Below are 72,089 nucleotides of genomic sequence, written 5' to 3' on the forward strand. Positions count from 1 at the left end.
TGATGTTCTTGTTCCCATTTGAATTGATCTTGGTTCTTGAGTTTCACAAGTGGTGAAAATATCTTCGTTTTGCCACTTAGATTTGAGATGAATCTCCTCAAGAAATTAATCTTCCCCAACAATGACTGGAGTTGTTTCTTTGTTTCTGGCGCCTTTAGCTCCAAGATTGCTTTCGTCTTATTTTGGTTTATCTCAATGCCTTTCTTGTGAACCACGAAGCCTAGGAAATCCCCTGCATGTACACCAAAAGCACATTTTAAAGGGTTCATTTTGAGTCCATATTTCCTCATACGTTCAAAAGATTGTCGAAGATGGTCTAAATGACCATTTTCAGAGTCAGATTTTATTACAATATCATCAATATAAACCTGCATAAACTTGTCAATAAAATCATGAAACATGGAATTCATGGCTCGTTGGTATGTAGCTCCAGCATTTTTTAAACCAAAAGGCATCACCACCCATTCATAAGTTCCTAAAGCACCTGGGCATCGAAACGCCGTCTTAGGTATATCTTCGTCAGCTATAAAAATTTGGTTATAGCCTGAATATCCATCCAATAAACTGAGATATTCAAATCCGGCTGCAGAGTCGACTAACATTTCAGCAACTGGCATGGGATATTCATCTTTAGGAGTAGCCTTATTTAAATCTCTGAAATCGATGCATACACGAAGGCTACCATTTTTCTTTATGACAGGCACTATATTAGCTAACCATTCGACATACCTCGCAGTTCGAATAAACTTGCTTTTCAGCAATCTTTCAATTTCTATTTTGATTTTTTCCATAACCTCTGGCGCAAATCTTCTAGGAAGCTGCTTGATAGGTTTCTTCCCTGGGTTTAATGGTAGTCGATGCTCCACCACCTGTCGACTTAAACCAGGCATTTCATTGTAATCCCATGCAAAACAATCTTTGTATTTTTTCAAAAGTCGAGTCAATTTGGTCTTTAGGTCACTTGTAAGCCTTGTACTTACATAAGTAGGCCTTTTAATGACTCCATCACCTAAGTCAATTTCCTCAAGAGGATCTTGAGCTTGCATTCTTTTTACCGATCCTGATGGATCCATTTCGAAACCTAAAGGTTCGTCATCGTATATCCCGTCGAGTCGTTCGACTTGGTGATCGACTTCTTGATCGTTTTCACTTTTTACTATCATGGCCTCAATCGTCATATTTTTCTCTAGTTCGGCTTCTAAAGCCGCTTTTTCTTTGTTCTCGGCCAAATAGGCCGTTATTCGAGCCAGGTATTCTGACTCAGTGGTCATCGTCTTTGATTGTCGTCCTCTGCTCTAGAGGACTTTCATGGTTCAATGGTTCATTAGGATCTTCTTTATTCCAAATGAAACCATAATTTGGGTCTAAGTTCAGATACTTAGACACACTTTCATCAGAAGGATATACATCTTCTGCTTTGTAGCAAGGAGCTACATTTGCCAAATGCTGGTCGAAGTGTTTGCGACCACTTTCAGTTTTGTAATAACTTTGGTCAGCTTCAATATTCTCCACTATACCATCTGACCTCCAAATGGCCACACGCTGATGTAAGGTGGAAGGAACTGCCCCAATACCATGGATCCATTCCCGACCCAACAGCAGTTTAAAATTTGCCTGCGATGCAATCACCATGAAGACGGTTGACCTGACAGACGAACCAACAGCTAGTTTTACTTGAATTACTCCAAGTATTCCACTTGTCTTGCCCTCATAATTTGACAGTACCATATTATGGGGTCTCAAGTCCTTATCCGACTTTCCCACTTTCTGAAGTGAAGAATAGGGCATTAAGTTTACAGCAGCCCCACCATCGACAAACACTTTGTTTATTGGAACACCATCCACTTTCGCCCTTATGAATAAAGGCTTCAAATGATACATCATTCCTCGACCTGGCCTCTCAAACACAGCCTTTTGCTCTTCTACCACTCCTTTTCCCATCACGTAGTAACAAACAGGTGTTTCTTCCACATTCTCGTCAGGAAGAAAATCATCTTCATTTTCAGATACCTCAGAGATTCTGTCTAACTCAGCCGGGAGTACAGAAACAATCCCACAGTCGATTAGAAATTCATCTGACTCTATGTCAAAGTTATCATCGACTTCTTCGTCTGACAATGGAGAATACTCAGGCTCTTTTTCTGTATTTGGGATTGGAGCATCGTCGTCGACCAATTCTTTGATCAATTTCTTTCCTAGGATCATCCCAGCAGCTAATCTTTCATTTGCTATTTTAGCTTGCTCCTCAGTCAACTTCCTATGAAAGGGTTTTGCCTGATAGTGAGAAAATCCTGCCTGCACCATTTTTGAACCCTCTTGTCCGTTCTTGTGGCTTCTTTGGTAACGCCTCCATTGCGTTCGAGTCATGGGGTTCTTTCCTTTGTAGTTTGGAGATATGTAATCTTTTCTTTTAGATCCACTATCAGTCCAAGAACCTTTAGCATTGGTTCCATCGCCTTGAATCTGCCATTCTGGACGTTTACCTCTAAAGTTAATGGGTTTCACCCATTTGTCTTCAGGGACATCCGTCTTGGGACGGAAAGTCCTTGGTTTTTCAAACATCTTCCTGTATTCTCCAGCCTTTCGACCACTGTTTTCTCCTGTATACATGAATTGACGATTCTTGCCTCGACGAGGGTCGAACCTCACTTTGTTTGCAGCATCGACATTAAAAACAGCATCACACCTTGGGCATAATCCAACTTGAGAGTTGTTATTGTGGCATCTCTCGAGGAATTTCAAAAGACTCTCTTTTGGTTCAGGATAAACCATGTTCAAAACTTTGCCATCAGTAGCGCTGTTTTGCTTTCTAACGAAACCATCAGTAGTCTCGACCATCATCACATCAGCAAGCTCAGTATAGTGAGCCTCTTCGACTTGCAAAGGATCAGTATCAACTTGCATTGATGACTTTGGCTTTTCTCCAAACTGTAACCTTCCTTCTTTAAAAGCTTTTTGCACTAAATCCCTGAAAAGGACACATTGAGAAGTTTTATGACCCAAGAAATTATGAAATTTACAAAATCCTCTTTTTTTTCTTTTGTTCAAGAGGAGGATTTTTAAGTCCTGGGGGTACTATGATTTGCCCATCAGAAACCAACAAATCAAATATTTCATCACATTTCGTTATATCAAATGAATACGTCTTACTAGAGAATTTCTCATTTTTACTTTCAACCAGATTTTTATCTTTTGAAGGTCTAAGCAATTTACAAATATAAGGTGGTCCTGGCTTTAATTCAGCCACGTTAACCTCTCCCTCTTCGTATTCATCGTCACTATTAGAGTCGAACTCACCTGTAGTAACATAAGCTATTTTCTCTTTCTTATGATACTTATTAGCCCTAGCCTTTTCAGCCTTTAGCCTTTCGACCTGGCGTACTCTATCTGCCAGTTGTGCCATGTCTCTCAAATGTTGGGTGTCTAATTTCTTCCTTATGGAATAATCTAACCCACCTGCAGCCATTTCGACTAACTCATGTTCAGGAATTTGTGTAAAACATCTAGCTTTCAGTAACCTAAAACGGTTTAGATAGTCATCGACTGGTTCTGTACCCTTTCGTCTAACTCCTGCTAATTCTTTCAAGCTAATTTTCGACTGTCCCATATAAAATTGTTCATGAAACAATCGTTCTAATTGGTTCCATGAGAACAAAGATTGGGGAGATATGGTCGTGAACCAAGTAAATGCATTTTTCGTTAAAGAACTTGGAAAATACTTCATCTTTAGATTTTCATTGTTTGCTATTTCTCCAGCCTCTGTCTGGAACCTAGCAATATGTTCGACCGTCGACTCGCCAGTCTCACCAGCAAATTTGGTGAATTTTGGGACTTTCCACCCCCTAGGCAATTCTGTTTGCCTTACATATTCTGACAACGGGGAAACGAAATTTGGTCTATGCAAACCTACATTTATCCCATTTTGGACTAAAATTTGTTCGACTACATTAGAGATATTATTGTGTCCAACATTGACATCTTGCTGGATGTTCCTAAGAACCTGGTCAGCATCTTGATGCCTTTGTACTATTCTAGGGATCTCTTGCTCAATTTGATCTCCTTGTCCTATAGGTTCGACCCCTCTCACAATCGACCCTTGAGTAGTCAAAAGGTTTGGTTGTGGGGGCGCTCCAAAGAAATCTGCAATTCTGGCCATTTGTCCCGCCAATATTTCATAACTTTGATTCGTGTTATTTATCATGGGAGTAAAAACAGTTCCCATTTGTTGAGTAAGGGCATTCACCATTTCATGATTACTTTCGTCCATTTGTTGTCGAATTGACAATATTGACGTAGTACTTAAAGATGGCAAAACCTGGTGATTATATCCCATACTTATGGGTCGACCCCCCAGACTTGATGTGCTTGTAGCCATCATGCTGTAAGAATATAATGAAGGATTTGTGTGCAAACCTTGCATCATAGACGTGGGCATTCCAAACTGAGGGTTAAAACCTGGTGGAGGTATCATTCCATGAAACAGCGGTCGTAATGGATTCAACGGTGACCGTACATTCGTTGGTGATGATACCATTATTGCTGCCGTCGATCCACCAGCATTTGTTGCTCCAACTGGGGACGAATCTGCGGCATTTTGTGGTGTTCCTCCGGTCAGAACACCTCCTTGATTTCCAGAAAGATCAGAATTATTTGTATTAACTTCAGCCATGTTAGTTAATTTCCGACCACTTCTTAATATCATTCATAACTAAAGAAAAATAAAGAACAATCGACGAGTCCCACTGGGCGTGCCAATTTGTTTACCCAGAAAAATGGTAAACAAGCGCTAGTTTCCTTTTTAAAGGTTACTTTGCGGAGTCAACTAGAATACTCCAGGACTGATTGCTTTATTTTGTTATGTTATGTGTATCTGATTTGTATTAAATGTAAAATAGCGACTTTAACGTAAAAGTAAACACTGAAATTAAAGGCTTTAAAGTAAATCAAAGCAATAAAAAAGAAAGACAGTAAATGTGCACTGAAAGATAAAATGTAGTGTAAAATGATTGCATTTAATTAAACTGGTACGCATACGTACATTCCAAAGTTGCACTCGTTACTCATTGCGCAGAGATTTGAGTTTACTTGTGTGTATGTAGAAAATGCGGACCTCTAACTATTCCTATAAAACTTGCTTAAATAGAAAAATAAAATAACTACTACTAACGGTCGACTGGCTATCAGTCAACACGTGTCTTCGACATGCAAGATCTTCAATTGTGAGACTTCCACGCGTCCTGTGAGAACTGCCAGAAAAACTGCCTGGAACTGCCTCTTAACTTCTACTGCCTCTCGACCTCCAGTTCAGTTTCTGCAGCCAAAAATCCTTAAGTCTTCGCATCCTTTTGGTTTGGTCGAACGCTGAAGCCTCTGATCATCTTTCTAGTCGAACAGCTTCGACTACTAAGCGTTATTTGGTCGAACCACTTCGACCCAAATGGCAATGTAATTATTTAATTGAGGCACAATTACCAATTTAGGGCCTTGTTACCCTAGGATTTCGACTTACTAAATAAATGGGCAACTAAGGCCCAAAATTGGCAATTGGGCCTCAATTTGGTGAGAAGGCCCTAAATTGGTAATTAGGCCTCAATTAAATAATTACATTGCCATTTGGGTCGAAGTGGTTCGACCAAATAACGCTTAGTAGTCGAAGATGTTCGACTAGAAAGATGATCAGAGGCTTCAGCGTTCGACCAAACCAAAAGGATGCGAAGACTTAAGGATTTTTGGCTGCAGAAACTGAAGTGGAGGTCAAGAGGCAGTAGAAGTTAAGAGGCAGTTCCAGGCAGTTTTTCTGGCAGTTCTCACACGACGCGTGGAAGTCTCACAATTGAAGATCTTGCATGTCGAAGACACGTGTTGACTGATAGCCAGTCGACCGTTAGTAGTAGTTATTTTATTTCTCTATTTAAGCAAGTTTTATAGGAATAGTTAGAGGTCCGCATTTTCTACATACACACGAGTAAACTCAAATCTCTGCGCAATGAGTAACGAGTGCAACTTTGGAATGTACGTATGCGTACCAGTTTAATTAAATGCAATCATTTTACACTACATTTTATCTTTCAGTGCACATTTACTGTCTTTCTTTTTTATTGCTTTGATTTACTTTAAAGCCTTTAATTTCAGTGTTTACTTTTACGTTAAAGTCGCTATTTTACATTTAATACAAATCAGATACACATAACATAACAAAATAAAGCAATCAGTCCTGGAGTATTCTAGTTGACTCCGCAAAGTAACCTTTAAAAAGGAAACTAGCGCTTGTTTACCATTTTCTGGGTAAACAAATTGGCACGCCCAGTGGGACTCGTCGATTGTTCTTTATTTTTCTTTAGTTATGAATGATATTAAGAAGTGGTCGGAAATTAACTAACATGGCTGAAGTTAATACAAATAATTCTGATCTTTCTGGAAATCAAGGAGGTGTTCTGACCGGAGGAACACCACAAAATGCCGCAGATTCGTCCCAAGTTGGAGCAACAAATGCTGGTGGATCGACGGCAGCAATAATGGTATCATCACCAACGAATGTACGGTCACCGTTGAATCCATTACGACCGCCGTTTCATGGAATGATACTTCCACCAAGTTTTAACCCTCAGTTTGGAATGCCCACGTCTATGATGCAAGGTTTGCACACAAATCCTTCATTATATTCTGACAGCATGATGGCTACAAGCACATCAAGTCTGGGGGGTCGACCCATAAGTATGGGATATAATCACCAGGTTTTGCCATCTTTAAGTACTACATCAATGTTGTCAATTCGACAACAAATGGACGAAAGTAATCATGAAATGGTGAATGCCCTTACTCAACAAATGGGAACTGTTTTTACTCCCATGATAAATAACACGAATCAAAGTTATGAAATATTGGCGGGACAAATGGCCAGAATTACAGATTTCTTTGGAGCGCCCCCACAACCAAACCTTTCGACTACTCAAGGGTCGAATGTGAGAGGGGTCGAACCTATAGGACAAGGAGATCAAATTGAGCAAGAGATCCCTAGAATAGTACAAAGGCATCAAGATGCTGATCAGGTTCTTAGGAACATCCAGCAAGATGTCAATGTTGGACACAATAATATCTCTAATGTAGTCGAACAAATTTTAGTCCAAAATGGGATAAATGTAGGTTTGCATAGACCAAATTTCGTTTCTCCGTTGTCAGAATATGTAAGGCAAACAGAATTGCCTAGGGGGTGGAAAGTCCCAAAATTCACCAAATTTGCTGGTGAGACTAGCGAGTCGACGGTCGAACATATTGCTAGGTTCCAGACAGAGGCTAGAGAAATAGCAAACAATGAAAATCTAAAGATGAAGTATTTTCCAAGTTCTTTAACGAAAAATGCATTTACTTGGTTCACGACCTTATCTCCCCAATCTTTGTTCTCATGGAACCAATTAGAACGATTGTTTCATGAACAATTTTATATGGGACAGTCGAAAATTAGCTTGAAAGAATTAGCAGGAGTTAGACGAAAGGGTACAGAACCAGTCGATGACTATCTAAACCGTTTTAGGTTACTGAAAGCTAGATGTTTTACACAAATTCCTGAACATGAGTTAGTCGAAATGGCTGCAGGTGGGTTAGATTATTCCATAAGGAAGAAATTAGACACCCAACATTTGAGAGACATGGCACAACTGGCAGATAGAGTACGCCAGGTCGAAAGGCTAAAGGCTGAAAAGGCTAGGGCTAATAAGTATCATAAGAAAGAGAAAATAGCTTATGTTACTACAGGTGAGTTCGACTCTAATAGTGACGATGAATACGAAGAGGGAGAGGTTAACGTGGCTGAATTAAAGCCAGGACCACCTTATATTTTTAAATTGCTTAGACCTTCAAAAGATAAAAATCTGGTTGAAAGTAAAAATGAAAAATTCTCTAGTAAAACGTATTCATTTGATATAACGAAATGTGATGAAATATTTGATTTGTTGGTTTCTGATGGGCAAATCATAGTACCCCTGGGACTTAAAAATCCTCCTCTTGAACAAAAGAAAAAAAAGAGGATTTTGTAAATTTCATAATTTCTTGGGTCATAAAACTTCTCAATGTGTCCTTTTCAGGGATTTAGTGTAAAAAGCTTTAAAAGAAGGAAGGTTACAGTTTGGAGAAAAGCCAAAGTCATCAATGCAAGTTGATACTGATCCTTTGCAAGTCGAAGAGGCTCACTATACTGAGCTTGCTGATGTGATGATGGTCGAGACTACTGATGGTTTCGTTAGAAAGCAAAACGGCGCTACTGATGGCAAAGTTTTGAACATGGTTTATCCTGAACCAAAAGAGAGTCTTTTGAAATTCCTCGAGAGATGCCACAATAACAACTCTCAAGTTGGATTATGCCCAAGGTGTGATGCTGTTTTTAATGTCGATGCTGCAAACAAAGTGAGGTTCGACCCTCGTCGAGGCAAGAATCGTCAATTCATGTACACAGGAGAAAACAGTGGTCGAAAGGCTGGAGAATACAGGAAGATGTTTGAAAAACCAAGGACTTTCCGTCCCAAGACGGATGTCCCTGAAGACAAATGGGTGAAACCCATTAACTTCAGAGGTAAACATCCAGAATGGCAGATTGAAGGCGATGGAACCAATGCTGAAGGTTCTTGGACTGATAGTGGATCTAAAAGAAAAGATTACATATCTCCAAACTACAAAGGAAAGAACCCCATGACTCGAACGCAATGGAGGCGTTACCAAAGAAGCCACAAGAATGGACAAGAGGGTTCAAAAATGGTGCAGGCAGGATTTTCTCACTATCAGGCAAAACCCTTTCATAGGAAGTTGACTGAGGAGCAGGCTAAAATAGCAAATGAAAGATTAGCTGCTGGGATGATCCTAGGAAAGAAATTGATCAAAGAATTGGTCGACGACGATGCTCCAATCCCAAATACAGAAAAAGAGCCTGGGTATTCTCCATTGTCAGACGAAGAAGTCGATGATAACTTTGACATAGAGTCAGATGAATTGCTAATCGACTGTGGGATTGTTTCTGTACTCCCGGCTGAGTTCGACAGAATCTCTGAGGTATCTGAAAATGAAGATGATTTTCTTCCTGACGAGATTGTGGAAGAAACACCTGTTTGTTACTACGTGATGGGAAAAGGAGTGGTAGAAGAGCAAAAGGCTGTGTTTGAGAGGCCAGGTCGAGGAATGATGTATCATTTGAAGCCTTTATTCATAAGGGCGAAAGTGGATGGTGTTCCAATAAACAAAGTGTTTGTCGATGGTGGGGCTGCTGTAAACTTAATACCCTATTCTTCACTTCAGAAAGTGGGAAAGTCGGATAAGGACTTGAGACCCCATAATATGGTACTGTCAAATTATGAGGGCAAGACAAGTGGAATACTTGGAGTAATTCAAGTAAAACTAGCTGTTGGTTCGTCTGTCAGGTCAACCGTCTTCATGGTGATTGCATCGCAGGCAAATTTTAAACTGCTGTTGGGTCGAGAATGGATCCATGGTATTGGGGCAGTTCCTTCCACCTTACATCAGCGTGTGGCCATTTGGAGGTCAGATGGTATAGTGGAGAATATTGAAGCTGACCAAAGTTATTACAAAACTGAAAGTGGTCGCAAACACTTTGACCAGCATTTGGCAAATGTAGCTCCTTGCTACAAAGCAGAAGATGTATATCCTTCTGATGAAAGTGTGTCTAAGTATCTGAACTTAGACCCAAATTATGGTTTCATTTGGAATAAAGAAGATCCTAATGAACCATTGAACCATGAAAGTCCTCCAGAGCAGAGGACGACAATCAAAGACGATGACCACTGAGTCAGAATACCTGGCTCGAATAACGGCCTATTTGGCCGAGAACAAAGAAAAAGCGGCTTTAGAAGCCGAACTAGAGAAAAATATGACGATTGAGGCCATGATAGTAAAAAGTGAAAACGATCAAGAAGTCGATCACCAAGTCGAACGACTCGACGGGATATACGATGACGAACCTTTAGGTTTCGAAATGGATCCATCAGGATCGGTAAAAAGGATGCAAGCTCAAGATCCTCTTGAGGAAATTGACTTAGGTGATGGAGTCATTAAAAGGCCTACTTATGTAAGTACAAGGCTTACAAGTGACCTAAAGACCAAATTGACTCGACTTTTGAAAGAATACAAAGATTGTTTTGCATGGGATTACAATGAAATGCCTGGTTTAAGTCGACAGGTGGTGGAGCATCGACTACCATTAAACCCAGGGAAGAAACCTATCAAGCAGCTTCCTAGAAGATTTGCGCCAGAGGTTATGGAAAAAATCAAAATAGAAATTGAAAGATTGCTGAAAAGCAAGTTTATTCGAACTGCGAGGTATGTCGAATGGTTAGCTAATATAGTGCCTGTCATAAAGAAAAATGGTAGCCTTCGTGTATGCATCGATTTCAGAGATTTAAATAAGGCTACTCCTAAAGATGAATATCCCATGCCAGTTGCTGAAATGTTAGTCGACTCTGCAGCCAGATTTGTATATCTCAGTTTATTGGATGGATATTCAGGCTATAACCAAATTTTTATAGCTGACGAAGATGTACCTAAGACGGCGTTTCGATGCCCAGGTGCTTTAGGAACTTATGAATGGGTGGTGATGCCTTTTGGTTTAAAAAATGCTGGAGCTACATACCAACGAGCCATGAATTCCATGTTTCATGATTTTATTGACAAGTTTATGCAGGTTTATATTGATGATATTGTAATAAAATCTGACTCTGAAAATGGTCATTTAGACCATCTTCGACAATCTTTTGAACGTATGAGGAAATATGGACTCAAAATGAACCCTTTAAAATGTGCTTTTGGTGTACATGCAGGGGATTTCCTAGGCTTCGTGGTTCACAAGAAAGGCATTGAGATAAACCAAAATAAGACGAAAGCAATCTTGGAGCTAAAGGCGCCAGAAACAAAGAAACAACTCCAGTCATTGTTGGGGAAGATTAATTTCTTGAGGAGATTCATCTCAAATCTAAGTGGCAAAACGAAGATATTTTCACCACTTGTGAAACTCAAGAACCAAGATCAATTCAAATGGGAACAAGAACATCAACAGGCATTCGACCTAATAAAAGCTTATTTAACTAAGCCTCCTATTTTGTTACCCCCCAATAGGACGAAGAGTATGAAATTATACATAGCTGCATCAGGCTCGACAATTGGGAGTATGTTGGCCCAAGAAGATGATAATGGCGTCGAAAGAGCCATATATTATCTAAGTCGAACCCTAGTAGATGCTGAAACTAGGTATAATGATATTGAAAAATTATGCTTATGCTTGTATTTCTCATGTAACAAACTCAAGCAATATATAAAGCCTGTTGATGTGTATGTGTCCTCTCATTTTGATATTATTAAACATATGTTGTCTAAACCAATTTGGCATAGTCGAATTGGTAAGTGGGCCTTAGCGCTAACTGAATTTTCCTTAACATATGTCCCTTTAAAAGCTATGAAAGGACAAGTTGTGGCTGATTTTATAGTCGACCATGGGTTAGTTGACTCGTCTGTAAATCAAGTCGAGCAAACTAACTGGAAATTGTTTTTCGATGGCTCTAGTCACAAAAATGGTTCAGGCATTGGAGTCCTAATTGTTTCCCCTAAGGGACTTCCAACTAAGTTCCATTACAAAATGAAAGAAGTATGCTCTAACAACGAGGTCGAATATGAAGCCTTGATAACTGGTTTGAAGGCCCTAATAGATTTAGGGGCAACCCGGGTTGAGATTCGAGGTGATTCCGAATTAGTGATTCGACAAATCAAGAAAGAGTATAAGTGCATTAAAGAAAATCTAATAATGTATTATGCAATCGTGATACGCTTATTAGAAAGCTTCGAACATGTTGAGATCTTGCATGTACCAAGATCCAACAATTACATTGCCAATGAATTGGCACAAATTGCTTCTGGGTATAGAGTTTCTAAAGACAAGTTGGAAGATATGGTCGAAATCAAGAATAAAGAAACTCATGAAGTATTTGGTCAATAGTCGACGTCAAAAGTCGAGGGGGTAGATGATGATGTTGAAATAAAAAATCTGTATGCCTTGGAAATTTTTGCCATCGACAATATGAGTGATGCTGATTGGAGGAACCCATTGGTCCAATACCTAAATAATCCAGTCGGAGGAACTGATCGAAAGATTAAATATAGAGCTCTAAACTATGTGATATTAGGAAATGATTTATACAAGAAAACAGCTGAGGGTGTGTTGTTGAAATGCTTAAGTGAAGCTGAAGCATATTTGGCTGTGTCAGAGGTTCATAGTGGTGTTTGTGGAGCTCATCAATCAGGTCATAAGTGAAATGGTTGTTGTTTAGACAAGGTTTATATTGGCCGACAATGCTAAAAGACTGTATTGAATATGCAAGAGGATGCCAGGAGTGCCAGAAATTTTCAGGTATTCAACATGTTCCAGCCAGTGAATTGCATGCGATCATTAAACCTTGGCCTTTTAGAGGATGGGCTTTGGATTTGATAGGAGAAATCAAACCTGCGTCTTCTAAGCAACAAAGATTCATTTTAGTAGGAATAGATTATTTTACTAAATGGATAGAAGCAATCCCACTGGTTAATGCTGATCAAGAAGCAGTGATTAGTTTCATACAAAGACACATTATCTACAGATATGGGATCCCAGAAACTATTACTACTGATCAAGGATCAATTTTTGTTGGTCAAAAAATGCAAGCTTTTGCAGCGGAAACAGGGTTTAAATTGCTAACATCTACTCCATATTATGCCCAGGCAAATGGTCAGGTCGAAGCTGCTAATAAAGTTATCATAAATTTAATAAAGAAGCATGTGGGAAAAAAGCCAAGAAATTGGCATCAAACGCTCGACCAAATCCTTTGGGCTTGTCGAACGTCACCAAAGGAAGCAATAAAAACTACTCCATTTCGTTTGACATTTGGACATGATGCTGTGTTGCCTGCAGAAATTCACCTACAGTCAACAAGAATTCAACGACAAAACAGTCTGTCGTCTGACGAATACTGGAATATGATGTTAGATGAGTTAGTCGAATTAGACGAAGAGAGGCTAATAGCGTTGGATAGATTAATAAGACAAAAGGAAAAAGTGGCGAAGGCCTACAACAAGAAAGTCAAGGAGAAGACATTCATGGTAGGTGACTATGTATGGAAGGTGATTCTACCTATGGATCAAAGGAATAAGTTACTGGGTAAATGGTCCCCAAGTTGGGAAGGACCGTTTAAGATTTTGCAAGTATTTTCAAACAATGCGTATGAAATCGAAGAACTAAATTCAGATGGTCGAATCTTGAGGGTAAATGGTAAGTATTTGAAAAAATATAAACCTATACTTCAAGAAATTCACATAAGAGAATGAAAGGAATTATATTAAAATGGCTAGAAAACTTGGCCAGTCATTACAAAAAGTTCCTTCATAGAAGGCGCAATCATTACAAAAAAAAAAAAAAACTGGTAGGCCCTAAAGCCACTAAAATATCCAATATTAGTGAACTCTTTGGTCGATGTCCTCCAAAGATAGTAGAGGCAGACTTTCGGCTTCGAACTTCTCTATGCGCCCGGCCCTGCGCATTTTCCTCACTACACCTTGCTTGAGAAATAGGTAAGACAAGAATCTTCTATAAGGAAGACAAGTCACCATTCCTTGACGAGAGGCCGTCGAAGAGACCGCTTCCACGAGTTGTTTAAAAATCAAAAGAGGAAAGTTGATTTTCTTCCCCTGAAGAGCACAAGAAATGAACTCCAAGTCTTCCACCATAATTTTATTTTTATTATGGTTGCGCGGACGGAAGTTGCCTACCAAAAGCTGGTGCCAAATTTTGATAACTCTGGCACAAAAGGGGTCATTGTCCATGAGATCCCTTAACATATTAGAAGTGTTCATGTCGAAGGTGTTGTCAACAAACGTTGCACCGGTATTGCTGCATTTCAACAAATCAGAGATTGTTGAGGGAGTGATGATGACATGAGCCCCTCGAATGGTGGAGGTTATAGTAGTCCTCCCTTCTGGATCTATGCGCAAAGATGCAAATCTCCAGAACTCAATCAGCATGCAGGGATAGATGTTTCCATCTAGAATTTCAGGATAAAATGCAAGCCCCTGGCTAGCATAGAGGGCACGAGCATTGATATGATTCGCATCAAACTCTTCTGCAGAAAGCTTAAATTCTTTCTTAATGCAGGATCTTATGTTGGCATTTGTTAAAGGTTGTGCCATAGTTTGAAAAGATTGAAAAGATGAAAGAGTTTAAGGTGTTGTGCGTAAGGAGATGTAAAAAAGAAGTGGAAGGAATGAGGCTATATATAGAGAATGTGTAGTTACTTCAGCAAGACAAACGTGGGAGAAGAAAGTTAGAAGATCAAAAATCGTATTAAATATCTTGGAAACTGACACAAGCAAGCTGGAAGCAGTTAATAGCCCATTACCTAGCGTTTAGGTAATAATTAGTGCCTGGGAAAATGAAACGTAATCATGGCGTAATGGGAATTAACAAAAGTCGAAACCCAAGAAAGAACTGAAACGACATCTTTCTCTTTCCTAAAGTCAGTCGAAAGAGGTCGCTTGGAGGGGCAATTTGTTACCCTAGGATTTCGACTTACTAAATAAATGGGCAACAAAGGCCCAAAATTGGCAATTGGGCCTCAATTTGGTGAGAAGGCCCTAAATTGGTAATTGGGCCTCAATTAAATAATTACATTGCCATTTGGGTCGAAGTGGTTCGACCAAATAACGCTTAGTAGTCGAAGCTGTTCGACTAGAAAGATGATCAGAGGCTTCAGCGTTCGACCAAACCAAAAGGATGCGAAGACTTAAGGATTTTTGGCTGCAGAAACTGAAGTGGAGGTCGAGAGGCAGTAGAAGTTAAGAGGCAGTTCCAGGCAGTTTTTCTGGCAGTTCTCACAGGACGCGTGGAAGTCTCACAATTGAAGATCTTGCATGTCGAAGACACGTGTTGACTGATAGCCAGTCGACCGTTAGTAGTAGTTATTTTTTTTTTCTATTTAAGCAAGTTTTATAGGAATAGTTAGAGGTCCGCATTTTCTACATACACACGAGTAAACTCAAATCTCTGCGCAATGAGTAACGAGTGCAACTTTGGAATGTACGTATGCGTACCAGTTTAATTAAATGCAATCATTTTACACTACATTTTATCTTTCAGTGCACATTTACTGTCTTTCTTTTTTATTGCTTTGATTTACTTTAAAGCCTTTAATTTCAGTGTTTACTTTTACGTTAAAGTCGCTATTTTACATTTAATACAAATCAGATACACATAACATAACAAAATAAAGCAACCAGTCCTGGAGTATTCTAGTTGACTCCGCAAAGTAACCTTTAAAAAGGAAACTAGCGCTTGTTTACCATTTTTCTGGGTAAACAGGCCTTCTCACCAAATTGAGGCCCAATTGCCAATTTTGGGCCTTAGTTGCCCATTTATTTAGTAAGTCGAAATCCTAGGGTAACACAAAGATATCTAAATAGTTTCCTCATTGTAATAAGATTCATTTAAGTTATTCATCAAGACATCACATTTACTATACAGAGGAAAAGCATGCTTACACCACTTAGATTTTGGGATTGCTTCCAACCATTCAAAAGCATCATTGTTGGCCTCTTTGATCTTATGCATGTATTGCTAATGAGCCTCCACATATGTAGCTTTTGCTGCAGCCAGCATGAGATCCCTAAATAGGGTTCCACCTCTAAACTTTTTCTTAAAGTTAGCATACAAGTGCTTTACATAAAACCTATGTTCAAAAGATGGATATTGCTCCTCAAACACTTGTACAAGACACTGAAAAACAATGAAATCATTAAAACATTTCATTAATTGTGAAAGCCAATAAAAGGAGTGATTGCCAAAAAATAGACATGCCTTTTATTGGTCAGAAATGAAACACTATCTTTTTTCACCAATATCCTGAAGTAGAAGCTCCATAAACCAACTCCAAGTGTCTTTTGACTCAGTTTCCACCACTCCAAAAGCTAAGGGTAAATACTGGTCATTTGGATCTCTCCCAACAGCTATTAACAATATCCCACCATACTTGTGCTTTTGATGACATCCATCTAGTCCAATAAAAGGCCTACAAGCTAACTTCAGGGCTTTCTTTGTTCCATCAAAGCACAAATAACACCTTTCAAACCTTGGTAACAAACCTGGTCCTGGAGTTTGTATGTTCATCTTGAAGGTGTTTCCTGGGGAAGCCCTCCTCAATTCAGCCCCGTATGACCACAATAGACTGTGCTGTTTGCTAGAGTCCCCTTCCATAACCCTTTTGGAAATCTGCCTTGCCTTAAATGCCTTACATCCAGGGATTTCAGTTGCATATCTCACTCTTACATCTTCAATTACATCATTCAATTTCATTTTGCTGCAATTTTTCATCCTATCAACAATTACTTTTGCAACCCATTCAGCTTTGGCACTCTTGTTAAAAAATTGTCTTCCACACTTGTGTTTAGCAAACAATGTCTTGATTTTAAATGTAGTTGATGTTAACACTTTACTACACAACACAGTGTAATTGCACTATCCCTTCTCCTTGCAAACAACTCTACATCTCACTGCATCATTTTTCTCAAACCTGACATCCCTCCCATTAAGCACATTATGCTCAAGAATACAAGTCTTGAACTGCCTTAGTGATGAAAATTCCATGCCTACCTTGAACTTAAAATCTTTTCTTACCCAATCTTCCTCGTTAAACCTAACAACCCTAGGCCTATCATCATCACTATCATCTTCAACACCACTATCAAGCTCATCAGTCAAATACTCATCTTCAATGACATGTTCCTTACCCATTTCAGGTGTAATCAAACTATGATTCATACCCTCACTAGAGCCTGCAACATCTGCACCATCTGCAGTTGGTTGCTTATTGGATTCATCCTTTTTAAAACCCTCATCAAAACCTTCATCAAATGGATTCATCCTTTCTTCCTCACTGTCTTCAAACTTAATATCCTTCATTGACTCATCACTGGAACCCTCATCACCCTTTGCTTCATCATCACCTTCATCCATTATGCCCTTCTCCCTCTTCCTTACATTCTCCATAAATGTTGCATCCCCTGTGCTTGGTTTATGCTCAACATATATTTCAATATCACCTACTTCATTATGGACTGAAGCAGCCATCTCAAAAGCATCACTATCATCCCTAAATGAATTGAGGTCGTTTTCTAGACTACCATCAACATGCTTCCACCACATCCTAACTTTTTTATCGTCAAACCCAGGATCTATAGACATAATTAAATCACATGAATCAAAAAACGACCACGACCCAGTGTCTTGACCAGTAAAAGCATAAACTTCCCCACCCTCGTAGGTCAGATTTGGATCTTTTGCAAAACGGCCCTTAGTGTAAAATATTACCTTAAATGTACCCATCCCTAAAAAAACCAGTGAAAACGACAATAAACATTGGACCCACAATGAACATTTTTTATACCAAACCAAGATTTGTAAAAGGGGAATATAATAATAGACAACTAGTCCTACCTCAGATTCAATGTCAAGGGACCACAACACTATCACCTTTCAACCCTTGTCTGGGACCACAGCACTATCGTGAGCAGCAAACTGTAGATTCTGCAACCATGACAAACTTAATCAAGTTAGCATATATAGAACGAAGATTGTTAATGTTGGCAAAAGTGAATGGACGTGTGGAGAGCAATTTCACCTTCTCTTGGGAAAAAAACCCTAGTAGAGAAACCTGAGAAAGAACACAAACCGTAAAAGAGGAATGAAGATGAAGAGATTGTAATTTTAGGGTTTTTTTACTAAGTTACTCTTCCAATTAACAGCTCAGCATATGTTATTTAAAAAATTAAAAAAAGAATGTCAAATCATTGTCATACCCCAAAATTTGCCCATCCTATTCTAACATTTAACTTCTTTTTTTTTTTTAACTTTGGTTTTATGAGAGTTTGGTTTAATTTTACTAACATTAGCCTTTTTAAATAGCTTGTTTAAAATATTTGTTTAATTTAAAATAAGTTTATATTTAGTAATCTAAATTCATTTATATAATGGTTTGTTTTAAATTATTTTTAAGTTTAGTAATTATTAGTTTGATAATATTTTTATTTTTTTTCTTATTTTTATAGTTATTATTTCTATTTTTACTTAGAATAGATTTACCTTATTGTTATTGTTCATTCTCATATTATTTTTAGATGGGTCATGCTAACATGTGCCCTTAGGGCACATGTTAAGGATACTATAATTAGAAAAAATTAAATGTAATTAAATGTAATAAAGTCATATTTAAAGTTTCGATACATTGAATGTACGCGTTCCAAGAATTTTTTTCTATAATTATCTAATTATCTTGTGCCCTTGGGGCACATGTTAGCTTTTCCCTTTTTGGATTCATATTATCATTATATACTATTATTATTATACTATGTTTTTTTTATTTTTATTTGTCCATTATAATTATGTTTAGTCATTAGGAATATCAGGAGTTTTTATTGTCATTAAATCAAAATGAAAGAGATGCAAATGGTAACGTGAAAAGTACCAAGAAACATCCAAACATGCCAAAATCAAAACCTGCATCTTCAACTTCTTCAAATTCAATCATTCTAAAAATGCAACAAATCTCAATCAAATTTTAATCTGATTCAATCAACGATTATTGGAAAAAAAACCTAAATGAACATTATAAAAGCATAGGATTTACACAGTCACAGGGATTTTGGTCAGCAGCTCTAAGGAACTCTGCTTCCAAAGAAAAAAAACGTAAAAACCCCAAGGAAGAAAGAAAAACGGAAGTCAAGATTTAAGGCCAATCCAAGGGCTTCTATTGATCAAAAACGTATTCCCTGGCCTTTTCTGAACGATTTTGGATCATCACAAATCGTTGACACCTCTAGAGCCTCGCCGTTGACGTTCACAATTTGGACGAATTCTGGAAGCTTCGATTTCATACATACGCGTATTGTTAATACAATTTGATTATATATTCGTGCTGGTGGTGATATTCTGAGGCTATCTGTATAATTTAATTGAGTTTTTGCTGCAGGTAGAACAATCCACCATTTTTAGGGTTCATAACCTTCAAAAGGGGTTTTTTCGATTAGAAGCAATTTCGAGTTAAATTAATGTGCCCAATGGATCCGTGAGGTTATGTTTATATAGTCTGGGTTGTTTTCTTGCATTCTTTGACAATAATTCACAGGTTTTTAAGGAGGGAGGTTTACGGCTACGTACCAAAACCGTGGCCAAAGGTTTGTTCCGTTTTGCAGGTTCTGGACGAAGAAGAAGATACTGGGCGCGAGTTCTTTTTTTTTTAATTCGTCCATGAAATTTTAAAACAATCATCATAATCGCGCGTCAACCAAATATATTCAAGCGCGTGTGGATCAGTTGGTAAGAGCATGTTTGTGATATGCGTGAGGGCCTGGGTTCGAACCCTACACTCCACGCTATGTTTTTTTGAATTAAACCATGTGCTCAGCCTTCAGATCCAGCGCATCGCATGTGCATATAGATATCGTGCACCCTCGCAGCTTCACCATGGGATCTCCAGATCTCTAAATCCAAGGATCATTATAATGCAGGCACACCATGGACATTCAAAGGCTCGCCACACAGGATCACAACCAGGTTTATATATATTTTATTAGTTAATTATTTAGATTAATATTTAATTATGTTTGAATCAAGTTAATTTACTTAGGATTAGGATGTAAATTAGGATTAGGGCTATAATTAAGTAGAAATATTTTCCCCGATTATCCGACTTAATTATTTAATTAATTTAATCTTAATTATTATGAATCACAAAAAACCCTATAAAACTTACCAATACATTAGGGTTTTCCCAATCCCACTGGCCACTTGGCCAAAGTTTTAGGATTTAATTTGTTACTCGTTCCGACTAAATCTATTGGTCGCAATGATTAATAATCGATTAATTTAATTAATCAAATCCAATAATAAAATACATTTTATTTTGCTAAATGGTTCTAACCAAATCTATTGGTTACAATGATTAGCATACTTAACTCGTTATCGTGTAGTAATCAAACCTATTGATTATGAGTGATAACGATAAATAATTTAAATTACAAAATTAAAATACACCTCATTTGCTGTCTGTGACGATCGAATCTATCGGTCAGAGTAACAGGCAATACTCCATTCAATCCGTTAACTATAATGATCAAACCTATTGATCATCGCAACTAACGGTAACATATTAAAACCAGGGTTGTACGCCCAAACATTCAAAACACACTAAACCATGACACTACAGATTTTCATCTCTTCAATACTGCGATTCTCAAATCTACGATAAGGTAATTCAAAATACCTTCGAACTTCGCATTTCAAAAACTACGATAGGCCATTCAAAAAGCCTTCAAACCATATCATATCAAATTCAAAGGCGTACAACCCTGTGCCCGAACTACGTTGACTCTGATTCTCCCTAAGGAGATACGTAGGCACTTGGTAACAAGACGAGTCCCCTTCCCTAAAACCTCCATTCAGTTCGAATCTCACTTTTCGCCCTTTTCATTTCCTTTTTTCATTTCCTTAACTATTAAACCTGAATATTTAGCCATAAAACTGTACCTTAGACTTAAAACCTTAGGAAAGGGTTAAGGGTGCCTAACACCTTCCCTTGACCTGATTATAATAATCTTACCCCGATCTCTTAACTGCGTAGGGTTTCCTATTCGCCCTGGTAGAATAGGTGGCGACTCTAAAAGCTATAATTTTTAGGGCAGGTTGCTACAATCATGATCCACGTAAGCGTCTGTTAAGTGGGATTGACGGCAGGGATGCATAATAGGGACGGAAAATATTAGAGAGACCATTATTTGAACAAAAATATTAGAGGGACGAAAACCATATTTTGGGATATTTACAGGGACCTAAAACATATTTAACCCAATTATAAAATGCAAAAAAAATCAATGAAACTAATAATTATGATATTGTGTAAATAACTAAAAAAATTAGTAATTTAGAATCTTCAAATAATAATCATGAATAAAAAAAAATAACAACAAAATATTATTTAATGTGATAACACATGAATGAGTCTTAATGTTATAACACTTAGATAGCATCAAATACAAATGCAAAATTTAAAATTATTACCTTTTTAAAAAAATAACAATAATCATATAAATTTAATTTTATTAAATAATCATACAAAAGAAGAAAAATATAATTTTGCGATGGAGAAAAAATAATATTTAAAAATAAAGATTTTGTCTCTTAAATTAAAATAATGATTGATTAAACTAAAATAAATATTGTCTTGTTAGTGACCCGTGAGATAAATATATTTTCAATGTTATTAAAATTAAAAAAATACATTATACTATCATGCAACTAATATGGTATAAAATTATTTAAATAGAAATAAATTCGAAATGGATTACTTAATTATTAAATAATAATACAAAGAAAAAAATTGACCTATGAGACGGGAAGAGAATAATTTTTTTTAACATTTAAAAATAAATAAAATATGTATTCTATTGATAGTGACCCGTAAAATACAACCTAATAACAGATAAATTTATTTAATATTGTATAAAATATATTTAGAAAAATTGGATAGTAATTAGAAATATCAAAGGATGTTATGGAGGGAAAGAGGAAAATTTTAAATTGGACCAATGAGAGACCAACAATTGGCTTCTGGTTATTGAAAAGAAAAAAGTGGTATGTTATATATATTTTTTCAATAAGCAATTGATTGAATATAAAGCTCGCACTAGGGGTGCAACCCTTACACAAAGACACTAAAAAGTGTTTGTACAAGATAACGGAAGTTTAAACCAATCATAGTAAATAGATCTAAACTTAGTGTATCCGAATGACAACCATATCCAAGAGAGGAAAATGATGTTGGAGCAAACCACATCATAGAAAAAAGAAGTCCCCTAAAAAATAATTGCATTCCTCATAAGCCAAATACTACAAATTATGGCTATCCAAATAATGTTGATCTTCACCCTATGATTAGCATTCTTCACTTTTTCTTGAATTAAACCAAAATCCAAGAACTCTTCCCCATTGAGATCATCCATATCACCCAACCAACAATATATATTTTTCCAAATCTCTTTCACCACACTACAATTAAAAAAGAGATGAGAGAAATTCTCCGGATGATTGCCACAAAAAATACAATCCAAATTATCCAAACTAGAAACTCCTCTTTTTATCAAAAGATCTTTGGAAGGAATTCTTTCAATGAAAAATCTCCAAGCAAATACTTTCAATTTAGGAGGAATTCTAAGATCCCACATAACCTTTAACAAATTAATTAAATTTGGAACCCAAGAAAAGGATTTAGAAACATTAACAATATTGGAAATGCTAGCTACCGAAAACTCATTTTCCGTAATAGTTCTCTACACAAAGCAATCGTTCTCATTCTCAATTAGGCCCACCTTATACAACTCTGCTCGAAACCGATTCCAGCTGGGAGATATCAGCACTGCCGCAACTGCTGATTCTGTGTCAAGGCCGCGACTGAACAACCGCTCCAATTCCCAATCATGCTCACCATTAATCCAAACCACCACATCCGCAACCGCACAGTTTTTAATGGTTGATATATCAAACAATTCCGAAAATAGCTCGCGAAGAGTTTGATCACCCAACCATAAACTATGCCAAAAGAGAATATTTTTACCCTTTTTGCAACAACATTTGAAACAACCGGTACCGCTCACAACAAAATCATCTATCAAATAGTTATTAACGATGTCCCTCCACCAAATAGAATCATCACTTCACCTCATTTCTCCTCTAGGAGCTTGCATCTTTAGTTTAGGACAATGGTACCTCAAAAATAGAAATCTACTCCAAATGGCTTTGTCCTCTTTAAAAATTCTCCACTTCCACTTTAAAAGAAGAGCCTTGTTCACCTCCCCTACATCTCTCACTTCTAAACCACCCTTCTCTATTGGTTTACAAACCTTCTCCTACTTCAACCAATGAATACATTTTTTTCCAACTTTTCCACTCCATAAAAGGTCACTTTGAATACTTCTTATCTCTTTTATAACCTTTATAGGAGCTTTGAAAAAAGATAAAGTAAACGTTGGAATTGCATTTAAAACCGCATTTATAAGAGTAACTCTACCTCCCATAGATATGTTCCTTCCCTTCCAACATGAAATTCTACCCCTTATTTTGTTTACCACCTCCAACCACACTTTCTTCTTTCTAGGACTCTCCTCCACCATAATTCCTAAAAATTTGAAAGGAATCGCGCCTTTCTTGCATGAAAGGAACGTTGTTGCCGAGTTGATGAACCAATCCCCTACATTCACACCAAGGATGCTACTTTTATATAAATTAATTTTCAAACCCGAAACTATCTCAAAACCTCTTAACAAAACTTTCATATTCTAAAGGTTATCATAAGATGCTTCTCCAAGAATTATAGTGTCATCCGCAAATTGTAAGATGTCAACATAATCATCTTCCCCATACTTGAAAGGTTTAAACTCCCCTCCTCTACCGATTTCCTCACAAGAGTGGTTAGTCCCTCCATTGATAGAACAAAGAGGAACGGAGACAACGGATCGCCTTGCCGCAAACCTTTATACACCTTTAAAATATAGTTACATAATTGTCCTTTTTTGTTTGTAAATGATTTTGGAGTGAAGGGAAATTTAGTATGTTTGGTCAATCTAATAATAATAGTAAGATAGTAGATGATATAAATGCAAGGTAGTTACCTAAAATTTGGAACAATCAAATAAAGTATTAGACATGGAACCAAAATTTACCAAATAATCGGTAATGATGGGGTGACACTGAATTTTAATAAAATCTGGTAGGCTTTTTATTTATCTATTAATTGTTTTATTTATTTATTTTTTAGTGAGACAAAAAGAAAGAGACAATCACATACCACATATTGAATGACATGCCTGTTAGTGCGGTAGCAGAGAGATGCGTTGACGATATAAATGATGTTGTTGATGGTTCTTTGCTTACTAGAATAAGAAGATTAGCTCCCACCGGTTCTCACTGTAAGAAGACCAAAAAGATTCAACATAGACTATTCATCGTAGAGTTTGACAAGACTATATTATTTTCAGGTTATCAGCAATGGGAGAGTACATATTGACTGCTTACCTTCCTGAGTGGTGTCTTCGCAAATTTGGCTACAAGTAGTACATACCACGACAATTCTCTAATGTACCATCTCCCAATACGAAGGATCTTGGTGCACATTATCCTCTTACCCATTTTTACTCTTCTTGACCACCTTTTTGAACTTAAACTTCTCAGGTGGCGGATACATAGAAGTTGTACAAAGATATGTAAGTTCACACTCTTTGAAAAACAATATCTAAGGTGCTGAAATACTTCAAATCTTCACATTTCTTGTTCAAGTATACTCGTGTCCCACTTTCTTCTTAAATAACTCATACTCTTCAATATGTAATTTCCTCCAAGAGAATAATATTGAAGGATAGAAAAACACTTAGAAAGGGGGGGATTGAATAAGTGTGACTTTAAAACTTGGACAATAAAAATAAAGTGCACAATTATTTTTATCCTGGTTCACTGTTAACGAAGCTACTCCAGTCCACCCCCGCAGAGATGATTTACCTCAACTGAGGATTTAATCCACTAATCGCACGGATTACAATGGTTTTCCACTTAGTCCGCAACTAAGTCTTCCAGAGTCTTCTGATCACACACTGATCACTCCAGGAACAACTGCTTAGATACCCTCTAAGACTTTTCTAGAGTCTACTGATCAACACGATCACTCTAGGCTTAGTTCACTCCTAAGACTTCCCTAGAGTATTCTGATCAACACGATCACTCTAGTTACAAACTGCTCAGCCAACTGCTAAGACTTCCTAGAGTATACTGATCACACGATCACTCTAGTTCCTTACAACTTAATGTAATTCAAAGAGTATTACAAATGCTTCTTAAAAGCGATAATCACAACTGTGATATTTCTCTTAATCGTTTAAGCTTAATCTCACTAATATATTACAACAGCAATGTAGTGAGCTTTGATGAAGATGAAGATTCTGAGTTTAGATTTGAATAGCGTTTCAGCAAGTTTGATATAAGTTGTTTTGGTGCAGAATCGTTAACCTTGCTTCTCATCAGAACTTCATATTTATAGGCGTTGAGAAGATGACCGTTGAATGCATTTAATGCTTTGCGTGTTCCGTACAGCATTGCATTTAATGTTATACGCTTTTGTCAACTACCTCGAGCCTTGTTCACGCTGTGTCTACTGACGTTGCCTTTAGTAGCTTTAACGTTCCTTTTGTCAGTCAGCGTAGTCTGCCACGTGTACTTTCTTCTGATCTGATGTTTGTGAATATAACGTTTGAATATCATCAGAGTCAAACAGCTTGGTGCATAGCATCTTCTGATCTTCTGACCTTGAAGTGCTTCTGTTGCGTGATACCATCTTCTGATCTTCAGTGCTTCTGATCTCATGTTCTTCTGATGCTTCCATAGACCCATGTTCTGATTCTGCTTCGACCATCTTCTGATGTCTTGCCAGACCATGTTCTGATGTTGCATGCTGAACCATTTGAGACACAACTTCTGAGCGCTGAATTATGCGTACTCTTTATATATTTCCTGAAAGGGAAATTGCATTGGATTAGAGTACCATATTATCTTAAGCAAAATTCATATTATTGTTATCATCAAAACTAAGATAATTGATAAGAACAATTCTTGTTCTAACAATCTCCCCCTTTTTGATGATGACAAAAACATATATAAATGATATGAATTTGCGATCAGAAAGAGTAGACGGCAAAAGACAAATTACACAGCTATAGCATAAGCATATGAATATGTCTCCCCCTGAGATTAACAATCTCCCCCTGAGATAAATAATCTCCCCCTGAAATAAATACTCGAAGAACTTTGATAAAAGACTTCCCTGATTATTTCGGTAGAGACGATCATATAAGCTTCTGTCTTCAGAGAATTCATAGCTTCTGACTTCTGCTTCCATTGGACAGCTTCAGAACTTGAATTTCTTTAGATCCTTAGAACACTCACAGCTTCTGATTCCTGCTTCCATCTAGGACAGCTTCAGAACTTGAATTTCTTTGATCTTCAGAACATTCACAGCTTCTGACTTCTGCTTCCATTCAGGACAGCTTCAGAACTTGAGTTTTCTGGATCTTTTAGAACATTCACATCTTCTGATTTCTGCTTCCCTCGGATAGCTTAAGAACTTTGAATGTCTACCAACATCACTTCATGCTAGATTTGTATCAGAACATTGTTGAATGTACCAGAGCATCATCAGAGCATCTCTACATCCTGAAATGTTACAGAACAAAAACTAAACGACAAAAGTCAGCATGAACGAGTTAGAACATAAAATGTATATTCAAATACATGATATGTATCAGAGCCAAATGTATCAGAGCATTTAGGCTAAAATAATGTATCAGAGCAAATAATGTATCAGAGCCATAACATTATATGTATCAGAGCAAATAATGTATCAGAGCCATAACATTATATGTATCAGAGCAAATAGAATTTTGTCAGAACAGGATAGACAATGATATTCAAATTCTATTATCAGTGCTTCTGATTCATTCTTCTTTCTTGCTTCTGATCTCTGAAGCTTGACAGCACTCAGCTTGCTTCAGTTTCCAAGAGCTTATTCCTTTTACAGAATAACGCTTCTTATGGTTTTGCTTCTAGTGTTTGCTTCTGAAGATTTACTTCACTTCTCTGTACCTGCAAAACACTTAAACCATATAGAACTTGCAGTTCTTGTTAGTGAATGTGTGGGAGCCTCTTTACCCAGCAACTGATAGATTTAATCAAATCATTTATCATTTATCTTCTCCCCCTTTTTGTCATAACATCAAAAAGAATATTTAAAAAGATTCAGATGCATAAAACGACAAATAGAATCACTGGAATGTAAAACAAAGAAAGTTTTTCATTGATAATCAAAAAGGATTACAAGAAGATGTTTAACAATCAAGGAAAATAAAACTACTAAGACCAAATCCTAGGACCCTAGCTAAGACACCGTTTGAGCCAGCATGCCATGAAGGAGTAAAACGCCTCATTGACTGCTTCTTGGGCTTTCAGGCGAGGGATCAGGGAGACTTGGTCCTGAAGCAGATCTTCCACCATCTTTACCAGAGACAACATTCTCAGCGGGTGAAGATGAAGAGATTTCTTCAGAAGAGATTAAGGGAGAGGAAAGGTTAGATGAAGAGGAAGCTGAGTCTTGAAGGTCGAAAGATGAGGAAGAAGATGGAGATGATGGAGGGCTTTCACCAGGAGGATGAAACACTCGTCTAGAATAATTTCCAGACAACATTGCTTCGAAAGGATTCACCTTGAGAGGATCATAGGTGATTTTGATCTTTTTGGGTTTGGGAGGTGATGTTTCAACAGCTTTTCTTTTGTTGTTTTGATCATTTTCATTATTTCCTGGGCTTGATGAAGAGTTCATGATGAACAGGTAGGGTTTGATATGGAAGAGAGAGAGAAAAAAAACTTGATGAAGAAATGCAAAGAGATAGGAAACCAAAAACCATTTTGAAGAGTATTTAAAAGAAAATAAAGTGAAACGAATGATGACTAGCATTTAATGTTACGTGACGAGAGGAGAGATAATAAAGACAAATGAGGTGACTAGCACAGTTACCTATGGTCGGTGTCCCTTCAACTGCACGCACGTTTATCCATGAATAGTAACGACAGGTTTACCATCCCGAGATAAAAACGTAACAGCTGTTTTGCTATAAAAGAGGTTCTGAATCAACTTAGACAATGAAACGTTAGTAATAACCGAATCATAATTTCTAAAAGATTTTAATCAGAACTTCTGATATAAAAAAAATAATCCATTTTCATTTCAGAAGATACTCATACATGAGAACTTCTCATCTTCTCATTCTGGGCATAAATCCATACTGATGTTCTTCAGAATGAATTTAAACCTATCTTCAGCCAGGGGTTTTGTAAAGATATCAGCCCATTGATGGTCTGTATCCACAAAGTTTAAAGAAATAACACCCTTCTGAACATAGTCCCTTATGAAATGATGTTTAATCTCAATATGTTTAGCTTTTGAATGAAGAATAGGATTCTTAGATAAACATATAGCAGAAGTATTATCACAGAATATAGGAATGTTACTCTCAAATATCTGATAATCTTCTAACTGACTCTTCATCCAGAGCATCTGTGTACTACAGCCAGCAGCAGCGACATATTCTGCTTCTGTCGTTGATAGAGCAATAGTTGCTTGCTTCTTGCTGTACCAGGAGATCAAATGACTTCCAAGAAATTGGCAACTTCCTGAAGTACTTTTTCTTTCAATTCTGTCTCCAGCATAGTCAGCATCACAGAATCCTACTAAGTTGTATTCTTTAGATTTTCTGTAAACTAAACCAACATTAGTAGTACCTTTCAGATACCTTAGAATTCTCTTAACAGCAGTTAAATGAGATTCTCTAGGATCTGATTGGAATCTAGCACACAAACAAACACTGAACAGAATGTCAGGTCTAGAAGCAGTCAAATATAGAAGAGATCCAATCATACCTCTGTATAACTTCTGATCTACCTTCTTACTTACCTCATCCTTACCTAGAATGCATGTTGGATGCATAGGAGTTTTGGCTTCTTTGCAGTCCAGAAGATTAAAATTCTTCAGAAGTTCCTTCACATACTTGGTTTGGTGAACATACGTTCCTTCTGATGTTTGATTTATTTGTATTCCAAGGAAATACTTGAGTTCTCCCATCATGCTCATTTCAAACTCAGCCTGCATAGACTTAGCAAACTCCTTTCCAAGTGTAGCATTAGATGTTCCAAAAATAATATCATCTACATATATTTGACAAATTAAAATATCCTTTTCAAAGGTTTTACAAAAGAGAGTAGTGTCCACTTTTCCTCTAGTGAAACCATTATCTAGAAGGAAAGAACTTAAGCGTTCATACCAAGCTCTGGGAGCTTGCTTCAATCCGTATAATGATTTCTTTAGTTTAAACACATGATTCGGAGACATAGAGTCTTCAAAACCAGGAGGTTGATGGACATAAACTTCTTCATCTATATAACCATTTAAGAAGGCACTCTTAACATCCATCTGATAGAGAGTGATGTTATGTTGAGTGGCAAAAGAAATTAATAGACGAATAGACTCTAACCTGGCCACTGGTGCAAAGGTTTCTGTATAATCAATCCCTTCTTGCTGACTATAACCCTGAGCCACCAGTCTGGCTTTGTTCCTTACCACTTCACCTTTCTCACTGAGCTTGTTTCTGAAGACCCATTTTGTACCAATTATATTGAATCCATCTGGTCTAGGAACAAGATCCCAAACATCATTCCTTGTAAACTGATTCAGTTCTTCTTGCATAGCAATTATCCAGTCTGGATCTTCTAGAGCATGATCAACAGAAGTTGGCTCGATCAAAGATACAAGACCTAATTGACAGTCTGCATTGTTCTTAAGGAATGCTCTTGTTCTGATTGGATCATCCTTCTTTCCAAGAATGACATCTTCTGAATGACCAGAGATGAGTCTGGATGATCTTCTGACAGATGGTTCTTCAGAAATACTTAGATCCTCCAGAGAAGCTGATACTTGATCTTCAGGTTCTTTGCTTCTGAGAAGCTCTGCTTCTGATGCATTGCTTCTTGGCTCAACAACTTCTGATATGTCAATATCATAACCAGACTTTATAGTTCCAGAGCCAATTATCTTGCCCTTCTGATCTCCTCCGAACTTGACTTCTCCTCCAGACTTAAGCACCAGGTCTTGGAACATAGACCTTCTTCCTGTCATGTGTCGCGAGCATCCAGAGTCCAGGTACCATGACATGTTGTGCTTTGTCCTTCTTGCAGCCAAGGATATCTGCAATAGGAATAATCTTATCCTTAGGTACCCACATTTTCTTGGGTCCTTTCTTGTTAGATTTTCTCAAGTTCTGATTGAACTTGGATTTAACATTGTAAGTAATAGGAGGAACAGCATGATAATTCTTAATGTGAGTTTCATGATATTTCCTAGGTTGTGTCACATGCTTCTTAGTGTGTGTAATGTGAAAACTTTGTGCATGTGAAGTGTGCCTAATATCATGAGAGTGGCCATACTTGAACTGATCATACAATGGCTTGTATGTGAGTTTCATTTCATTAACAGGTTCAAGTTTGTATGGGGTTTCACCCTCATAACCAATGCCAACTCTTTTGTTTCCAGATACGGCATATATCATAGAAGCTAGCTGACTTCTGCCAATACTTCTAGATAAGAACTTCCTGAAACTTAAATCATATTCTTTCAGAATATGGTTTAGACTGGGAGTGGATTTTTCTGAATCAGAAGGAGATCCAACATTATTGGATAGTTTTAAAAGTTTTTCTTTTAATTCAGAATTCTCCAACTCAAGCTTCTTTGTTTCAAATTCAAATTGCTTTTTCAGCTTTTTGTATTTGAGACTAATCTGAGACTTGAGTTCCAGAAGTTCAGTTAGACCGGAAACTAACTCATCTCTAGTAAGTTCAGAAAATACCTCTTCAGAATCTGATTCTGATGTAGATTCTGATCCGTCATCTTCTGTAGCCATCAGCGCACAGTTGGCCTGCTCATCTTCTGAATCATCTTCTGACTCATCCCAGGTTGCCATAAGACCTTTCTTCTTATGAAACTTTTTCTTGGGACTTTCCTTCTGAAGATTTGGACATTCATTCTTGTAGTGTCCAGGCTCATTGCATTCATAGCACATGACCTTCTTTTTGTCAAATCTTCTTTCATCAGAAGATTCTCCACGTTCAAATTTCCTTGAACTTCTGAAGCCTCTGAACTTCCTTTGCTTGGTCTTCCAGAGTTGATTTAGCCTTCTGGAGATCAGGGACAGTTCATCTTCTTCTTCAGATTCTGATTCTTCAGGATCTTCTTCTCTAGCCTGAAAAGCGTTAGTGCATTTCTTGATATTTGATTTTAATGCAATAGACTTACCTTTCTTTTGAGGCTCATTTGCATCCAGCTCAATCTCATGGCTTCTCAAGGCACTGATCAGCTCTTCCAGAGAAACTTCATTCAGATTCTTTGCAATCTTGAATGCAGTCACCATAGGACCCCATCTTCTGGGTAAGCTTCTGATGATCTTCTTTACGTGATCCGCCTTGGTGTATCCCTTGTCAAGAACTCTCAATCCAGCAGTAAGAGTTTGAAATCTTGAAAACATCTTTTCAATGTCTTCATCATCCTCCATCTTGAAGGCTTCATACTTCTGGATTAAGGCTAGAGCTTTAGTCTCCTTGACTTGAGCATTTCCTTCATGAGTCATTTTCAAGGACTCATATATGTCATAGGCCGTTTCCCTGTTAGATATCTTCTCATACTCAGCATGAGAGATAGCATTCAGCAAAACAGTTCTGCATTTATGATGATTCCTGAAAAGCTTCTTTTGATCATCATTCATTTCTTGCCTTGACAGCTTTGCGCCACTGGCATTTACTGGATGTTTGTAACCATCCATCAGAAGATCCCATAGATCACCATCTAGACCCAGAAAGTAACTTTCCAGTTTATCTTTCCAGTATTCAAAGTTTTCACCATCAAATACCGGCGGTCTAGTATAACCATTGTTACCGTTGTATTGCTCAGCAGAGCCAGATGTAGATGCAGGTGTAGGTGTAGACTTTTCACTTTCATCAACCATCTTTTACTGAAGCGTTTTTCTCTTCCTGAATCTTTTCTAAACACGGTTAAGTGCTTGCACCTTAGAACCGGCGCTCTGATGCCAATTGAAGGATAGAAAAACACTTAGAAAGGGGGGGATTGAATAAGTGTGACTTTAAAACTTGGACAATAAAAATAAAGTGCACAATTATTTTTATCCTGGTTCACTGTTAACGAAGCTACTCCAGTCCACCCCCGCAGAGATGATTTACCTCAACTGAGGATTTAATCCACTAATCGCACGGATTACAATGGTTTTCCACTTAGTCCGCAACTAAGTCTTCCAGAGTCTTCTGATCACACACTGATCACTCCAGGAACAACTGCTTAGATACCCTCTAAGACTTTTCTAGAGTCTACTGATCAACACGATCACTCTAGGCTTAGTTCACTCCTAAGACTTCCCTAGAGTATTCTGATCAACACGATCACTCTAGTTACAAACTGCTCAGCCAACTGCTAAGACTTCCTAGAGTATACTGATCACACGATCACTCTAGTTCCTTACAACTTAATGTAATTCAAAGAGTATTACAAATGCTTCTTAAAAGCGATAATCACAACTGTGATATTTCTCTTAATCGTTTAAGCTTAATCTCACTAATATATTACAACAGCAATGTAGTGAGCTTTGATGAAGATGAAGATTCTGAGTTTAGATTTGAATAGCGTTTCAGCAAGTTTGATATAAGTTGTTTTGGTGCAGAATCGTTAACCTTGCTTCTCATCAGAACTTCATATTTATAGGCGTTGAGAAGATGACCGTTGAATGCATTTAATGCTTTGCGTGTTCCGTACAGCATTGCATTTAATGTTATACGCTTTTGTCAACTACCTCGAGCCTTGTTCACGCTGTGTCTACTGACGTTGCCTTTAGTAGCTTTAACGTTCCTTTTGTCAGTCAGCGTAGTCTGCCACGTGTACTTTATTCTGATCTGATGTTTGTGAATATAACGTTTGAATATCATCAGAGTCAAACAGCTTGGTGCATAGCATCTTCTGATCTTCTGACCTTGAAGTGCTTCTGTTGCGTGATACCATCTTCTGATCTTCAGTGCTTCTGATCTCATGTTCTTCTGATGCTTCCATAGACCCATGTTCTGATTCTGCTTCGACCATCTTCTGATGTCTTGCCAGACCATGTTCTGATGTTGCATGCTGAACCATTTGAGACACAACTTCTGAGCGCTGAATTATGCGTACTCTTTATATATTTCCTGAAAGGGAAATTGCATTGGATTAGAGTACCATATTATCTTAAGCAAAATTCATATTATTGTTATCATCAAAACTAAGATAATTGATAAGAACAATTCTTGTTCTAACAAATATCACCTTGTACTTGAAGAAATGCATATTCACAGGCACACTTGATACCATGAGTTATTCTAATGATGAATCCACGCTCGATGTGGTGTTTGCATTGTCTTGACGTAAAACAATGCAATCTTGCATAAAAAAAATAATATTGATGCTCAATTTTCAATATACTTTTTAAAAAAAATGATACTTTGATTGCACCAAGTTGCAACTTCAACATGGAGTTAACTACGTCTCAACTTCTAATGAGACCTACTCTACTAGTTGCACTAGATATAATCCTCTTAATTGATGAATCAAAATAATCTATTAACCGTCTACTAAAATTTATTTTCAAAAATCTAATTCAATCCATCAATTAAGGTCTTTTCAATTGATGAATATCTACTATTTATAAAATTAAGTAAAATATTTTTTTTAAAGTCTTTCGATGAATTTGAAATATATAGTCAAAAATAGTGGATGGATCAGATCCATCAATATTCTTAATTTGAAATAATTAACTAATTTTATATGTATTGATTGAATGAATTTTTTCTTAGTGGATTCAATTGTCACTCCTATTTAAAATATTCTCCCTTTTCATTTAAATACATTATTTTTACATATTTTTCGTTTTTCTTTCATAATTTTGTTGTTCTAGTGTGATGTTGTTTTATTTGTTGTCTTAATGCAACATTTTTTGGTTTCTTGTCTTTATGCAAAGTTTGTTGACTCAAATTATCATATTAGGTTCTATTGAGAATATAACAAGTGTGAGTATGGGGAAATGGTCGCACATTGGATAAGAATGTGGTGACTTGAACATTTATAAGTGGGAGAATCCACTCACCTATCACATTAATATTTTAGGTGGATAAGTGGTGTGTCTCCCTCAAAGGTGTGTTGCTCAAGAAAAGTCCCACAAAGTAAGAATGCTCCTCGCTTGATCCTCCCCCGATTGTTGCGTCAACAAATGGTATCACGAGTCTTTGGTTCGATAAAGAGACCAACTTACTTGTATCGAAAGTATCTCCACATGGACTCGTGGGTAAGCGTCCCACATGTGGGTAAGAATGTCCGTTGAAGAGAGTCAACGATGGTACAAGTGTAAGTGGAAGAAAGAACTTCCACTTGAGGGGGAGCATTATGGACTCACACTTGAGGGGAGTGTTGAGAATATAACAAGTGTGAGTATGAGGAAATAGCCCCACATTGGATAGGAATGTGGTGACTTAAGCATTTATAAGCGGGAGAATCCACTCACCTATCACTTAAGGTTTTAGGTGGACAAGTGGTGTATCTCCCACAAAGGTGTGTTGCTCAAAGAAAAGTCTCGAAAAGTAAGAATGCTCCTTGCTCGACCCTCCCTCGTTGTTGCGCTAATGGGTTCAACTCAATTTATATTCAATAAATGACTTTAATTTTTCCATATTAGATTGCTAGAAAAGACAATAGTCTTAAAGGGAATGCCAAACTAATTGAGAACAAATTTGGATGGTTATACTTTCACGACCAATAATTTTCTTCTTCGGAAAAATGATCTCAATATGACCCATGACCAAATACCAATAAATCCTGCTCCCTAACGAAAAGACCCCTCCTTCACCTCCGATCTCACACCCATTATTTTCCATAAAACACCCATTTGGTTAACCGAGGAGTCTCTTTGAATCAAAACCTCAAGAAACCTATGGAAATTCTCCCTCAAAGGAGCACTTCTGATCCAACAATCATTTCAAAAAGACGTCAAACATACATTATCGTCAACCTTCATCATTCCTTCTAAAAACTCTTCATACATAGAGTCTAAGTTACACAAAATAGATAAATGACTTTTCACGAGTGAGAAATAAACCTATTATTTTCCAAATAACCTCAAATAGGTTAGTGGAATATGCCACACGTATTTAATTGTCAAAATATCAGTCTTAGTTGTGCTACCTAAAATAACCCTTAACTACTTCCTAAAAGGAAAAAAGTCACCAACTCAAAATCCTTAACTCCAAAACCTCTTATTCTATGATTGGCGCACATTCAAACACTTGATCCAAAAGATTTTATTAAGGCCCGTAGCCCCAATCCTCACAAAAGAAGCACTTTTTATAAACAACAATGTGCTTACACACTTTAACCAACATCTGCATGAAGGAAAGATAGTAGATATGACTAAAGTTTAGAATTGCGTTATGAGTATCGCCCTTGACAATATGACTGATAAACAGTTCTCAAGTTCAATCCCTCCAAAAATCAACTTCCACAAATAGATCAAAATACTCAAAGAGAATCGATCCAACTTGACAATGTTTTGTAATAACTAAATGGTGATGATATTTGATTAAACAATTGTATACAATAAATTACATTATCAATGCATATAAAGTAAACCCACCTTTTATTTTTAATCTCTAAACAATATTTAAGTTTTTTGTGATATCTATAATATAAGAAAATAAATTGTTATGGTTTTTACAAAAATACACATCCTTAATTTTCTTATACCTATTAAAATTATTGGTTTTTTTTGTCTATCCACACAATTGTCTAATATAATCTTAATATTTTATTCAACATTATTATAACTTATAAATCACTCCCTCTCATTTTCACCATTCTTTCTCTCTCTTCACCTTTCCATTATTAGTTTTCAAAAGCAATATAAAGTTGATTGAAATATTTTTATTAGATTTAAAAAAATGATTTTGATCCAACATAAAATATGAAGAAAATAGCAACAAAAAAAATCTATTTTATTTATTTGTGTCCAAAAGCCATTATAATTGATTATAAAAATTACCATTATTTTAATGTCAAAATATATTCAATTTTTTTTAACCGCTGAGGATTTGTTTTTTTTTTAAATGTGATTTCAAAATTTGCATTTATGTAATTTAATTTTTATGTCATTTTTTTTTGGAAGAATAAGAAATTATATATATAATTCCAAAAACAGTTATGTACACAAGCGGCCCATAGGGCCCAGCTCAAAACAAAAGGAACCTAAACAAGTCAAAGAAGGAAAGGAACAAGTTTCCCTCTCAGCTTTGGTTTATTCCATACTCTCTGTACTATTGTATCTATGATATCTTTAGAGATATTTCTATGAGTATTCCTATCTATATCATCAATCTTAAAGATCAAGCTATTTCTATACAACCAACAAGCATGAATAGTCTCTGCAAGAGCAGTTTTCAGTAAGGTCGTTCTCCACCCTTTGTGCTTACACCGATCCACCATCCACTTCATCTCACATTCCCAATTACCAGGAACATGATCTTCATGGAGCCATAAAAGAATCTCTTTCCATACTCTCCTGGTCCTGTTACAAACAAAGAACAGATGATTCAAATCTTCCCTATCAGAACACATGCTGCATCGATCATTGTCTAAAATGCCAAACTTCATGATTCTAGCTTTTGTTGCAAGACGATCAAGGCATGACATCCACAATGTGAAACCTGCCCTAGGTCTTGCTTCATTATCAAAGAACAATTTTTTCCAAGGCACATCTTGCCTATTGCTGAGTAACTGCCTGTAAATCTTCCTTTTGCAGAATTTATTCTCATTCAACATCTTGTTCCAATCAGCCATTTGACTCACCTCATCTCTTTGGTTGAGTATAGCTTTAAGCATCCACGAGCAACTAGGCTTCAACTGTACCTCCATAACATTGGCTCCTTTTATGTAGTAAGTGTGAACCCACCTAATCCACAAACTATCTCTTTCTCTACAAAGATCCCATAGAAGCTTGCTCATACATGCCTTGTTCCATCTACTCAAATCAATGACATTCAGCCCTCCTAGGTTTTTAGGCTCACATATTTTACTCCAAGCTACAGGGGCTCTTCTGGAGTATTCCCCTTTTCCAGACCACAAGAAATTCCTGCATATACTCTCCACCCTCTGAATGACACCTTTAGGAAGAGGCAAGCATTGGAGCCAGTAATTTGCAGTGCTAAAGAGAACACTTCTAATCAGTTGTATCCTCCCAGCATAGCTCAACATATGTGCAGTCCAGTGGTTTATTCTTCTACCAATCTTCTCAGCTAGTTGGGCACAATTTCTAGCAGATGATCTCTTACTCTCCAAAGGTATCCCCAGATATTTAACAGGCAAAGTTCCAGTACCAAAGCCAGTGATATCCACCAACTCCTTCTCTTGAATGCTGTCTACACCACTACAGAACAACTTACACTTAGCAGGGTTAACAACCAGACTTGTTGCCCTAGAGAACTTCTGAAATTTCTTCATAAGACTTTGAACAGAGTTAACATCTCCCCTAGCAAAAAGCAAAAGGTCATCTGCAAAACTCAAATCAATCAGACCAATATTTTTGCATTTGCTATGGTACCTGAACTCAGCATCTTGCTTTAGGTCATCAAGTAACCTATGAAGATATTCCATCACAACAAAAAATAAGAGGGGAGAAATGGGGTCTCCCTGTCTTAATCCCTTCTTAGCTTGCACTCTTCTAGATAAGGTCCCATTAATATTGAATTGATAGCTCACAGTGGTGACAACCAACATGATCCAGTTGATAAACCTCCTAGGTAATCCCATTTCAGCCATAATAACTTTCAGAGCTCCCCAGTCAACATAATCATATGCTTTTTGGATATCCATCTGAAGCATACATCTAGGCATTCCTCCCTTTCTACCATACCCCTTCACCAACTCATATGCTAACAAAATGTGGTCATGTATGTCTTGTCCTGGAACAAACCCAGCCTGGTTTCTACTGATGATATTGGGCAGGATAGTACTCAATCTTCTAGCCATTACTTTGGCTATAATCTTGTACACAGTTGTGCAACAAGCTATAGGCCTATATTCTTTGATGGACTTTGCTGCAGCATTTTTGGGAATCAAAGAGATAAGAGTCTGATTCCATTTACTATCCAACTCCCCTTTGTCAAAAAAAGCTCTAACAGTCTTGATAACATCATCTTTCACTATACTCCAAGAAGCCTTAAAAAATTTGGAATTATACCCATCCACCCCAGGGGCCTTGAGATCACTGATACTATTTAAGGCTTTTACAATCTCATCATTAGTAACATCTTTACTCAGGTCAATTCTACAATTATGAGCAAGTTGCTTACCCTTCCTCAAGACTGGAATGTCAACAGCATCAAGATTTTCATGTGCAGTTCCCAACAGCTTTTTGTAGAACTGAATTACTTCCTCAGTGATGTCAGTTTGAGTAGTAAGCATTCTCCCATCCTCAGTGCTTAGGCTATGGATCCTCATATTACTTTGTTTAATCTTTAAGGTTGCATGGAAATAGGCATTGTTCCCATCTCCTTGCCTTATCCAATTAACCTTAGCCCTTTGCCTCATGATATGCTATTCAATGGCTAGCAGCTCCATCAGGCTATCAGTTCTTTTCTTCTCCTCCTTAGTCAGCTCTTTATTCCCTCTGTCTTGTACAATGCATTTCTGAGTATCTTCCAGATCCCTCCTGGCTTTCTCAATCTGCATGTTGATACCTCTGAAAGGCTTGCTTAAATTCTTTATTATAGGCTGCAGTCTTAACAATTTATCCCATAGCTTGACTTGTGAATCATTCCTACCTTTCTTATTCCAATTCCTCTCCACATGTTCTCTGTATTCAGGCACATCAGTCACCTTGTTAAGAAACTTAAAAAGCCTCTTATGCTTGCTATCCTGATCCCTGTTTCTGAGACATAACATAGCATGGTTAGAAATATTGGGCTCCAGCACATGCAAATCCCAATGCAACCTTTGATTGAACCACTCCTTATTGGCTAAGGCCCTGTCAATGCAAGAGTAAATGGTGCCACTAACATGCTTGTTACTCCAGGTGTACTTATCTCCTATCTTATCCAGATCAGCTAAACCACACTTAATCATCATATTAGCCAAGTCACAAAACTCTCCTTCATGGATCTCTTTCCCCCCAATTCTATCATCAGTATGGAGAACATTATTATAGTCACCCATGAGGCACCAAGGTCCCTGTTGAGTGCTATTAATCTTCTCTATATCCTTCCATAAACTCCTTCTTCTGTCCAGTTTATTATCAGCATAAATGGCAGTAAGCCAGTGTTGGAAGTTATCATTTTTGTCATACACTCCACAGTGTATCATCTGCTCAGAACTATAGATACTCTTGATGTCAACTTTATTTTTATCCCACATAATCCACACCCTACCATTAGCATGCTTATTGTAGTTATCAAGATAATTCCACTGGCCTCCTAACTTCTTCCTAATGTTCATAGCTTTGTCTTGCTTGACTCTTGTTTCTACTAGAATAGCAATCTCAGGACTCAGTTTAGAGAGACGGGAGCTAATCTCTCGATTTCTGATCCCTTTATTCAGCCCCCTAACGTTACAGGACACAATCATGTCACCCCCAAGGGTATGTCCCTAGGGTCATTCAAAACACCTAAGGATTCAAAAATATTAGAACAAAGGAGTGTTGTACCTGAGGTATCACATGAGACTTTCTTTCCATCTTCTTTCTTCCGCCTAACCTCTGTCCATGTACCTTTGTCCATTATCTCTTGTTCTTCCTGAATTCTATCTTCCTTCTCTACTCCCTTATCACCATTCACAGAGTTACTAGCTTCATTCACCTCACCAACCTTTGTTGTCTTAGCCTGCCATATTTTGATAGGAGGTTTCTTTTCAGTGGAGCATACATGACCTATTTTTTTGGCATCTTTCACAATATTGGGGCCTCCATTCATATTTAACCTTCTGTTTTCTTATTCTCCCTTCATGATCTCTGATGGAAATTTCTTCACACAATTGCTGCATGACATCCACTTCCACCAGAATCCTAGCATAGCTCACACGAAGTTTCCCTGCTGTGCACTCGTCCGTGAACAAGGGTATTCCCACAACACTTCCAATCTTCCCTAAACTTTGAGCACCCCACATAGGTAGCGGAAGACCTAGTAGTTTAATCCAAATTGGGATCGATCTGAGCATATCCTTTGCCATAGTAAAATCATGCCTCCATTCCAAAAGAATCATAGGTTTGTTCTGAAAAGTGTATGGACCTTTCATCAGAACTTCATCTCTATCATCACCATTCTTGAATTTGAGTATGAAGTAGCCTTCATCATTGTAGTACATGTCAGGCAGCGCAACAAAGTTCCACATACGACTCATGTAATTCTTCATCGCATTCATACTCAAATTGGTTCCAATCACATACATGATCAACGAGTTCTCCCAAAACCTAATTTCCGCTTCCACATCTTTTTCTTCAATTTCAACTTCAACAATCCCCTCCTTGATCTTTGGAGCAACAAATTGAAGTTGCTTTCCATTTGTTGTTTGCCTATTACCACTGATAACATCAACCCAAAGCTTGCTCTGATCCCCAATAGGCTTCGTCTGTTCATCCACCCTAGGTTCAGCTTTGTTTCCACCTTTTCCATCACTATCCGTCCCTTTCTTATCAAGAATCGATTCAGTAATCACCGTCCCTTGTTCCTCCGGCATTACTGCATTCACCGGCGTGGTTGATACCGGCGTAGTTGAGCCTTCTCCATGCTTCGTTCCCGTCGATTGAGTCACCTTCTTCGGCGGTCTACCCCTTCCACGAGAGCTTCCCATTAAAAAATTAAATTTGCTTCAATTTTTTTTATGTCATTATCAATACTATAAGTCCCTTTTATGAAAAGGAAAAAAGAGAGATAAATAAACCAACAAGAAATCAAATTCAAATTTCAAAATCTTATTTCCCCCCTCTTTACTCTATTTTTCTATATTTTATATACTAAAATTTACTATTGATCCATATATTTTTGTAAATGATACCTAAACAAAAATAATATTAGTATACGGGAATAAATTTATTATTGATCTAAATATTTTAATATACGAAAAATAGTATTTATAATTAAATTATTTTTTATTCAAAAATGGTATACGGGAAAAAATTTATTAGTGATCTACATATTTTTATATACGAAAATTTATTATTATCCAGATATTTTTGTAAACGATACCTAAACAAAAATAATATTAGTATACGGGTATAAATTTATTATTGATTTAATTATTTTAATATACGAAAAATAGTATTTATGATCAAAAAAAATTTTATTCATAAATGGTATACGGGAAAAAATTTATTAGTGATCTACATATTTTTATATACGAAAATTTATTATTATCCAGATATTTTTGTAAACAATACCTAAACAAAAATAATATTTGTATACGGGAAAATATTTATTATTGATCTAAATACTTTTATATACGAAAAGTGGTATTTATAATCCAAATTTTTTTATTAAAAAATGGTATATGGAAAAAAATTTATTATTGATATACATATTTTTATATACGAAAATTTACTAATGATCCAAATATTTTTGTAAACGATAACTAAACAAAAATAATATTTGTATACAGGAAAAATTTTATTATTGATTTAAATATTTTTATATACGAAAAATGGTATTTATGATCCAATTTTTTTTTATTAAAAAATGGCATACGGAAAAATTTTTATTATTGATCTAAATATTTTTATATATGAAAAATGGTATTTATGATCCAAATTTTTTTATTCAAAAATGGTATACGGGAACAAACTTATTATTGATATAAATATTTTTATATACGAAAATTTACTATTGATTCATATATTTTTGTAAACGATAACTAAACAAAAATAATATTAGTATACGCGAAAAAATTTATTATTGATCTAAATATTTTTTTTATACGAAAAATGGTATTTATGATCCAAAATTTTTTATTCAAAAATGGTATACGAGAAAAACTTTATTATTGATCTACATATTTTTATATACGAAAATTTATTATTGATCCAGATATTTTTTGTAAATGATACCTAAACAAAAATAATATTTGTATATTATTATTGGTTTAGATATTTTTTATACGAAAAATGATATTTATGATCCAATTTTTTTATTCTAAAATGGTATACGGGAAAAAAATTTATTATTGATCTAAATATTTTTATATATGAAAAATAGTATTTATGATCCAAAACTTTTTTATTCAAAAATGATATACGGGAACAAATTTATTATTGATCTAAATATTTTTATATACGAAAATTTACTATTAATCCATATATTTTTGTAAACGATACCTAAACAAAAATAATATTAGTATACGAGAAAAATTTTATTATTGATCTAAATATTTTAATATTTGAAAGATGGTATTTATGATCCAAATTTTTTTTTATTAAATAATGGTATACGGGAAAAAAATTTATTATTGATCTACATATTTTTATTTACGAGAATTTACTATTGATCCCGATATTTTTGTAAACGATACCTAAACAAAATTAATATTTGTATAGGGGAAAAGATTTATTATTAATCTAACTATTTTTATATACGAAAAATGGTATTTATGATCCAAATTTTTTTATTCAAAAATGGTATACGGAAAAAAATTTATCATTGAACTAAATATTTTTATATATGAAAAATGATATTTATGATCCACAATTTTTTATTCAAAAATGGTATACAGGAACAAATCTATTATTGATTTAAATATTTTTATATACAAAAATTTACTATTGATCCATAGTTTTGTAAACGATACCTAAAAAAAATAATATTTCTATACAGAAAAAAATTATTATTGATCTAAATTTTCATATACGAAAGATGGTATTTATGATCCAAAAATGGTATACGGAAAAAAATCTATTATAAATTTAAACACTTTTATATACGAAAAAATCTATTAATAATCTATCTTTTCTTTATTCATCTTTTATTTAAAATAAATATATTATATAAACAAATGTGCGTACTTGACCCGAACCCGTGCGTATATACGGGTTTGTTACTAATTTTTGTTAAAAATAATAAAAACTACATTAAAAAATTATATCTAAATTTTCTCCTTTTGATAAATAATCTCCAAAAATCACCACCAAAGTTTTAGAATAAAAAGAAATTTTTTCTTCTCAGCATCGGATTCTTTTTCATTCACTTCTTTTTGTCATGTGACTGACCCAGTTATATAATCAAAATCACAAAACTTAAATAATTTTTTTCTTGCACATATAAATATGAGTTGTTTTTTTCTTGCAATATTAGTTTAAAGAATGTTCTCCACCTGAAACTTTACAAATGTCAGCTACATTAAAACGAATTTGGAAAATGAAAACCAGACACAAAACACACACCTCCCAAAATTATACTAGACAGCAAACACTACAATTGGGTGCTTTGAGTCATTCAACAAATACAATAATATTTTTGATTTTAGCATCTCGATGAAATATAATTTTAAAAATACTAAAAAAATAAGTGTACAAAGAGCCAGCATTTGTAATTATATATGTGTCTTGTCTAGTAAAAATGATAATATAAAAATAAAGAGGAGCATGCATATTAATAGTGTTTTGGATAGATACAAATAACCAGCTTTGATACCGAGGTAATGCAAATGCAAATAATAAGAGACAAACAAAACCCTAAGCTTATAAACCCTAATATTCTTTACAATAATTAACAAGAGAATAATTATGTGTTAGCATTATATTGTTTTCTTGTGGTAAAAGTAAAATATTATTTTTGAATGATTGAATGTATATATGCACTATTATAATGTATGATAAATTTGAGAGATGGAGAGAGGAATGTAAAGTTTTTGATGCCAATGAATGTAATATTGACTATCATGTTGATTAGACAGTACAGGGCATATATTCTGAAGAGCTTTTAAAAAGATTTCAACCCAATTTACTGTATATAGCCAAATAGTAAGAATTTGTATTTATTCTTGAATTTTTTCATATTGATTGAAGTTGTTTCAAAAGCCAATCATTGTAAATTGACAATACCACTCAATACTATCTCCTTTCAAAATTATAAATTAGTTAGAAAAATTCATTACAAATAGAGGTGTGCATGGTTATTTTTTAGAAACTAAATTATAATTATTTTTAAACTATTTAAATAGTTTGAATTTATAACCATAATTATATTTCAATAAAAATTAGTTATAAATTTGGTTATAATTATATTATCGGTTTTAAAAAAACCCAATTTTAAAAATATTTTTATTTTAAAAATTAAAATATTTATAATTAAATTAAAATATTTAGATTAATTTTGAATTTTGGATAATAACCAGATTATAACTGAATCCAAAAATAATTTAATCGATTAATAAGTTATGAATTAATAATAACCATTTAATTATATCTGGATTATATGGATAGATAACCAACCCATTAATAATTAAACCGATTAATAATGATTTAATTATATTCAGATATTTAAAATAAATGTGAATTTGGTTATGAATTTGAGCCTCATAATCGAATATTTTGCACACTCCTAATTACAAGCTATAAATTTATTGAATAATTAAAAAAAATTAATCATCTATTATTTTATAGTTACATAAAAAATTTGATGTACATGTTATATAGATCTTTTTATTTTTTTTAATAATTGTCAAAATTACTTAAATATTATTTGTTGAATTCAAAACTATTATTATTATTATTATTATTATTATTATTATTATTATTATTATTTTATTGAATAATATAATAATAATTTCTATATTTAAGATGAAATTATTATTATTATTAATATTATTACTATAATTACTATTGTTATTATTATGTTGAATATAAAACTATTATTATTATTATTATTATTATTATTATTATTATTATTATTATTTTATTATTATTATTATTTGTTAAATGTAGTATAATTTTGTGATAAAAAATAAAATGAATATTATTTAATTATTCTTATTATTACTAATTTATGTTAAATTTAAAATTACATTTATATTTCTTTAAAAGAAAATAAAAAATTATAGTTAATTATAATTTTTTTAAAAATTATTTAAATAAAAATATCATGAATATCCATAAATATATGTGAATATCTCAAAATATATGTGAATATCTCAATATCCACACGAGTATTATATTTATCAAACGAGGGCAATGCAAATAGAGTGTCTAATACTCATATTCATGGGTACTCATTGTCATCCTTAATTTCAATACAACATTTCACTTCCGCTCCCCCACCATGCCTATCCCCACCATGTCTAACCACAACTCTAATACTATTCTTGAAGAGTTTGGTGAGCGACACATATCCATTCAAAACTTTAAGACAATGAGAGTATGAGTCTATTCTTTTATAAATTCAACATTTCTTTCATTTGTAAATTGATACGAGAGTTAACCACTTACACTTGAATTCAAATAATACGATAATAAAATATTGTCTAAAATTAATAATAATCACAGTCTAACATTTTTTATAGTTAAACTTTAATTAAAAAAAATTCATAACAAATTTATCACACTTAATTCGTTACTAATTAAAATTCTTATATATTTTGTTTCAATTAAAAAGTGATTATATATTTTGTTTTAATTAAAAAGTGATTAAGTGGCGTCGGTCCTTCAAAAATTAAGAGAATTTTCTCTCAAAATTATGATTTTTCTTTAAAAAATACTACAAAATCAATACGCACATGTACATATGAAATCACATATTAAAATTTAAAAAAAAAAACAATTTTGACATTTTTATTTATAATTTAAAATGTATATTTTAGTCACAAAAATTAATGTTTCATCAATAAGTGAAGCCATCTCAATATAAGTTAAGGACCACAAATTGTAAAAAAAAGAAATATATGAAGGATAAAATAAAAATAAAAATAGGAGACACCGATTAAACAATTCAGATAAATGAAAACCAAGAAAGAAAATTTAGTGTTATTCTAATTATCGATGAAATTTAATTATCTTATAGTAAATTTTAATAATTTGAGATTAATTCATATAATATTAATTAGATGATTGAAGTAAAGAAAATAATTACTATTAAATATTGAAAAATAAAAATGTCAGCTTTTCTTTATTTGATAATGTAGTTTTGCAAATCTGACAACTATATGCAGAGATAAAATACTGTCAAAATAATTATGCAGAGATAAAATGTGTAAGTGTTAATATTGTGGTGTCACATCATTTGATAAGTATTTTTTTATGCATACATAATATAACATAGTATTCTAAAATTCATTAAATAATATAACACCATATCAATGAATACATTCGTAATATATTTAATATAAATTATATCTAATACAATATAAAATAGTATTCAAATCTTGTTTGTGAATTTAATAAGAGTTAAAAGGTAGGGCATTAGTTTTACATGGTTATATAATAGAAAATTATCAATTTGTTATATTATTAATTTTTTAAAAATAAAAGAATAATTTAATCGAATATATGGTCATGATTGATTGATAATGTAAAAATATTTTTTTATTTAATAATATGTGATAAATTCATTTTCTAAATCTAATTTTGGTCGATAATTTTCTTCAAGTAGTGAAAGAAAAGAAGCTTACAATAGAAATTAGGGATAATATTGTGCCGAATATTAGCAATTGTATATAATTAAGAGATAACAAGTTAATCTACTAAAACAAAGAAATAATGATTTTCCTAATCAAAACAATAGCTAAAATAATAACTCTAATGAAAATGATTAAGTGATTAATATGTTTCTCAATCTTGATCAAAAACCATATGGGGAATGATCTTCTAACCCTAATAATATAAGTCAAATTAAGGCTAACATTAATACTATAAACTCAGATGTTCGAAAGATCTATACTACAATATCTCATGGTTATGCCACAAGATTTTGTTCCCACATGCAAGGCGTTCAAGAAGTGTCTGTTATGGCAAACTGTTTCTGAGGCCCCTATTCAGCAACAGTTATATGGGTTCAAATAGACTAGGTATAAACTAGCAATGTTATTTTCTTCCATTGACTTTTGGAGAATCAAACATATTCTCCCATATCACACATTGTAGTTATTTAGGCAACAAATGGATTACATCAAAAATAAAATAATGAATATAATCACTCATCATATCACATTGTTGTCATTTAGGCAACAATGGATTAGATAAAAAATAAAATAAAATAATAAATATAACCACTCATTAGATTGCTATCATGTTTAATCATGTGTCCGCAATTCAACCCACATGTAATGTGTTGGCTAAATAAATGGATTGAATTGCAGACACATCCGATGCTCCCGATAAAGGGGACAATAAAGAGATTTCTAAGGAAATCTCTATCACCCCATTTGTTCAATTAATCATATTAATCCTTAAAACGTGACTTTGGTCAACAAAAGTCAAGATGATAAAAATATAAGTTAACAAGTAAGACAAAACATGAGAGATAATATGTCGAAAAATTTATTGTAGAGTTCTTAATAGACACGTTTTTAATGTGGGACATGCAAGTAACCATATATAATATTGGGTTAAATAAGTTTTGGTCCCTCTAAATATTCCAAATTTCGTTTTTAGCCCCTCTAAAATTTTTCTTCAAGAAATCGTCCCTTCAAAATTTTCCGTCTGAATAATTGATCCCTAATATCAAATGCCACTAACGGTTGCTTATGTGGCAACACACGTAGAATACATGTTTGATTTTTTTACTGAGTTGGATTTCATGGTGGCATTTGTAATCTTGATAAAAACCCTGTAGTGTTTCAGGATCCCTAATTATCGTTCTTGTGGTCCCTTTGTTCCTTCTCTCCAAAACACCCATCGTGAAACAGTGTTGTTGTGGTCCCTTCATTAACGAAGGTTTAGTTGCATGATGCGGTCCCAAGAACGAAAATGTAAGACCCACTTGCTATTGTTTATTTCTTTCAGTATTGATAGTGAAAATGATTCTTCTTTTCATGTCTTGGTTTGTTTTGTTGACTGAAAAAAATAGGATTTTTGACTCTGATGATAATGTCTGATGTACCCTTGTTTTTTCTTGAAATGTGTAAGATATGAGATTATTTAAGGTTGTTTTTTTTATACCAAAGGCTATTTTGTAAAGGATGTAGGGTTAACATATGAAGGGGGGACATTTATGCTATAAGTGGGCAAGACTCTGATTATTGGTCATACATTGAAGCCTGCGACGAAATTAAGGGCATGGAGACTAAGTGGTGGAAGGCTGAAAAGGAATGTCTTGAAAATGATTTTAAACCCTTTTTTAATGATGATGATGATGCAACAAAGTTAGCTTTGAGTGCTGAGGAGACTAAGTGTGATGTTGAGATATATACAAAGGCAAGATTATCTGCTAGTGAGAAGACTTACATGGAGAGGTTAATAGAGAAAGAAAAGGCCTTGCTAGTGTTGAGGAAAATGAAGAGGTTGAGGATAGTGAATAATTTGAAGACTTTTTTAATGGTATATACTTTGAAGATAATGAAGAGGAGAGAATGCACTATTTTGATGAAGTCATTGGTGACGGGTTATACAATGCAGTGGAAAATGGTGATGGTACAAGTCATATGGACAAGGGTGCTAGTACTAGTCAAGTGGACAAGGGTGCTAATACAAGTCAAGTGGATGATGGTGCTACCACAGGTCAAGGGAATAATGGTGCTAGCATAGGTTAAGGGATTCATAAAGGTTTGACTACTGCTGAGATGGAAAGGGAACATGTGATTGATGATGATTACATGAATGATGAACTTGATAGTGGGGCTTATGGTGATAGTGTTGATGAGAGGTCACTAGTGATGAGATTTAATGAAGGTGAAAAACTTAGAAAAGAATTCTTATTCAAGGTGGGAATGAAATTTGCAACTCCGAAGCAATTTAAGAAGGCTCTACTTGAACACAATGTGTTGAATGGTAGGGAGGTGAAGTTTGCCAAAAATGATGGGAAAAGGTGTAGGGTTGTTTGTAAGGACAAACAACAACGTGACTACACGGTCCTATGTAGTAAGGTATTGAGAACAACATCTTTTAGGATAAAAACTCTATATTAGAAATACAAATGTGGTAGAAAGTTCTTCAATAAGAATGTTAATGCTGATCATGTCTCTAGAGTTATTGTTGACAAATTAAAGAGCAATTCAGGTATGAAATTGAATGAAGTTGTAGATGATGTAAGACTTAGGTTTGCTACTGAAATTACTGTGTATAGGGCTTTTAAAGCAAGGCAGCTAGCTAGAAAGGTTGTTGAAGAAGACTTAGCCAAGCAATACACTATTCTTTGGTCCTATGGAGCTGAATTGAGGAGGGCATCAAAAGGAAACACTTTTAAGATGAACATTTCTGGCACACCACCAAGATTTGAAAGGTGATACATGTGTTTTGATGGCACTAAGAAAGCATTGCAGGTTGGATGCAGACTATTCATAGGGTTAGATGGATGTCATCTTAAAAACAAATATGGTGGAATATTGTTGATTGATAATAGTAGGAATGCCAATGACCAGTATTTTCCACTGCCTTGGGGTTGTGGAGAATGAAACTAAGAACTTTTGGAGTTGGTTTGTTAAGTTACTTCTTGATGATATTGGTCATGATAGCAGGTGATGCTTTACGTCTGATCAACATAAGGTATTATTACTTCTTAATTTATTATTCATTTTCAATCATGTTTAATGTTAATTTATTTATGATGTAATTTCATTTGTATAGGGACTGGTGAATGTATTTGAGGAAGAATATCGTGAGTTTGAACACAGGTTTTTCCTGAGACATTTATATACTAACTTCAAGAAGAAGTTTGAAGGTGGTACACTATACAGAGATCTCATAATATCTACAACAAAGACAACCTATTAGGAAGCACATATGGAAAAGATGAATCCGATTAAGGAGGCGAGTTTAGATGCATTTGACTGGCTAAATGCTATACCCAAACATAAGTGGTGTAAGCATGCATTTCCCCTGTACTCTAAGTGTGATGTTATGATGAAAAACCTTTGTGAATCCTTTAATGCAACAATTTTGATGCAAAGGGATAAACCTATTATCACCATGTTTGAGTGCATTAGGAAATATCTTATGGGTAGGTTTTCCCCTCTTAAGGAGAAGGTAGAAAATTACAAAGGAGAGATCATGTCAAAACCACTTAGGAGGTTAGATAGGGAGATAGAAAAAAATGCAGGTAGATTAACATTTTAGGTAACTCATGTAGTGTTCACAGATAGTTTTGTTATAAACTTGGCAAAACATACTTGTTCATGTAACTTTTGGGACTTGGTTGAAATCCCCTGTAGACATGTTGTTGCAACCATACATAGAAAAGTTGATGATCCCATTAGGTATGTTAATAAATGTTATCATAGGAATACTTATGTGTCATGTTACGATGAAGTTATCACTCCCCTTAATGGCCAAAACAAATGGCCAAGGACTACTGACCCTGACATATTAATTCCTAGTTTCAAGAGAGGTTCAGATAGACCCAAGAAACTCTGAAGAAGAGAGCCAGATGAGGCTTCCCATACCAGGTGGCAAAGGACAAACACAAGTCATAGGCGCAAGAATTTCTTGAAATATGGGCACAACACAAGGACTTATAAGAAAAACAAACAACTAATAGTTGTTAAAGGTGAACTGCCAAGAGATGTTGCACCCACCCAAGGAAGTCAAACACAAACTATGGAGACAAGAAAAAAAAAGGTTAGTAAGTCACACTGTCAACAAACTTTATTTCTAAATGTATTTTTAATTACTCATGACTTGTTTTAATTTTCATGGTTGTAGGGTAGGCTAAAGGGAACAAATAAAAAAAGAGGCACAACTAAGAAATCTAAGACTTCTGCCCCAGTTGAAGGAACTGCACCACTTGAAGCTACTACACCCGTTGATGTTACTGCAAACAATGAGGCAAATGCACCACTTGAAGTGACCACTGGAAATACTAAAGTTCCAACCCCTGTGCAACCTGAGGGAACTGAACATGTTGAAGGAAATGCACCATCTGATGTAACCACTACACAGCCTGAGGTAACCACTGCACAACCTGAAGAAAATCCTACACAATTTTCTGTAAGCTCTACTGAGACGATGAGAATATACTTTGGTATAGATCTTGATGAATTGGAAGAATTGTTGAATGATGATGACATACTAGCTGTTCAACCACTGAGTGTTTATACAAGTCCTGTGAAGTCAAATAGGGTTGGTCCCAAAACTTTTGTAGGTCGATGTCCTAAGGTACCAAAATCTTCTGTCAAAAACTTCAATGGTCCAAGACCTAATGCACCAAAAGCTAATTCCAAACCTGTGCCAGCTGAAGCTAACAATCCAATTGTGACTGATCCTATAAATGTGTAAATAATTATATCATAGGCACGACAAGCTAAGTGTATTTACATTAATAATTATCTTCTGTCATAACAGGTGAAAGTAATGATATCACCAAGGAAGAAGTCTAAGGTTCTTGTAACTCCAACAAGAAAGAGTGACAGACTTAGTACTTTGAAGACAAAGCCAACAGTTGGACTTGGGAGGGATCCAAAGGATCCAGTAGTAATTCCTGAAGAAGATGAAAGTGTTGGTAGTGCAAGGGGGAATAACAAATGGGATGACATCCAAAAGAACATGAATCAATGAAGACCTAGAAGTCCTTTGTTTTGGAAGTTTTGAACATTAACCAAGTGTTTTGTTATGTACTATTGTCATACCCCAAAATTTGCCCACACATTTTCTCCTATTCAAATTCAAATCAAAACACAAAGCCCCAAAACACACTCTCCTAAACAAAGGCTCAGAAATTAGGGTTTCGTTGTCCTGAAGGAAAATCAATGAATCAATAGTCCCATAGCACATTCACATGATTAAAATGGACTAAGTTATGGATGATACAAATTAGGCCATTTTTTAGAAAATGCAAAAGGTCAAAATGGAGCAATTTTGAAAGTCAAAGTTAATGGGCCTATTTTGGTGGGGTGTAAACATAAGTATGATGTTTTAGAATACCTTAAAGCCCATTTGTACATAACCATGATCTTTATTTCATTTATCTAATTTAAATTTAAATAAATTAAGATAAATAAAATGAGATATCAAATAAATCGTGAGGGGCACATGGATTTGATTTTTTCAACACATATCAATCAAAGATTGCCTTGGAGCTAAAGAATATCATGGAAGCATGATTAAAATATGATTGACCACAATTAGAAATTTTCCATATCATTTGGAAATCAAATCTCAATTATTGGAAGGACTTGATTTGTCTCCAATTTCAGTAACCTAATCCATCTCCATATATAAAAAAAAAACGTGATCATATTGAGAGGGAGGTCTAGACGAAAAGAGGATTTTGGATGCCTCCATGTTCTTCACAAAAACTCCAAAGAAACTCAAGAAAATCTCAAATTCTGCCCTGGGATTGCAGCCGTTTTCGAGCCAATTTAAGGATCAAATTACACTCCTGAGAATCTTCTGAAGCAGTTTCAATCATCATTGGTGTCTGAAGCATCAAGAATCGCGACTAGCATAAGCACGGTTTGCACTATTTTTTGTTTAATCTCGATTTCCATGGTTCACGCATCATAAACATATTTCGGTTTCATATTTATGTGTAGAATCATGTTTGAAAGGTTTCTGAATTATCAATTTTAAGTTTGAGTGCAGATTCGGTGTTCCTCCATAGCTAGGGTTCTTGGTTTTCGAATTGGAGTCTGTTTTATAGAGACCTTTTTTAGCTAAATTGATGGTTCTGTTGGGTTCATGAGAGTGATTATAGCCAATAGGGATTATTTTCGCATGTCTGTAGTGTGATTCTGCAGGTTTCGCCATGGCTGAGGACGCAAGAAGCGAACGAAAGAGACGGTGAACAGTGTTCGCGCGTCTTGAATTTTTAAATTTTTTTGATTTGTTTTCATATTGATCTGGAACGGAGTGGCTAACAGAGAAATCCCAGTGATGCAGTGGTTGAAGCGTGTGACCAGCGTTCTATGCGCGAGGAGGCGAGTTCGATACCGTCCTCGCGCCTTTATTCTGTTTTTTTCTTGTTTTATCATTTGCAGATTTGGTGCTACACCCAAAGGCGAGATCACCGTACGTCCTCGTATAAGAGCCATGAGATTTCCCGAGCGTCAGATCAGACGTCCCTGGGGATGCGCTCCACCGTACACCATCCAGATACACCCACACCGAATCAAAAGATAAGAAAACTTTAATTTTTTTTATTTTTTATTACATAACTTGCTTTCTTTTTATTTAGTATATGTATTATTAATAATATAAAATAAAACCTTTTATTTATCTTTTTCTTAACAAAATTTCTTCAAATTTCTCTTTCACAAAAAATACATATATTAAAATAAAATATGTTTATTATTATTAATCATTTTATTTGTTTCTTTAAAATCAATTTAAATTGTTTAAGTCATTTATTTAATTACTGATTTTCATTAATTGATTAAAATTATGGTAAAATCTCATATTTAATGCAAATTTGTCTTTTTCATTGATTTAATTAATTAGGTTGAAAAACCAATAATTAATTAAATCTGATTTTATTTAATTAGTGCCCGAATCAGGGTTTGCGAGTATCAGTCATACACTAAAAAGAAACCTTTGTGTATTTTTCAGGGTTAGCAACAGGGTTTCATCCGACAACGCGCCACGCCTTTCACAAAGCGAAGTCTCGATTAAATTTCTTTTATTATTCCTTTTTCTTTTCTTTTTATATTTAAATACAAATATTAGTTCTGACTTTTTTTATTCCTTTAAATTATTCATTTTGCCTTGGTAATTTAAAAAGAACTCCGCATACACTCACATCTATTTTTTTGCCTTTGTTTTTGCCATATATTTTCAGGGTTAACCCCGAGGCTTCCTCCGACCGTCAACCATATCAGATCAAATGCAAAGCTAAGTGCCATTTTTATTCTTAATATCTTTATCTTTTTATTTTTTTGATTAGGGTTAGCAATGTTCGCCTCTGAACCGATAATGCACTCACCCTGTTTTTGCCATTTTTTCCCGCCTTGCAGGGTTTGCCAAATGCCAAAAGCTTCGCATAGTCGGTAACCCTAAACCCTAATTATTACTTATGTTAGACTTAATTGTTTATTATTCCGCTGGTTTCAATTTCCCTCTCCCGTTATTGCTTTAATTATTAATTGCTGTGGTTAGTAATTTTAGGGAGTGATAACTTTGAATCGAATCTAGAATCACTTAACTATAAGATAATTTTCTGAATATAATCACGTGATTGTTGTACCCACGCACGCTTTTGGGGTAACCTCTCTGTTGCCTTGTTGCCTTGTGTTTTTGCAGAATAGCCAGTCCCTCGAATACGAGGATACCTCAGCCATGTTGCCTCGATTAAGATCATGGTCCCTAATGATGCTGCCTTCAATATACTAAACATGATCTCGACCCTCGGAAGTTGCCTACGAAAAGGCTGAGGAATCCTCTGGTTGCCAAAACGAAAGGCTATTCTGATCCTTCCCTTAGACTACCTGCCTCTCTATGGTATGGGTCAGTTTTATGGCGAACGATAAAGCGATGACCCTTCAACCTCCAAATGAAAGGCTTCCTGCCCTCTTATGGCAAGGATAGACCCTTTCACTCTGAAAGGCTAAAAGAACTCTCATTTTCAAAATATAAGGTAATTGCCCTTAATTGCTTTGCCTTGCTCTAAAATTTTTTCATATTCTTTCTCATAAACCTTCAAAAGGGCTACGCTCATTTACGAGCTAAAGTCCCTATTCTTTTCTTCTACATTTATTTTCAAAAAACGAGCAAAGCAATTAAGAGCCCATGGAAAACCATGGATGCAAAGGGTGCCTTACACCTTCCCTTTGCATAATTACCCCCCAAACCCTATTTTATTTAAAAGGTTTTTTTCTGTTCTTTTAGCCTTTCTAATATTTGGATAAAATAAAAGTCGGTGGCGACTCATGCTTAACCGCGACATTTTCGATATAAAGTCAGTTCACCGTATTACAGAACTGGCGACTCTGCTGGGGATAAATTTCGATAAAAGAGGGGTTACCTTAAAAGTTTAGGAATCACTTAAATGTTTTCTATTGTTTGCTTTGTTTGCTTTATTTTTGCAGGGCTGTTTTGGGTATTTTGCTGTGTGAAAGATCCTAACCCGGATCTGAGTACCTTAGGTAAATGGCATGAGATCAATGAGACTGCACAGCGTATACTGATGTGGTTGATATGATGGCCATCGTTAGTGTGACACATTGGTTTGTCCTGGTGTTCCTTGGGATCCGACCTGGGGAAATGCTTGGCTGCCGCGTGGTGTCATTAAGCACTAATTTGCCCTTAGAACCTTAGTCGAACTTGACTTTGGCCTACTAGAAAGTAGCGAGATGGCTGGCTTTGGTTCCGACCGAAGTTGGTTGATACTCGAAGCTACACTCATATGGACTGGACTTTCAGGACCTTTTCGGTTGGCGATTCGATTGCCGAACTGAGATAAGCGCCTTTGAGAAAGATCAATGATATGAGCTCCCTAGAACCCGATCTTTATATATGACAGGTTTGAACCAACTAAACTTCAGGGGGAGGGTACATATCTTGGGACCACGTGCAAGCCTAACCATAAGGCAAAATTGTGTGACTTGCGTGACTTGTGTGACTTGTTTGTGTTTGCTACTAACCTTCATTTTCTCGCAGGTTTTGTTGAGAGGACCTGTTTGTCCTTACTATCTCACACTAAGTCTAATAAACCGCATTCGCATAACATCATGGCATCATGACATCATAAGCATAACATAATTAACTAACCCTTTCAAGGATCTTAGGAATTTAGGGCGCGCAATTTCAGGTGCTCTTATCAAGGACTGAATACCTATCAAGGGGCAAGAGGATTTATTTTCCTCTAGCCATGTATCTTCAAAATTCAGAAGTATCCCGAATCAGAGGCGATGACCCACTCAATATGGTGAGCTTGATTCTCAAAGAAAGACGTTCAAATACAAAGTTCAGATTTCTTCAGACAAAGACGCGACCAAATCATTTTCTAATGTTGCTAACTAAAATCCTAAAGATCCTTGAAAATATTGCATTTGCATTCATAACATCGCATAACAGGTTTCTTACAATAGGTCTCTCATCCTCCCTCGCTGTTTATTTCAGCATCATGGACCTTGAACAATCTGTCAAAAATCTCCAAGCTCAGAACAACCAATTCCAAGAGATGATCTTTAACTTGGCCAAGGGGCAAGAAGAATTAAAGGCACTTCTGATCGAGAAGGAGAAGGATCAACATAAGCATCAAGGTGGTCAAGATAATTAGAGATCCAAGCCTAAGCGATCATTTTCTCTATTACCCATGCCGCTGTCTCAAGTTCTGCAACAACTGCTCAATCAGAACTTGATAACTCTATTGCCTCCACATTCATTTCCTGCTAATCCTACTCCTGGATACAAGTACCATGCGAGATGTGCTTATCATTCGAATAGTCTTTGTCATGATACAGAGGATTGCTGGAAATTAAAGCACAAGATTCAAGACCTCATTGATGACAAGATCATTGATCTCAACTCACCTAAGTTACCTCATATGGCTAAGGCTGGGTACAATCTGAAAGTTCGCAATGGACACAACCAATCTGTGGGGACAATTCTGATCTCTACACTAGTTCCACAACAAAGACGCAAGTCAGATGCACCTAAGCGTCAGTTCACAAAGATCAACATGTCACTGGCTCAAGCATTACAATATATGCTAAAGGCAAATTTGATCACCCTGAGGGATCCCCCTAAGAATCCTAGTACTTCTGCTCGTAGCTATAATCCTAATGTGAGGTGTGCATACCACTCTGATAGTCCTGGTCATGATACAAATAGCTGCTGGTCATTGAAGAACAAGATTCAAGACATGATCGATGCTGGAGAAATTGAGTTCAACCATCCAAAAACTCCTGTAGTGATCACTACTCACATGCCTAATCACTATAAGACTGATTAATGTCTAAATGGATGAACTTTTAAATCATTAGCTTTACTTTCATGTGCAATTTCTATTCTATTTGTTTAAACATTCGACTTATGATAGACATTATCTATTTTAATAATCATCATCAGTGCATTGCATATGCTTGTCTTGAATAAATTATTTCGCTATCACTCATCTTAAATTATATCTTTACTTTGCATGTGTTTTATGATATTCAACTCCTGCTAAGCGGTAACCCTTTCAAGGGAGGATGACGAAAACGATACCACAACCTCACACAGTATTCTTTTGAGCGGACTATGCTGACGATGTACAGGCATTTGTTCAATTCCTAAACAATGGAGATATAAGGATGTTAATCCCTCGTCAACCCCTTTGAGCCTAAGAAGTAGAAGTTTCTTTCTTGTACTAATTAAAACCCTTGATTATAACCTGGGGCAGGGTAGTTCTCAGTTAATTTGGCTGTGCATTCTATTTTAAGAGAATCATTCAGTACACCTTTCAATAAAGGCTTCAATCACAAGCATTCATCCGCACACATCAAAGAAGTGTTGGAGATGTCAATCAAAAGCCAACGATGGTTCATCAATCATTAAGCAAGGCATTCAATATCTTTCAAAAAAGAAAAAAATGAAAAAAAACATATATACAAAGAAAAGCCTGCTAAGTCAAAAATCAAAAAGAAGACTTAGGCAAAATCAAGGCATCCCGCTGACTGTAAGCTCAAAATAGACAATTCAGGCAAAAGTTAGGGATATCAAAAAGATGAAAAAAGAGAAGTCAATAAATTCATAAACAACACAATGTTGTGACTACCAAAAGGAAGAAGTGATTGCCATCTCAAAAGTTCTCTTTGCTTGTGAACCATCAACATTATCAAAGGTGCAAATCCAAAAGTCTCTTGGAACCTGAATGCATAAGTTGAATTTACTGAACTTAGGATTGAAGATCATCACGAAAAGGGGTGGGTACAAATAAACTTTGAGCCTTATCCTTTGTTTCTTAAAACCATGAACCAAGCCACGTTACAACCCTTGAAAGTCCTAATTGAAGCATGGTTAGTTCGAAAGCATACTATCACCAAAAAGGTATCCCGACTCCTTTAGGTTTACCAAAAAATGCTGAGTTGATATTTCTTTTTTACAAACGTCACGTTGTTACAAATATCATGTTTTTACAAATATCACGTTTTTACATCTCTTGTTTTAATGTTTAGAGAAACGTATGCATTGCATCTCATGAATTCATTATTAAACATATTCTGCTACATAATTTCAAATGTTAGCATCAGAAAGAACTTGCACAGGGTATAACTAATGACTGGAAGTTATCCCGATAGACAAGATTACTCCGAGAAGCAACGTCTCCTACAGATACAAGGGGCATGGCACGTTTGCCCAATCAATCTGGGGCAATCAAGTCAAGATTCGAAGAATCTCTCAAATGCCAAAAAGTCAAAGGCATATATCCCGAGTGGATTTCAAACTATGTCCCGATCAATCTGGGGCAATCAAGTCATGATTCTGAGAATCTCTCAAGGAAGCCAAAACAATCAGGGGCATGCATCCAAGTAAATCTGAAGCTACTTCTCAACCAACATAGGACATTGTCTAAGGCCTATGATTACTAGGGCATGTCGCTCATAGTTCACATCTCATAAAGTCCTCGCGAGGCGAATCTTTCCAAAGTTCCTACTAACTGGGGCAAATCTATGCAAGTCCAGTTTGACATCTTGATCAACATTCAGTGGCGTGTCCTAATTAAATCCAGGAATGATAGGTACTATAATACTGGGGGCAACGTTCAAGACACCCTCGTCTCCCCACAGAGCCGGGTTCACAAGATCATATCCCCACAGAGTAATCATTTTCAAATGCCCTCGTCCCGACAAAGACATGGCTCCCCAACAGAGTTAACATCTTCAACACTACCGGTTCTCCAACACTTGGCTCTTCTCCAACATGGTTTACTAATATCTTTTATTCCTAATCAGGGTACATCAAGTTACTGATCACCCCCCAAGCAGAAATCATAAATCCCCAACTGAGCATCTTCAAGACAAGATCAGACAATAAAATCACAAAGACATAGAGATTTATTTTCTCAATCAAGATACTCCAAATAACATAAATCATGTTCATACATCATATATCCTAGTAAATTCATACATAACATACACATGCCTCATTACATAAGCATAACACTCTCATTCATTCCAAAAATTACAATGCATGCATCACGACATTGCATAAAACTAATGTTTCTTTTGCAGTCTACTTATACAATCAAATGCATACCATCTTCTAGATATAGTGCAGAGATAATCAAGTCAACGATTTAATTCTGACACTCATTCAAGATAGAGATTTAGTTCTGATACTTAATTTTGGATATCTTCCAGAGATAGTTCAGAGATAATCAAGACAGAGATTTACTTCTGACACTTAATTTTGGATATCCTCCAGAGATAGTTCAGAGATAATCAAAACAAAGATTTAATTCTGATACTTAATTTTGGATATCCTCCAAAGATAGTTCAGAGATAATCAAAACAAAGATTTAATTCTGATACTTAATTTTGGGTTTCTTCCAGAGATAGTTCAGAGATAATCAAAACGAAGATTTAATTCTGATACTTAATTTTGGGTTTCCTCCAGAGATAGTTCAGAGATAATCAAAACGAAGATTTAATTCTGATACTTAGTTTCGGGTATTCTCCAGAGATAGTTCAGAAATAATCGAGACGAAGATTTAATTTTGATACTTAGTTCCGGGTATTCTCCAGAGATAGTTCAGAGATAATCAAAACGAAGATTTAATTTTGATACTTAGTTCCGGGTATTCTCCAGAGATAGTTCAGAAATAATCATCCTTCCAAGATCTAATTCAGTTACTACGAACAGGCGCTTACATGATCAACATTCAACAAATACTTCTCAATACAAAGGATTTAGTCTAACGCACGACTCATCCTCCGGTCTAATGCACGACCCATCCTCCAGTCTAACGCACGATTTATTCTTCGACCTAACGCACGGTTTTCCAGACATCTGAGGATGCAATTGAGAATAGTCTAACGCACGATTTATTCTTCGACCTAACGCACAGTTTTCCAGACATCTGAGGATGCAATTGAGAATAGTCTAACGCACGATTTATTCTTCGACCTAACGCACGGTTTTCTAGACATCTGAGGATGCAATTGGGATTAGTCTAACGCACGACTCATTCCTCGACCTAACGCACGGTTCCTCCAGACATCTACGGATGCAAATTGGATCTGATCTGACATACGACATATCCTTCAGCCTAACACACAGTTTTCCAGACATCTGCTGATGCAAACTAGACCCGGTCTAACGTACGACTCAACCTAAGTCTATTCCTAAAAAAAGGGGTCTAACATATGACACATTCTTACTCTCAAGTATATCAAGTCGGATGGCATTTTCAAGCCCATCTCAGTCATACATCTTCTCCAAACACTTGGATGGCATCTTTAAGCCCATCTCCAATAAACTTTTTTCTCGACACCTGGATGGCATCTTTAAAGCCCATCTCCAATAAACTTTTTCTCGAGGCCTGGATGGCATCTTTAAGCCCATCTCCGACAAAAGTCCCTACTTCAGCGAGGGCAAATTTCTGGGCATTCTAGTGTTCAATCCTCTTCTACCCTCAGATTCCGACTGGCATACAAACCACTCTACATCTTCAGGTTTAAGAAAATTGAACAGGGGCAGCTGTCATACCCCAAAATTTGCCCACACATTTTCTCCTATTCAAATTCAAATCAAAACACAAAGCCCCAAAACACACTCTCCTAAACAAAGGCTCAGAAATTAGGGTTTCGTTGTCCTGAAGGAAAATCAATGAATCAATAGTCCCATAGCACATTCATATGATTAAAATGGACTAAGTTATGGATGATACAAATTAGGCCATTTTTTAGAAAATGCAAAAGGTCAAAATGGAGCAATTTTGAAAGTCAAAGTTAATGGGCCTATTTTGGTGGGGTGTAAACATAAGTATGATGTTTTAGAATACCTTAAAGCCCATTTGTACATAACCATGATCTTTATTTCATTTATCAAATTTAAATTTAAATAAATTAAGATAAACAAAATGAGATATCAAATAAATCGTGAGGGGCACATGGATTTGATTTTTTCAACACATATCAATCAAAGATTGCCTTGGAGCTAAAGAATATCATGGAAACATGATTAAAATATGATTGACCATAATTAGAAATTTTCCATATCATTTGGAAATCAAATCTCAATTATTGGAAGGACTTGATTTGTCTCCAATTTCAGTAACCTAATCCATCTCCATATATAAAAAAAACGTGATCATATTGAGAGGGAGGTCTAGACGAAAAGAGGATTTTGGATGCCTCCATGTTCTTCACAAAAACTCCAAAGAAACTCAAGAAAATCTCAAATTCTGCCCTGGGATTGCAGCCGTTTTCGAGCCAATTTAAGGATCTAATTACCCTCCTGAGAATCTTCTGAAGCAGTTTCAATCATCATTGGTGTCTGAAGCATCAAGAATCGCGACTAGCATAAGCACGGTTTGCACTATTTTTGTTTAATCTCGATTTCCATGGTTCACGCATCATAAACATATTTCGGTTTCATATTTATGTGTAGAATCATGTTTGAAAGGTTTCTGAATTATCAATTTTAAGTTTGAGTGCAGATTCGGTGTTCCTCCATAGCTAGGGTTCTTGGTTTTCGAATTGGGGTCTGTTTTATATAGACCTTTTTTAGCTAAATTGATGGTTCTGTTGGGTTCATGAGAGTGATTATAGCCAATAGGGATTATTTTCGCATGTCTGTAGTGTGATTCTGCAGGTTTCGCCATGGCTGAGGACGCAAGAAGCGAACGAAAGAGACGGTGAACAGTGTTCGCGCGTCTTGAATTTTTAAATTTTTTTGATTTGTTTTCATATTGATCTGGAAGGGAGTGGCTAACAGAGAAATCCCAGTGATGCAGTGGTTGAAGCGTGTGACCAGCGTTCTATGCGCGAGGAGGCGAGTTCGATACCGACCTCGCGCCTTTATTCTGTTTTTTTCTTGTTTTATCATTTGCAGATTTGGTGCTACACCCAAAGGCGAGATCACCGTACATCCTCGTATTAGAGCCATGAGATTTCCCCAGCGTCAGATCAGACGTCCCTGGGGATGCGCTCCACCGTACACCATCCAGATACACCCACACCGAATCAAAAGATAAGAAAACTTTAATTTTTTTTATTTTTTATTACATAACTTGCTTTCTTTTTATTTAGTATATGTATTATTAATAATATAAAATAAAACCTTTTATTTATCTTTTTCTTAACAAAATTCCTTCAAATTTCTCTTTCACAAAAAATACATATATTAAAATAAAATATGTTTATTATTATTAATCATTTTATTTGTTTCTTTAAAATCAATTTAAATTGTTTAAGTCATTTATTTAATTACTGATTTTCATTAAATGATTAAATTTATGGTAAAATCTCATATTTAGTGCAAATTTGTCTTTTTCATCGATTTAATTAATTAGGTTGAAAAACCAATAATTAATTAAATCTGATTTTATTTAATTAGTGCCCGAATCAGGGTTTGCGAGTATCAGTCATACACTAAAAAGAAATCTTTGTGTATTTTTCAGGGTTAGCAACAGGGTTTCATCCGACAACGCGCCACGCCTTTCACAAAGCTAAGTCTCGATTAAATTTCTTTTATTATTCCTTTTTCTTTTCTTTTTATATTTAAATACAAATATTAGTTCTAGCTTTTTTTATTCCTTTAAATTATTCATTTTGCCTTGGTAATTTAAAAAGAACTCCGCATACACTCACATCTATTTTTTTGCCTATGTTTTTGCCATATATTTTCAGGGTTAACCCCGAGGCTTCCTCCGACCGCCAACCATATCAGATCAAATGCAAAGCTAAGTGCCTTTTTTATTCTTAATATCTTTATCTTTTTATTTTTTTGATTAGAGTTAGCAATGTTCGCCTCCGAACCGATAATGCACTCACCCTGTTTTTGCCATTTTTTCTCGCCTTGCAGGGTTTGCCAAATGCCAAAAGCTTCGCATAGTCGGTAACCCTAAACCCTAATTATTACTTATGTTAGACTTAATTGTTTATTATTCCGCTGGTTTCAATTTCCCTCTCCCTCCGCTGGTTTCAATTTCCCTCTCCCGTTATTGCTTTAATTATTAATTGCTGTGGTTAGTAATTTTAGGGAGTGATAACTTTGAATCGAATCTAGAATCACTTAACTATAAGATAATTTTCTGAATATAATCACGTGATTGTTGTACCCACGCACGCTTTTGGGGTAACCTCTCTGTTGCCTTGTTGCCTTGTGTTTTTGCAGAATAGCCAGTCCCTCGAATACGAGGATACCTCAGCCATGTTGCCTCGATTAAGATCATGGTCCCTAATGATGCTGCCTTCAATATACTAAACATGATCTCGACCCTCGGAAGTTGCCTACGAAAAGGCTGAGGAATCCTCTGGTTGCCAAAACGAAAGGCTATTCTGATCCTTCCCTTAGACTACCTGCCTCTATATGGTATGGGTCAGTTTTATGGCGAACGATAAAGCGATGACCCTTCAACCTCCAAATGAAAGGCTTCCTGCCCTCTTATGGCAAGGATAGACCCTTTCACTCTGAAAGGCTAAAAGAACTCTCATTTTCAAACTATAAGGTAATTGCCCTTAATTGCTTTGCCTTGCTCTAAAATTTTTTCATATTCTTTCTCATAAACCTTCAAAAGGGCTACGCTCATTTACGAGCTAAAGTCCCTATTCTTTTCTTCTACATTTCTTTTCAAAAAACGAGCAAAGCAATTAAGAGCCCATGGAAAACCATGGATGCAAAGGGTGCCTTACACCTTCCCTTTGCATAATTACCCCCCGAACCCTATTTTATTTAAAAGGTTTTTTTCTGTTCTTTTAGCCTTTCTAATATTTGGATAAAATAAAAGTCGGTGGCAACTCATGCTTAACCGCGACATTTTCGATATAAAGTCAGTTCACCGTATTACAACTATGAACCTTATGTATTAGAGCTCCCTATTTTGTACTTTGAAACTTATGTAATAGAGCTCAACATTAAGTATGTTTTATTTTGAACCTTATCATATTGCCAATTACAGTCATGTTACAATTTTTTTATACCAAATTTTACAAATTCAGTCACCTTAATCATAACAAACTAAATTGTAGAAACTATTGCACATTAATCAAGTAAATTACACATATCTCATCAACTTCACTTCATTAAAAATCAAGTTCAACAACTACATTGCAATATTAATAAAGTTAAAAACTACATTACAAAATCCAATCCAATACATCACACCTAACTCAACAACTACATTTCATAACAAAATACACATTGATCATAAAGGACAGAACAAGACAAAACATCTTCAAACTTCCATTAAATTTCTCTGTTTTCAATTTGGTATTCAAGTTCTTGCTCCTCTTCCTTGATTATTCATACAAGGACTTCATATATCCCATATATGCCATGGCTTCCAAATCTTCAGGTCCAAATTTTTGGACAAAATCTTCATACCAGATGAACAGATTACACGTATCTGCACTCTTCCAATAAGGCCATCTCCAAAACAACCTACATTTGTTTGTGTAACACGAAAAAAAAACACTTTTGGGTCTAGGTGTTACCACCTTTGTTTAAACAGTTTATAGTAGAACTTTTAATTTATCCTAACAAGGAGGAAGGGGGGAAAATCTAAATCTACCCTAGGTGCTTAGGTGTGGGGATTTCACCTAATATAGAGATCTGGGGTGCGGGAGGTTGGTTATACAGAGGGAAGGTATTAGCAACCTAATTATCCGTAGTACACTACGGGAACCTTTTGCTGTTTGTGTTTGAGTTTGGTTTGTTTGTTGCTTGATTATTGGGAAAGTTTATCTTTTGTGTTAGGAGAGGGAATGAATTGAAGAATGATAGATGGACTGACTGTTTTTGGTGTTTTGTTTGCTCGCAAAGATTCCTTGTGAATCTCATGCTTACATATCCCTAATGGAAGTCAGAGCTTTTGTAGTTCGGGGAACTAATATGGAAATGGATTGAATTTGTGTGCCTTGTTCAAAGCTCAAGGCTGAAGCTTTAATTGACCTCTGTTTACAGGAAAGAGAAAAGTCGTCATCTTAACAGAGAGATATTTGTACTATTCCACCACAAACATTTTTGAAGTGACAAAAAGGAGGTTCATTTCATAAGAGAGGGGACCTTACTTGGATGAAGCAGTATGTCAGTCAAAGTGTCTTGAATGAAAGAAAAATTTTCAACCATTTTAGGGAAGGACAACAAGTCTGGATTTGAAATCAACTGAACATGCCACTTACATCACCTAACAGGGAAAATGATTTGAAAATGATTGATTATGTTTGTATGTTTGAATGTGGTGTAATAGGAGAAATGTCTCTTTTATAGAGATGAATCATATCTCACTTCTGTATAGAAGATATGAACTTTGACTGACTTGTACAAGGCCTAAGCTTGAGGCTTAAATGACAGTTTGAGACTGACTCTGTTGGAGATTTTTCCTCTAGGGATTGATTTGAATGAAGGATTTATGTGTCCTGTACTAAGCCTAGAATTGAGGCTGACTCTGTTGAGTTTTTATTTGACTGAATGGTTTTGTATGTGTTTTGTACTAAGCCCAGAATTGAGGCTGACTTAGAGGGGAATTGATTTCTTTCTTGCATGAAAGTCCATGATTGAGTTTAACTCTGAGGGGGTTATATGAGCATGGTTTATTTTCTGTCTTGCATGGTTGAGGTTGGCTCTCTTAGGGGACATAATGCTTCTTATTTAGAGTCCAAGATTGGAACTGACCCAACTGGGGAGTATTTGGAAGATTGTATGATGATTTGTGTCTTGTACAAAGCCCAAGATTGAGGCAGACTCTGTGAGGAGTTTTGAAAGACTGTGTTTTTGTAAGAAAGTTGTTTTGATGTCTTGTACAAAGTTCAAGATTGAGGCTGTCTTTTGTTTGGGAAAAAACTCAGGTGGTTTGAATCCTTTAACGGTTGGAAGATAATGTTTTTGTGTCTTGTACAAAGCCCAAGGTTGAGACTAACTTTGCTCGGAGAGACAAATTTTCTGGAGACTATGGATGACTCTATTTTCTGCCTTATACAAAGCCCAAGGTTATGGCTGACTCACAGGGGAAAGATCCAAAGGTTTTGAATCTTTTGACTCAGGGGAAAGTATGTTTTCTGCCTTGTACAAAGCCCAAGGTTGTGGCTGACTTAGCTAAGGAAGAAACCAGATTTTGACACAGCTGGGGAAAATGGATCCAGAGATTTAAATCCTTTTGACTCTTTTGGTGGAAGATGGGTGATAGAGACTATCCATGTCTATCATTTTAAAGAGGTTGAATCCACTAGGGATGACTAGGATGTTTGAGAGTTAAGACTTTCCATGTCTTTTACTCTGCAGGGGAGGAGCCTCAATACGGAGATTGAGTGAACACTTGAATGATTGTGATTGTTTATTTGAAGGATTTGGATTCTCACAAGAGTAAAGGTAACTAAAGACCTGTCCTATGCTTTTAGGAAGCCTGAGGTTCCTTGTATACAAGCTCAAGAGGAAGCTGAAGGGAAATGCTTATAAGAAGCCTGTGGGTCCTTGCATTGTAAGCCTAAGAGGAGGCTAATCGAGGGTCATCGAGGGTCCTTGTTATAACACACGAGAAAGCTATGTTGGCTTGCCTAATTTTTCTCTAAGAAAAAGGGGTAAGAGGTTTCACCGGGAATAATTTCTCTTGGGTGGATGTGCCCTATTGTTGATATAAGGGTTTCAAGATGTTTCACCGGGAACAATTCATCTTATGTCAAGAAGTTAAGTTATTCTAATTAGGAGAGGCTTCACTGGGAAGTAATCCTCAATCCCAGGTCATAGTCCAATAATATATATACATGTTTATCTGTCTTAAGGTTTTTCTTTGAGGGAGTTCTAAACAGTATATATTCATAGTTTATATTTGACAAAGTATTTAAAGCAGTAAATGAAGGCTATAAAAACTTACAAGGGTGAAGAGGAAGCCTAGGATGTATGTACAGAGCCTTATTGAACAATTGAATGTTTTATTGAAAAAACAGTTGAGTGTTTTATTGAAAAGAAAAGAAAAGATGTTGGGTCTTATAACTCAAGGAGAAAGCCCATTGAAATATTTACTGTATGTACAAAAGGTGTTGGGTCTTATACTGTAATAGAAGCCCAAGAATTTGAGATGAGAAAAAAGGGTTGGGACTTATGCTTAAGGAGAAGCCCATTGAATTGATTTTGAAAACATATGAGAAGTTGATTTTAAAATAGTTGAAATATTGAATTGAAAACAGTTTAAGGGTTTAAAAATAGAAGACTTGAAGTTTGAGGCTTATACCTCAGAAGAGGGGCTCAAAGGTCTAAGAGCAGTTTCACCGGGAATAATGTCCCTGTTAGTACCAGAGTTTTGTTTTGAAAAACAGATGAAAATAGAAGAAGAGAAGGCTTGGGACTTATACCTCAGAAGAGGGGCTAAATGGTCTAGGAGCAGTTTCACCGGGAATAATGCCCCTCCTAGTACCAGAGATTTAAAATAGATGAGAGAGTTTTGTACAAAAAACAATGTTTTAAAACAGACAAGTATGTACAAAAACAAAAGGGGTTGGGTCTTACACTCTTTAAAAATCAAGAGGCCCAAAGATTACTGTCTATGAAAGATAGATGAAATATATGTTTGAAATTATTTTGAAAGAAATTGATTTGAACTGTCTATGAAAAAAAAACAGATGAAGGAAAGAATGAAGAAAGAGTTGGGACTTACACTCTATTAGAGGCCCAAACTTTTTTACTACTGTTTATGAAAAACAGTTGATTAATTTTTGATTGAAAGATTTGAGGTTTTGTTGTTTGAAAACCCTGATCGTCTGTTTAAATCGAGAGTTGAAGAAAAACAGTTTTTGAATGGTAAAGACACATAAATTAAGGTAAGACACAATGTCTACACTTAATTAAGACCTAAGAAATTAAGGTTTGTTTACAAAAATATTTACAAGAGATTAGGTTTTTGAAAATCAAAAGAAAAACATATTTTAAAGTATTACTTAAAAATACACTAAGTATTAAAAATACATAAAAATACACTATTTTAAACCTAATAAAAATATATCAAATAAATAATATTTTTGTGATTTTTTCAAATATTCATAAAATAGGTATAATAATTTAGTAGTATATAAAAAATTATTTGAAAATGATTAAATTTGATAGGTGAATTAATTGGATGAAGTTGTGAAGAAAAATGAAGAAAAATAGTGGTAAAAATAAGGTTTTGGCCCTCCAAGGTGTTGAACTCACGCCTTTATACTCACCATTCAAAACTTTCACCAACTGAACCACGCGCGTGGTTTGTATAACACACGTATTCAATTGATTACATTTTAAACAAACCCAGGAAATTCAAAAATGCACGCCACCATCTTCATATTCAACCTCGAGCTCTTTGGATTTTGAATTTCCAACTCTCTCATTTCTCAACCAAATTGAATGATGTAAACATGGATTTTGCTTGTTTTTCAACAAGGAATCCAATGGTGCCCTTAGAATTTATTTATTCTAAGTGTAGACTAAGAATTTTCACATGAAGACTATGAACCCTAATTTTTAGAAATAAAATTAAATGATGATGCTAATGAATAAATGAATGCTAATAGAGGGCATTTGATCCTCTCATGATGCAGAACAAACTGGTATCGAGCTTTGATGAAATAGATACAAGAATAAGGGAGTTAGAGTTTGAGAACCTACCTCTGAAACTGAAGATCGAAGGCTATGGTAAAGGAATCCCAACAATGATTTGATGATTGCAAAAGCTTTGTGGTACCTCAATGATGCTAAGGGGATCTTTACTTCACCTTGAATCACTTTGAAATGCTCTACTCGACTCCACTTGCTCAAGCTTGAAGTGAGAATGGATGATTGTGATCCTGGTGTTACATATGTGTTGCAGGCATCTATATAGCTTCCTTACACCTCAAGGAAGATGTTGATGCACTCCAATTGGCTTGACACTGTCTGAACTCTTCTACTGGACTCCACTTGCTTAAGCTCCAAGTTGAAAGTGACTATGGTGATCCAGCTATTACAAAGCTCCAAGGAGGGCTTGGATCACTTCCGCCCAATGCCCTTGAGATGTTAGAACACTCACTTTCAATGAATAAGCTCTGGTTTGAAGAATTGACTTCTTCACTCCATGAACTTTTGAAAAATGAGCAAAAGAGAGAGAATTTGAAGAAAGCAAGAATTGAAGTTGCTTTGGTGTGAATTGGAATGAAAGAGAGATTTCTATTTATAGGCAAATGATCTGAGTTCATAGAAGAGTAAGGTGAGCTTGGTGATGCCATTTTTGTGAAACTTAGGCATGAAGAAATATAAGATATCTTTGAAAGTGAAATGATGGCTTTTTTATTCCACTTGCTCCAAGCCCCTAGCCATTGATTCCATCTGAGTTTGGGACATAATTCTGATGTGTAGGAGAATTCCAATTGGTCTTGAGAAGATTCCTTTGATGAATCACCATTTGCCATAAATTCTCATTTGTAATGATTACATAATCACAAGGCCTTGAGTATTTGGATCCCTTGCAATCTTGATGCAATGATTAAAATTATTCCATCCAATCTCTTCTGATATAATTGGAGTTATGATGCAATAATTAGTAGAGGCACTTGCACAAAATTGACCAAATGCAAAGTTGGTCATGCCTTGAAATCCTACTTTGAATGCCTTACTTTGATCATGCATAACTTCTTGCTAAATTTGAATTAATAGGTAATCCAAGACTTTTTGAAAAGCTTAAATGATATACTTAGATCCACTTGTTTTGTGTTTCCTCAAAATCGTTTGGGAGCCTGGTGAAAATTGGCCATAAAGTTTGAGAAAAACTAGGGTTTTAACACTTAAGTGTTTTTTGCAGGAACTTTGGGAGCCCATATTTCTCAAATCGTTGATTTTTTTGAAGAAATTTTGTATGTGACAAAGTTGTTTATTGGATCAAAATCTATAACTTTCATGTTGGAAGTTTTCTTCAGTTCGTACTTGAAAATTGAAGTTATTTCTCCATGAAGTTTGGACAAAAAATGCTTAAAACACTTAGATAAATTCTAAGTCTTTGAAATTTTCAACTTTGACTTTTGTTGACTTTTTGATATTTGATTGATTTTCTTGAATTTCTTTGATCAAATGTCTTTAATAATCATATGTTGATGATTTTGATCCTTAAAAGTCCATAGTTGACCAAAGTTCCAAAAAGTCAAAGGTGATCTTCAACAGTTGACTTTTTCCAAATGATTTGTAATCTTGGAGATTTCAAATGAACCAAGCTATTTTCTAATGAATGATGTGAGTGAATTATATTCTTGAATTGAAGACCCTTGAATCATGTTTGGAGCCATGGAGCCATGCCCTGATCAAAAGTCAACTCTCTAGGTGAATTAGGTCAAAAACCCTAATTGTGGACCAGATGAAACTAGAAGTTGTTGAACTAGAATTGAAGTACATCTTGCATTAGATATTGATGTAGGAATAATTTGAAGATGTTTGAGTTCTTTGGATCATGTTTTGGAGCTTTGTGATTCTTCCCAAATGAAAGCCCTGATTTCAGTCCCTGATAGGCTCAAAACCCTAATTTGGTTGTCCTGATGAATTTGAAACTTGACGCCTTGAGACTGTAGATCATAGGTGGATGAATGAAACATCTTGAGACATATGATGGTGTTTGAGGATCATTTCCATATTTGATTGACCCTTTTCCTGAAACTCCTGACTTGAAACCCTGATTTGAGTACTTAGTAAACAAGTGACTGCTCTGAGTGTCTGCTTTGAGTTGATGGAGTAATTGAGATGTTTACATGATGTGACATTTTAGGGAGGGGGTCAAATTAGGGTATGAAAGTTTGGTTCATTTTTGCAGTGATATGAAACCATATGAACCTGACACCCATAAAACTTCCTAACTCGAGCAGAAGGAGGAGGAGAACAGAAGGATGAGGAAGACGAGCAAATGGGAAAAGAAATGGGAAGTATGATTTTCACAATTTTCAAAAAGATGAGAGGAAGAAGATGAACATAAGGAATGAAATTAGGGCAAATGAAACAGGATTCCACTTTAAATTGGACTATTGTACACACTGTCATTCATGGAACTTTAATGAAGAAATTTTTTATTCCACATGTGTTGCCACATAAGAAGCCGTTAGTGGCATTTGACGTTAGGGATCAATTATTCAGGCGAAAATTTTTAAAGGGACGATTTCCTGAAGGAAAATTTTGGGGGGACTAAAAAAGAAATTTGGAATATTTGGAGGGACCAAAAAGTTCATTAAACCTATATTATTTTACTTCCTTAACAATTTTACATCGTAACATTTATCGAGGGATTAATTTTTTAAAATTTACCATGTTCTCTAGGGAAATAGGGAAACCAATAATGTAAAATGTTGCTAGGTATCAAATTGAATTTGAAGATCTAACCAAAAATGAATAATTACACATGGACGATTTTCTTAGTTCATTAATTAAGGATGCAGTCACATGGTTCAGAACCTTGTTTTTGAAATCAATTCTTAAGTGGGGTCATCTAGATACTATATTCCATGAACAATATTTTAGAGGGGACACTAAGGTAACATTATTGATTTATATAACATTCAAAGAAATATGTTTGGATCAATTGACGGTTACATTAGCCGCTTATCTCAAATGAAAGCATGTTATTTAACCATAATGTAGAAATAAAAGTTGGTTCATATGGTGACAACAAGGTTTAATTATATCGTTCTAAAGAAAATAATAAGTCAACAATTGAGAGATATATCTCAATTGACTGATATTGCTAGGCAAAGTGAGAGAATGAGTCTCAAAAAAGGTATCAAATGAGGATTCAAACGAAATAAGCTGTGGTAGTTTGAACATTGCTGAATTAAAACTAGGATGATATTATAAATGTAACTTTGTATTTGATAAATCCATGGTGAAAGAATTTAAGGTATTAGAGAAAAGGAAAACTCTCTAAAAAGAAAAGGTAAAGGAGGCAGTGCATGTTAAGGAACCCCTGCTAAAAAAGATAAGACATAAGGGTGAAAATAATGTTGGGATAAATATGAGATTAGAATGGTCTAGAGGGGGGGGGGGTTGAATAGATCTTCCCGTATTAAAAGTTATTTCAAAAGGTTTTCTAAAATCATGGTTTTGAAATTGCACGGGAGCAGAAGTTTTTGAAATACGCG

At 35.4% G+C, this 72,089-nt stretch overlaps 2 protein-coding genes and 1 long non-coding RNA gene across 3 annotated transcripts; 1 reads left to right on the top strand and 2 right to left on the bottom strand.

The window, feature by feature from the left end:
- Positions 1-15,892: 15,892 nt before the first annotated feature.
- On the bottom strand, positions 15,893-17,392 carry LOC131641278 (uncharacterized). Its single transcript, XM_058911584.1, has 2 exons — positions 16,562-17,392; positions 15,893-16,468 (listed from the first exon to the last, which is right to left on the bottom strand). The coding sequence occupies exons 1-2, from the start codon at positions 17,390-17,392 to the stop codon at positions 15,893-15,895; spliced, it is 1,407 nt and encodes a 468-aa protein (XP_058767567.1).
- Positions 17,393-19,414: 2,022 nt separating this feature from the next.
- On the top strand, positions 19,415-24,395 carry LOC131641286 (uncharacterized). The gene is made up of 3 exons (XR_009295486.1): positions 19,415-19,618; positions 23,874-24,024; positions 24,094-24,395. It is a non-coding gene; the product is annotated as an uncharacterized LOC131641286 (long non-coding RNA).
- A 13,974-nt stretch (positions 24,396-38,369) lies between these two features.
- LOC131641282 (uncharacterized) lies at positions 38,370-40,616 on the bottom strand. Its single transcript, XM_058911587.1, has 3 exons — positions 39,747-40,616; positions 39,524-39,649; positions 38,370-39,416 (listed from the first exon to the last, which is right to left on the bottom strand). Exons 1-3 carry the CDS (start codon positions 40,614-40,616, stop codon positions 38,370-38,372), a joined length of 2,043 nt encoding a protein of 680 aa, XP_058767570.1.
- Positions 40,617-72,089: the final 31,473 nt, after the last annotated feature.

This window comes from Vicia villosa, unplaced genomic scaffold, assembly GCF_029867415.1.
Source record: "Vicia villosa cultivar HV-30 ecotype Madison, WI unplaced genomic scaffold, Vvil1.0 ctg.003613F_1_1, whole genome shotgun sequence".
In the NCBI taxonomy this organism is placed as follows: domain Eukaryota; kingdom Viridiplantae; phylum Streptophyta; class Magnoliopsida; order Fabales; family Fabaceae; genus Vicia; species Vicia villosa.

Bases quoted from the DNA above. Each gene is read 5' to 3' on its own strand.
- LOC131641278 (XM_058911584.1), bottom strand. From the start codon at position 17,392: ATGGGTACATTTAAGGTAATATTTTACACTAAGGGCCGTTTTGCAAAA. The intron at 16,469-16,561 runs GTGAGATGTAGA...TTTAAAATCAAG, and splicing joins GGTTTGAGAAAAATGATGCA to ACATTGTTTGCTAAACACAA.
- LOC131641282 (XM_058911587.1), bottom strand. From the start codon at position 40,616: ATGGGAAGCTCTCGTGGAAGGGGTAGACCGCCGAAGAAGGTGACTCAA. The intron at 39,650-39,746 runs GTTAAATATGAA...AAAATATGGCAG, and splicing joins GGAGAATAAGAAAACAGAAG to GCTAAGACAACAAAGGTTGG. The intron at 39,417-39,523 runs GTTAGGCGGAAG...GAATGACCCTAG, and splicing joins ACAAAGGTACATGGACAGAG to GGACATACCCTTGGGGGTGA.